We start from the raw sequence: 68,662 nt of genomic DNA, 5'->3' as shown, positions 1-68,662 counted from the left end.
CAGACAATGTTTTAAACTAGAGATCTGCGCGGGACTAAATTTTAAATCCCGCTCCCGCCCGCACCCGCCCGCCCGCACCCGCCAGGTTTTAGCCCGAACCCGACCGCTCCCGCTTATATTAAGAATTTATTGTCCCGCTGCCCGACCCGCCCCGTTTTCTGGCCGCCACACCCGATCCCGCTAAAGAGCGGGGGAGAACAAAACCGAAAATCCCCCAGCTATACAGTCCAGACAGCCAAGCTGTCTGTATAAACACACACACACACAAGCACCGAGCACACACACAGGCGTTTGCTGTTATATCAACTCAAAGGCAGGACCGTGCAGAGACCGTCTGAAGGGCATGTGCAGGATAAATTTTTTGAAGAGCGGGGGGGGGTGGGGGGTGGGGGGGGGGTGCGCGCGTACTGAAGAGCGGTGTTGTCGCGCGCGTTCTGATAAGCTGTGTAGTCGCGCGCGTTCTGATAAGCTGTGTAGTCGCGCGCGTACTCAGACCGGTGTTGTCACGCGCCTACTGAAGAGCGGGACCGAGAGTGTGCCGCGTCGCGGGGGCACTTTTGATCATTTTGGAAGGGCACTTTCTATCCAAGACTAAAAAGGGCATGTGCTCTGCACAGGTTGAGCCCTATGTGTGCACGTGCCTGCTCAAAGGCTTGTAATACCATGTATCAAGTACCAATGTAATACCAAAAGGTTTTATATAAAGGTATATAAATACTGAGTCGCGCCAGCTCCGGGCCGCAGCGCACATTACTTTCGGGCCGATTCCGGCGCGGATGCGGTAGCGTCGGCTCGCTTACGGCCGCCGCATCTGGCCTGATTGATTCGGGCCGGAATCGGGCAGTGAGTCCACAAGCATCCGGAGTCCGGCAGCCGGAGCCGGGCTGAGTGGTAAGTCTCCGGCAGGCCGGAACTGGCCCGAGTGTATTTTACTATCTGGGAAAGCTCTCTCTCTCTCATTCGCGCGCGCACTAACATACACACACACAAGCACCAAGCACACACACAGGCAAAGCTTGCTCTCTCTCTCTCTCTCTCTCTCATTCGCATAGCAATATCCGCGATATTGCTAGACAGCCCGCTCCCGTCCCAAATTAAACCCATTACCGACCGCTACGCGATTTATTCGGAAATTTATTCCCGCGCAGCAGAAATCTGGTTGGGTCCTGCGGCGCCCGCGGGAAAGCCGCGGGAATGCAGACCTCTATTTTAAACTAAACACTCGTCATGTACAGCTTATTGAATACACCACTGTTTAGAACTTTTGAAAATGACCTTATTGAAAATAATATGAAGATGAGGCTGTGAGGAATAAAGGGTTACAATCTGTCATTACAACAATACCACAATATAACCCCAACTGTGGCCTGTTCCTGTCATTTTACTGATGATTGCTATATAAACCAATTTTCGAGATGTTGTGGGATCTCATTCCAGGCTTTTGTGAAAACATAAAAGAAAGATCTCTGTCCATAACGGTTTTTAAAAGCCCGTAATGGCAAACATCCATTTGTTACAGATCTGGTGGAACGATCAGTCCTTGTGTTGAGTTTTGGTACCAAAGCACAAAGGGCTGCTGATGTAGAACTATTTAAATTTGATAGTACAGTTCAATACCTGTGTTCATAATGTAGTTTTGAAATGTTACAGCAGGGGTCACCAATCTCGGTGCTGGACGTTCAGTGTCCCTGCACGGTTTAGCTCCAACTTGCCTCAACACACCTGCCTGGATGTTTCAAGTATACCAAGTAAGACCTTAATTAGCTTGTTCAGGTGTGTTTGATTAGGGTTGGAGCTAATATCTCCAGGACACCGGCCCTCCAGGAACAAGTTTGGTGACTCCTGTGTTACAGCATTAGAAAGTGATAGAGCAAAACAGTGACGTGTCCTTACAGAAAGTCTGTTGTGGATCTTATAGGCCCTTTTGTACGATCTAGCTATTGGCTCCAAGATATCATTTGTTGTGAGAGACCAAAGAGGCAAACAGTAAGACAAAGTAGACAAGACTATGGCATGAAGATTTCTGAAACAGAAAAAGACAAATTAGGACAACATTTTGTTTCATTTATTCATTAATTTTCTTGTCAGATTAGTCCTTTTATTAATCCGGGGTCGCCACAGCGGAATGAACCGCCAACTTATCCAACTAGTTTTTACGCAGCTGATGCCCTTCCAGCTGCAACTCAATGTCTTATCAAGGAGCTGCATATATTATAAATGTCTCTGTAATTGTTTAAAGTGTTTCTTACAGATGTATCCCCCATATATGCGTGTGCATGTGTCTGCATGTGTTTTCTGAATGAAAACAGTAGATAAGCAGATCTATAGACCTTTTACGCAAAAAACGGAAGTACATCAGCAACGTGTAAACCCAGTTCCGGTAGGAGTTTTTTGGCGGAGAAAAGGTAGCTAGAGTGTTTCCGGCGAGCCTGAGTTGTCTTCCAAAGTTAATAAAATAAGTAATTAAATACATGCAATTAAAATAGGGGAGAGCGGGGCAGAACCTAACACAGGGCCAGTTGTAACACACTTGTTTTAAATACTTCCACACATGCTAGTATGATAAAACTTTGTGTATTTACTACATGTCACAGCAATAAATTGTTTCATTATCAAAAAAAATATTTTATTTTATTAGTTGAGTTTTGTGAACAGCTTATATTATTAACATTAATTTGTTCAGGTAGAAATGCATAACGGTACACACAGGTGACTAGCGTTAACTAAATACACTATGAACAATCTTAACTGCAGGTGGGATAGAGGTAAAGTTAGTTTTATATTTGCACATTCAAACTTTCCCTTTAACAATATAATTTCTTTAAAGTATTATTTGCAAACTCTAAATAGCGAAATCATATCAGCAGCCAATGACTATCAAAGTACAGCATTGTTCACAGTCAAATAACCAGCGTTAATGTTGTTTTCAAGTCATATTTGCATGCTAATTTCGATCGAATATTCAAAGTAACATGGTAAATAATATAGAGACTTGTAAATGAACGAATGTGTGAATATAAAACCAACTTTACCTCAATGCAGGTGGTGTGTCACATAGTCGTGATCCATCCTTGCTGCCTTAGCCACCGTGTCGCTATCTCCACAGCATAGCTGTTTAGACTGACGTTCTGTAATATACTGACTCCCTTCTCAAAGGAGCTGTAAGGTTGTTCCAAGGGAATAGGCTCGGGACAACACCACTCTTCAGGCGGCAAACAACGCAGCCACCACTGTAATCATCCAGAGCGAAGTGTCGGCTGCAGACATAGGTGCTATCTGTTTTACATTCAAACTATGCCCTTCCTCTCTTCGTATCGCCTGTATCCATTTGGGTTTCAGGTTTGGATCCACAGGAAAAGAATGAAATAAAAGGTAGGGCTGTTTTTGGTTAGAAGACGAACAGCCTGGAACACAACAGAAACTGTGATTCTTCGACTCTGCCATTTTTCATATCTGCCGCTATGATAACAGGAAGTTCTATTGCACTACATTGACGTATTTCCATTCGAAAAATGCGGAACTGCGTAAAAGGTCTATTCTGACACAACAAGAGGCACACAGAGCAGAGCTTAATCAGGAGCACTATGCCCGGTGTAATGAAAAGCAACCCTTTCTTTGTTCTAAGAGAGTGTGTGTTCTAGGACTGGGCAATACAGCAAAAATAAATATCATGATATAATCTTTCATATCATTCGGTTTTGTTAATTACTGAATCTTTTTTTTTTTTTTAACAACCTATTTAGGATTTTTATTTATTTAACCACTTTATTTTATTTTACCAGCTTTACCAAGGCAAATAGTTTTAATAGTCAAAAGCAAAAAAATTAACAAAAATATATTGTCTCTTAGATCAAAATAAACAATAGTGTTAAAGAGACTCCTAAACTTGATAGATAAATTGTTACAAAGTGTGGGCAATAGTAAAGAGTAAACGCTGAACAATCAAAGCAAACTTTAAGGTAGATCAACATCTGTAAAGTTGTCAATAATAATGATACAGTAAACCTCAAAGTCTGTAAACAAAACAAATTATGATAATTAAATCTGAGCTTTCAAGTAAAGGAACCAGTCATCAATATTCAAATTCATACTGCAACATTACAGATTGTGAAGTTGAATCAGGGGCGCTGTTGGGGGAAAGTTAGGATGATTCTAAGGGCCCACGCCATTTTGGAGCTCCCAGAGTTAATACCATCAGATGATTTGCCATATTATTATTATTGCCATATTGTCTCAAAACAAGTTTGCGAGTCAGATTAACATATCTAGATGAATTGATCTGAAATCCCTGTGTGTGCTCTCCCACCATAGGCATAGGAGTTGTTCTTTTGTTTCCCAGAAACAAAAGCAGTAGAAAGCTGGTTACCATCAAAGATACACTCATATACAGTGACCTGCAAAAAGAAAAAAAAAAGCTGCATCCAGCTCTTTAAAACAACAAACAAGTTCAAGAATCTTGGTGCGAGTTTTAGTAAGCATGTCAAAGCAGTAAATTAAAAGTAAAGTGAGCCTTCTAAAGTATAGTTTTACCCATCAACCTTTCAATTACAAGTTTAACTTCCTAACCATTAGGCTACAACCACCCCTATCAGCTTTGTTTTCAGTAAGGATTTAGAGAAACTTGTTGATGCTTTTATCAGCAGCAGGGTGGATTACTGTAACTGTAGTGTTCTCGTGCAGTGTGTTGTAACTGACTAAACACCAAGTTAAACCATAGCCAATGAAGACAGAGTCGTAGCAAGTTTGATCGTTTACAGTCACTCTTCTTAATAGCATTTATGGTGAAAACTGCAACAAAATAACAAAACAATTCTCAGAAATTGAGTTTTGACAGGTATTTCCACTTACATATACATAACATAAACAGACCCCAGTTCTCCCTGCAGTAGGAATTACACTAGCAAACAAAGTTATTAAACGTTGTATTTTTTACAAAATAATCACTAATATAAAGTCTTCAACATGTCTAATGTGCAAAACAAACTTACGGCATTGCCTCTATGATGAGTTTAAGCGGATGGCTTAGATTGTCCGAGAGAGCGCATGTCTGACATGGCTTCTTCTTCTTCTTCTTCTTCTTCTTCTTCGTTTTATGGCGAGTTGCGAACCAACTTTAAAGGTGCATATCGCCACCTACTGTGATGGAGTGTGAAGAGGTTGAACTGGTTTCCTAAATTCTATTGTATAATCCACTATTTTTAATGAACCTTATTACTGCCTTTATTTGTCTTCCTGAATCTAAACCATCTTTTAATAAACCCTTTATTGTGAAATCCTGGTATCCTAAACTATGCAATTCCTCTTTAAGGTTTCTTCTTTCATTTTTATATGCTTTGCACCTTTTTAAAACATGTTCTACTGTCTCATCTATTAGACATGTGTTGCATAAACCTGTCTCATGTTTCCCCATTATGTGTAATGTTTGATTTAAAAATGTATGTCCTGTTCTTAAATGTGTTAAAATAACTTGTTCTCTTCGACTAAGATTATGTGATATTTTGCTTTTCTTTACTGTTTTTTGGATCTTATGATAATGTCTCCCTGTGTTATTGGACTCCCAAACTTTCTGCCATTTCCTATTACAAGCTTCTAAGATTAAGCCTTTTCCTTCTGCTCTGCTTAGTGAAATGTGTCTAATTGGTTCATTTTGTTGTAGAGATTCTTTAGCTATTTTATCTGCCTCCTCATTGCCCTGAATACCGACATGCGCTGGAACCCACATTAAATGAACTATTACTCCCATCTGTGTTAGATTATTAAACTTGATCATAATTTCTGTTAGAATGTCATTTCTTTTCGATTCCATTGATTTTAAACTCATCAAGACAGCCATTGAATCAGAACATATTAGAGCTTTATCAGGTCTGGTTTCATATATCCACTCTAATGCCATCAAAATTGCAACCATCTCAGCTGTGTATACAGAGGTTCCATCTGATATCCTTTCAGACTTCCTCACTTCAAGCACTGGGACATAGAATGCCACTCCTGTCCTTCCTGATTCCATACTCTTTGAACCATCTGTATATATTTGTAGATATGAGTAATATTCATTAATAATGTAGTTCTTGACATATGTGTTTATGTTAACAGTCTCTTCCATCTCTCTTTTGTTTTCATGTAATTTTAAATCTACTTTTGGTTGTTCAAGTAACCAAGGTGGAATTGGTGACATTACATTTATTGATGCAAAAGTTAATATATCTAGACCATTCTCATTTACCCATTCTTTGATTTTCCAGGCAAAGCCCTTCGTCTGACATGGCTTCCACAAAGAGCCAGGATCACTAACAGGAACTGACTAAACAGGAAGTATGATATAATGCAAAATAAAAGTATTCCTTTTTACACACAAAGTAGCTTAATTAAATAAATTATGAATTTCACATTTTAACAAAGGAAATATGCATACATAATATTTAAAGAAGATATTTTAAAGCGAAACTTCTTAAAGGGCAACACAGTAACGGCCTCCTCACTGGCCTTCCCAAAAAGACACTCAGACAGTTGCAGCTCATCCAGAACGCTGCGACCAGGATTCTGATCAGAACAAGAAACCTAAGGCACATCACACCTGTCCTCAGGTCTTTACACTGGCTCCCAGTTACATTCAGAACGTTGCAGCTGGAAGCAGTGGAAAGCCAGCTTTGCGATCTTGAGATAAAGATACAAGCTCAACACTCCATCCACCTCAACCCTGTGTGTTTCTCTGTGCAGGTCCAGAACGACACCGAGCTGTGGCAGACAGAGAGCCTGAAGAGGGACTTCAGGAGTGATTGTCCACCACACAGATCATCGTTTCTGGGGCCGTATTCAGAGCTGATGTTGTGGTGGTCATGGAGGAATGGAGTGCATGAGACTGATTCCTGAAAGACTACAATGACAAACTAGTCCCCGCATTAATTCCGTGGGTCAGCCTGACTACCCGCTGGTGCTCTACTCACACCTGCAATTCTCCACAATAGATGTCCACCTTCTCCAGCATCCGGCGCCTACACTGCAGCTCCACATAGGAAGTTTTGCCAGAAGAATAATGGTTGTGCCCAACAGAGCCTGGTTTCTCTCTAGGTTTTTTTTCTCTTCACTTCGTCAATTGGTTCGTCAAGTTTTTTTTCCTCACCACTTTTGCCACTGGCTTGCTTGGTTAAGGACTTGTGGAGCTGCGCATTAAATTTAAACCACACTGAACTAAACTGAACTTCAACTCTGAAAACTGAGCTTTACAAAAACTATGTGAAGCTGCTTTGACACAATCTACATTGTAAAAGCATTAAATAAACATGAATTGGATTGAATATGTAAAAATTTTCACACAATAAAACTAGTGTTAATCCTGGCAATTTACCAGTAATGCATTGTGAAAGGCGCTACTGTTCGATCTATTTTTAGATTTAGCCTTTTTTGGTTTATTTCATATTTCTGATGTTTACTCCTGTTATTTGTTTGTTTATAAAACATGAATACATTTGTATATGTGGACATCCTCATTCATTTGCTTATGTACACAGCAGGCTTTGACTTGCTGTATGGACAATATTTACTGACATGAAACTGAAGGATGAACAGTCGGTTATTGTTTCAATAAGAGTCTAATAAGAATCTATTGTTCTAATCAACTTTAATTAAATTGTGTTTTTGTTCTTGTGACAGCCTGAAAGGTTGGCCGCACAGTTCTGTAACAGCGTGCGTATATTTACACACACACAACCACACATACACACATGCAACCATGCAAACATGTTCACAGCTATGCAGACATGACATTTTATTTTATAGTTTCTTTCTCTGTATCTATTATACAAATCACAATACACATTAGTTTCTTTCTTCTTCTTTATTTATAGAAACCATACATTTACCATTAACCATTACATTTGTTACTACTAAATTAATTTGGAGTGCACACAATTTAGTTTCGTTGAATGATTAATGTTTGTTTCTTTTTTGAGTTACCGAGTGGTGCACTGGAGACAGAAAGCGGCGGCCGGGTGGCTTTCGGTGCGGCAAAAATTGGAGTCCAGGCGGGAACGCCGGATTTATGCAAAATGGTTCCGCCTGGGCAAACCAACCGCTTGAATAAATGCAGGGGGAAAAGTTATTTTAGATATCCTCTTTGATAAAATATTTACATATTGATTTTGTTAATTTGTTTATATTGGTTAATGTTTGATTTTATTATTTTTGTGGTAATGTTGTTATTGCATTTTTTTTTGTTTTTGTGTTGTATGTAGTAATGTGAATTTTTGTCTTTACCCCTTTGTAATTAAAATTAGCTCATCCTTTCCTTTATCAGCCTGGCTGTTCTTCATTGTAGGAGGTCATGTTCCTTTATTTTCTTTCTTTTTTTGTTTAATTATATTAATTTGAGGAGTTATGTCCTATTTGTTGAGAATAAATCTCAAATTGAGGATTTTTGGCTTGTGTTCTGTTTCCTTTGACCCTCGGTCCCTTACAGTTCTAAATAAATTTCATTCATTGCATTCATTTTACATAAATGCAAAAAATTTTCAGGAGAGTATTTGAGGCAACGCGCTTGCACTTTCCAGTTGCACCTACAGTAGTTGAGATGACAGGGAGGTTCTGCGACTGCGGGAAATGCAAATGGCTGAAATTTAAGCACGACGCAATGAAAAGTACACATTTGCAAACCCACCTAAAGTTACAAACAATGGCGCCAATGAGAACAATCATGTGGTGAATGTTGATCCGCCAGCAGAAATCAATCGAGTGTTTTCAGAGAGAGTGCTGAAAGGATGAATCTTGATACGTTGCATTCATTGCGTTCAGCGCAAAGGGCTGCTAAATGTAAAATCTCTGTTGCTCATTCGCAGGAAGACGATGAAGGCTCTTGTGTTGAGCCCAATGAGCCTTACATCCAGAAATAGAGCAAGGGTGTTTCTTTGTTGACATCGCTTTGACTCACATGCTGAAAATGGTGGACGTGAAACATCAAACTGAGAATATAGTAATGCATGCCTTGGAAATCCAGGAGACAGAACAATATGGGAGATGGGTCTGAAATACAACAGACTCCAGGGGGAAAAAAAGCAGTGTTGGCAGGTATAGTGGGCAGGGGGACCGAACTTCTACCTCAAGTTGCTGTAAATCTCAAAAAACGGGTCCACCGTTTTTATGTTGTTAAATTGAAAGAAATAGGATTCGGTGTGTTTGTATCACCCCAATATGACGGTCTATACACTATACCTACACACGACTTTCCCCATAGGTGCCCTTTAAAATGTAAATTATTGTTATTTTCGTTATTGTTGAAATATTAATAATAAATGTAAAACTGTTTAAATGTGCGTCTCAGTCAACTCTATTTTTATGCATCTGCATAAAGACAAATTATCCTCAGTATTTAATATATTAAATGATAGCATTTAATTCTAAAGAGAGAAAAAAAAACACAAGAGAGATACAATTGCTGGTTTTAGTTGTTTATTTCAGATGATGTTGGTATTACATTTCATCGCACAAAAGGGTTGTATATTCTTTTTTTAAAGCATAACCATAATTTAATTTCACTGAGGTAAATAATGCTCAATGATTCACATTCAACCACTCATTCTTAATATAAAGACATGACAGAAATAATAAAGACAACTCTATAGGTAAAAATTAATTACTCATCATGCCCATAGCCATCACAAAGGGATCAATAAAGCACAAGAAATTAGGAAAACTCATCTATAAGTGATGAATGTATAAAACTGCTAATAATACAGACACGGGTTCACAGAAGCTTCGCTCATAAGTGACAAAACACTGAAATTTAAAATCATTCTGCATAACGTATGAAATATCAAAGCTTCATTCAATAAAATCACAAGACCGTCAGTTTAATGAGTCCTCAAAGTCACAATACACTAAAATGTAATTTTACCCAATTGAGTAAAATATGCACAAAACTAATTGCTGGTGTAAGGATGGCTATATCTCTCCATAATATTAAAGGTTCAGGACACCCTGGAGAACTTTTTATTTTATTTTAACAGATTTGTGTGTGTTGAGCATCAGTTAAGACAATGTTAGCACCTGTCAGCTTTAATTGTGGGGAAAACTGGATAATTTTGAGCTTTTGTCAGCTATTTTCAGCTTCCGGGTTTAAAATGATTTTGGGGGCGGATCAAAATCGGTGACGTAGCGCAGTACTGCAAGTGCAATGATGACGCGTCGGTTTCTCATTATTATTCATAGCGGAGTTTCCTTAGTATGAGAAGAGCCGGGTGCTTAAATATTCATGGGAGCACTTGCTTTCCGAAGGCAAGACAGACTTGCCAGTTTCAAGCAAGCTGTGAGACACAGACCAACGGAACGCAGTAGCCGTTCATGAAGGCTCGCATGTGTTTGTTTCCATGATCCGCGAAGTTTGTTGCATGTTTTATTCCCGCGATCTTGTCAGGGCCGATCATACAGCAAAGCCGTGTGCGTGCTGCTAGCATTTTTGTCGGGAGAGCAGCACGCGAATTAGAGAATGGCGGACGTTGACTTTTATCAGGAGTTCGTTTACATTCAGACACATGGCCGTGCTGCTGTGTTTGCCTAAATCCTCTATATTACCAGCAGGGCTAATGGTTAAAATAGACTGGTCAGGAGACCTGCTGCACTGAGTCTGCATTCAAGATCTATAATTTAGACACGGGGATCGAGGGAGAATCCTCTTTATAGTGTTTACATGAACACACTTATCTTTGTAATAATATAAATTGTGGTTATGTATATATGAAATTACGAATAACAAATGTAGCAGGGCATTAAATTGCTGTTTATTTCTTTGCATTTTAACATTGTAAACTATAAACTCATCCGTCTTCTCAGGGTTAGGGTTAGGGTCAACAACAGTTATTCGCTCCCCTTCTCCCCTGCTGGCCACGCCTACTCCTGCCCGATGCTCGCGGAGCTCCACGCCCATTAATCATGCATCTTTTGAAAAAATTCTGAAGTAGACTTCAACCAAAAGTGGGGGGTGTCATGGCTCTTTAAACCCTGAAAACTGTTATGGAACTCCACACAAGACAAGACCACGAGAATGGTCAGGCACTAAAACAATAAACGTTCTAATCTGAGAAGAAGATCAGCTAGGAAAGCAGTTGTTCAGGTTGTCTCGATCATGCATCCTGAGCCCCCCTCTTTGCCCTGGACTTCACTTTCTCCACCAGAGCAGCTCACTCACATTCCACTAAGAATATCCAAGTTTTAATATGGTGTATCTTGTGGCTCTATATTCATGTTTGGTGTCATTTTAAATGTCTCTGTGTAATTGGTAAAGTGGTCCTAATTTCACTGTAATATTTTACAATCTCCCTTATATCAGTTAATTTGGGTTTTGACTTTGATAAGATCTTTTTCAGATGCTCAACTCCAGGGAAACTGGTCTTCACATCAACTCATGACCAGGCTAGGTTCTTGGTGAAGCTTTTATTGTCATGAATCACTTGTGGTGATTTGAGTATTTAAGGGAAAGGTGCAGACGTGTCTGGGGGATTCTGTAGCCAGGATACCCCATTGCAGTTTGAGAGTCTCTGAGCTCTACATCAAGGCTTATATGCTGCAACGTATTTCTACACAGTCAAGTATCAATCTCTAACTCTTAAATGTATCTTTGAATAATTGATGTTGTACAATCTTGATTGGCTTATTTTGTTTAATTATGTGAATTGGAATGAAAAATATTTGCCTGACAAATAAATGTCAAATTCTTGTTTAACTCTAATATCTCCTGAAATCTTTTAAATCTAGTAGATTGTTTAGGCTGATGTTTCCCCAGCCTACGACCAGGATTAGTCATACATTCAGGCTCAATGGATGGAGAATGGACACAGCATTAGAGACCTGATGATTTCTGACAATCACTGACTTAGTATGATATAATTTAGTGGCTAAATCAAACTTTCTTTAAGTTTGTGCAAGCATGGGGCAGCCTATTATTACTTAAAGGAAATTAGCTTATCTGCTAAGATCCAAAACTGGCGAGGATTTGTCCATGGGCAGATGAACTGGCCAGCATACTGACTCTAAGCGACTTTAGGTAAATGATGAACCATTAACTTAAAATAAGGATTTATTAGGTTAATTAATCTAAATTAGACCAAATCTCAACCTGTAAGGTGATCAGCTTGAATTAGATGAATCTAAATTTTAAATCATGATAAATTCGAGTCAGATTAATATTCGGAGCTGGAAACAGATTGAAATAAATTTTACAAATAAAAATATTTATTTTCACATGTGCCGAAAGGCTTACACACATTTAACCTTCACCCATGCTGTTAGTTTCATCATAGGACTAATAGATGGACCCTTACATTGGATTATAGTTTTTTTAATGTAATTTATATAACAGGTTTTGCCTTTGTCTGTATTTTACCCAATTTGAGTTGAAAGAACCCAGCTTTACGTGTCATTTTAGAAAGATGCAAAATCCCCACAAAGCTGTGCTTCAAATATGCTCATCACTATCATAATGCATTAATGCCTGCTGAAGTTTAATATTTTATCTACAATTATTACTTCAATGAAAAGTGAACACATTCCTCATCTTACTTCTTCACTCTCAGTAGTTTCTGCAGATGAAGTTGAGTTTATCAGTTTCAGGACGGCTGATCCAGGTCCGATTTCCACCAGACTGAACTGCTCCAGATCTCACTGTGGGCTCACAGTCCTCCTCTGATGTGCCGTTCCCTGGAGCCCAGTTCTGATAGCACACGGTCTCTCCACTCACCCAGAACCAGATGCCCAAAGCACAGGAGTGACGCAAACCCAACCACACCGCCTCAGTAGACGCCAGTTTAACCACGTTCATCACCTTATACTGCATCTCCTCTGACTGAACCGAGACCAGATCCACATGATTCTGTCTGCAGTATCTCAGAGCTTCAGACCACGACAGATCCTGTTGGACCACAATCAGTTTATCTGGACACAAAACAAAGCAGAAACTAGAGAGAGACTGATCAACAACAACATGCAGAACAAACACTGTGGAGGAATTTGTCATGTCAGACATGTAGAGTCAACTTTAAGAGATCTGGAGCTGATGATGGATTGTGTGTGTTTGCAGGATCTGCTCACCTTCATGACACACAAAAGGAAACTGGTTGTAATCACTAGAATAGTCACCCCATTGTCCTGATTTGTTTGGTTGAATAGCGGCACTGTATGAAAAATCTTTAAAATTATCTGCCCAGTATCTGAATGAGGAGTTGCTCTGATCTGACCACTGCCATGTGTCACTGAACAGACCGATCCAGACTGCAGATCCAGATGAGTTTCTGTCATTAATGAACTTCTCCAGCTGTTGATTCTCATTTTGGTTCCTCACACTGACCAGATCAATGTGATTCTGTCTGCAGTAACTCTGAGCGTCTCTCCAGTTCATCGTCTGATTGACAAACACCAGTCCTCTGCTCACTTTAAGAAAATCAATTAAGATATTATTTTATCAGTTTATTCTAAGTCTGCTCTATATGAACATAAGCTGCAGTAAAAGAAAAGCTTGTGTAAAGAGGAGTTGTTATGAATTCATTTTAATTATGAATATTACCTTGGTTGCTGTTTAAATTGTTTTTACTATTTCTTGTAAGACTACAATTGAACATTACTGTTTTGTTTGCTTTACAGTTCAGAGTAGGTTTGTCATACAGATTGCCACATGACAAATTACTGTAGATCTGACTGAAATAGACTGACTTAAACTTAAGAACTTATCTTTAATATTGTCACATTTTAATTTCCATTTGAATCATCTTTTGTTAAATGAATGTTTGTTACAGAAGGGGTTTGTACTCACTGTTGTAGCAGATGAAGACACTAGTGTTATTACATGCCTCTTTAATCCATTGTCCATTACACATAACAGTACACTGATTACTGCCAGCTGATTCTCCAGATGTCCAGTTCAGAAAGAGCACAGGATCACCTGAAGACCAATGCCATTTATAAACATTTGCCTTCTGAAGACCAATCCAGACTAACTGATTAACTCCATCATTCACACTCTTCATCAGCTGGATCATGTCATTCATGTTGTCAACAGTGGCCAGATCTGTGTATTTCTTTCTGCAGTATCTCTGAGCTTCAGTCCAGTTCTTGTTCACATTTATAAAGTGATACTGACGCTGAACACATTCAGATATGGAGCAGAGAGCTGTGAAAGAGACACTTTGCTTTAAAGCTTTTCAGAACAGAGTCAAACCTAATGAAACTATAAACCATAAATAAAACTACAAACACACTCACCAATGAGTAGAAGAGGGAAATATAGAGATTGAGCCATTTCTGAGGAGGAAACATTGAAGAACTCAATTACTTAAAAAAAAAAAAAAAACACTAAATAAACAGGATCATAACATGATTCAGTCATCAAGACAACATTGGTAAAAGACTGTATATGGGAGTTGGTCTTACCTCAGAGCTGGTGTGTTTCTGTCCTCGATCTGATGTTTCTGTCTGCAGATTCAGGCTGTGATTATTCTATATCTGCTCTCATCCGTCATTCAAATCACATTTTTTTATTCTAAAATCCAGTTTCACATTTCACTTCCTCTATATGTGTTTTTACTCCAATATTTTCCCCTTATTTGCATCATGACATTTGTGTCAGTCAATATCAGTTAACATAAAACATGTACAACGTAATAATAATAATAATAAAAACATAATTTAGCCACATACTCTGGGACTTGTACCATGATAGTGGCTAGGGTGTTTTATGCTTTTGTTCGTGATATGAGCTGAAGGTTAGCCATAAAGCATAAGTAACTATATTGATGAACACTGCTGTCTAAACCCAGAACTGATGCAAATGAATCTCCTACACCATGAAAACTACACTAGCTTAATTGTGCTGACCCCTGATCAGACTGGTTAAATTTCATTCAGACTAAATTGTTTGACAAGTAATATGGTTCAGGTTCCTGTTACATCTATCCAACCTTAAACACTGACTACTGTACTCTATATAACTTAAGAGATCAGACTATTGAGACGTTCTTCAAAAGTTTGTACATGCTTCATCACAAAACTGATATCAATAAAACCAAAATGATAAACAACACAAGACATCTGTGGAGTGATAAATAGTTAAGATTAAATAAGTATCTGAAAGGCCTGAATGTCTTAAAAAGTTTATCAGAGCTTCCAATACATGAATACTTCAACATAAAAACAGTAGAGACATCCTTGTCTGTGGTTTAAAGCTAATTTGGTTTTACCTTTCCTCATATGTTTTTCCTGTTTCTGTCATCTCTTGGTGTCAGTAAACAACAATGTGCTTCTGTGTCAAATCCTTCAACAGATCTTTAACCTTGAATATTAAATATTATATATTATCTACTGTGTATTTAGATTTTTATTTGAACAGCAAATGGTCTCATGAGTTTGTTCAGAGTTTCTTATTTATATCTAAATGTGTCTGGACAGTCAAATGAGTTTCATGCAGTGAAATAAAGGGTGACTATACATCCTTTTTCTATAGATGTCATGTTTTTGGGACTAAAAATTCTAAATCTATAATTTTGAGGATTCTGTCACGATCACGAGAGGTCTAACCACCATTCTCATTCACACGAACTACAATCCTGCTTCAAAATGAACTACAGATCCAGTCATGCAACACACACCTACACCTGCTCCAAGTCACCATTGATTGCACTCCCACAGCTGATGCTGCTTAATGACTGATTACACACTCATACATACAACTGGATTGCCCATACACTTCTGTTTGTTTCTGTATTGACCATTGCTTGCCTGAACATTATTTAATGAAACCTGCAAAAGGATCCTCACTCCATTTTCCACCATCCACTGTCACATTACAGAAAACTCAGCCAGAAAAAAAATGGATGCAGCATTTTTATTGGTCCATCTACAGCAAAGTAACAGCACCCTCAAGAAGCACATCCAGGACTATCTGAAACTTGTTAACAAGACACATTTACCAGACTGTATGCTCATTGATTGTACGCTCATTTAAACGAGCCCCTTAAGAGCATACTCACCCATCTTGATTCTTGAGGAACAGTCACACTACAGAAATTCCTGGACTTTCACTGTTGTCTGTGGGCTCTTCCTTCACTTTTGGCAAGATGGAGGGGGACTTTGTACAGCAAGTCCCGCTGGCAATGGGGCTTGCTGGAAAGACCACCACAACAATTGAGCTGGCATCACCGATACTCCTGTCCAATACACAACAGCAAGACCTGGGAGCTGCAGGATTTGCCACTCACAAAATGGCTTCCAGCACTATCCAACAGCAATACCTGTGAGCTGCGGGAATTGTCACTCACAAAATGGCCGACTGCAGCACAAAAACTCCTAAGATGGCTACAGCTTAGAGGCCAACTCACACGGTGGTCACTGCCAAACTACCGGTGACCCAGATGGCTTCCTGATCAGAGTCTGTTCCTGTTTTCGTTCCTGTATTTGTTCCTGAAATGCCATGATCTGGGCTTACCCAGAGCTCCCAGATCTGCTACAGCTTGATCCCCTAAGCTTGCATCTACTACATAGACCGGGTACTCCATCTTTCCCCCTGTCTCCTTCCTTCTGAATTGTTTTGGGAGCATCATAATGTGGCTCTAATGGGGCAATTCACATCAGACATGGCCTGCTTGAATGAATTGTGCTATTCGCACATAATTAAACAATTGAACATTTTGAGTTGACTCATTTTATCTGTGCCTCATTCGAAGTGAAATAAACTTGTTTCAAGAGTTCACACTTAGCTGATGATTTACAAAGCTTATTTGGCATGCTGTCCCGGGAGAGAGCCCCGAGCTCAAGGGCTCCTCGAGCCCGGGGCTTCCTCCCGTTGGCAGAGCAAGAAGGGAGCCCGAGCTCGGTGGATCTCAGAACTCCCCTGCTGCTGTAGCTAAGGGAACATAAGGAATTAGACAAGCTTGATTGTTATGTATGTTGAATGTCTTTGGATGGTGGGAGGAAACCGGAGAACCCGGGGAAAACCCACGCGGACACGGGAAGGACATACAAACTCCCCACAGAAACACCCACCGGTCCTATAGAACTAGGACCGGCAGTATTCTTGCTGTGTGGCCCAATCACAGGTAAAGGAGGAGAATAGGGGAGGAGGGGGGTTTCTTCCAAACGAAGATAAAGTGAACTGAAAACTGAGGCTATTTATGGTGCCTTAGGACTCATATGATTGGAAGATTAGTGATTAGCAAATACGACTGGCCGTGATAAATCATAAGCACGTGATCCTCTCGAAATTAGTTTATGAATAAACTTCACTAAATTACCGCGTGTCATGGGAAGAGCATCTGCCTAATGCAACATTAAACTCAAAGTCAGATAAGTTTGGGATATTTCACGTCTTTAGGATGTTGCTTTTCTTTTTTTTCTTTTTTATGACCAGTCAATATTGGTTTAAAATTAAATTGTTAAACACAAAATGACAGCATTAACAGTTTACAGCATTTTTCCCAGAAAAAAAATGTATCATGCAAATTGCAGAATCAACAAATAAAAGCCAATTCAGAAATAAATGCTTCACATCAATTATTCATAGACACATCTAAGAGTATAGATGGATAGTCAAGTACAAATTATACATAGTGTTGAACCTGAGAGCTCTTCACAGAAGAGATCAAGCTTGTGCACTGACACATTTCTTCTACCCTTTAATACTATATGATGCCCCCATTTAGGGAATAAATGATGGTTTAGTGCCTGCCATTTGGGTAGTTTATTAGGGTCTGGCACCCGCCATTCAAGGGATTCAGAGGGATATGTTACCCGCCATTCAGAGATTTCAGCGATATCTGACCCACTATTAGAGGGATTCAGAGGCATCTGGCACCTGCCATTCCAGGTATTCAGAGGGTTATGGCAGCATCAATGTCAACTCTGGCAGCTCGGATGGCTCTGGCCGCAGCAGTGTCAACTCTAATGGTGGCGGTGACGTAGTAGCTCTGGTAATAATAGTTCTGGCAATGGCAGCAGCTCTGGCCACTCAGGTGGTAGTGGTCATTCTTGTGGCTAAGCCGGTGGCATCTCAGGAATAGTAACTTGGACTATGACAGAAAAAGACTTTGAACAACGAATCATCTTCTGAGCTGACAACAGATTAGCAGTGACCATCATAAGAGCTGGCATTTTAGCTGCAGCCATTCTGTGAACTAGAGTCCTGGTGTCGGCCATCTTGTACTTAGGGGGATTGACAGTGGCTATTTTGTAACAGGAGGAAATTGGCATATTCCAAAAAGGGACGTCCGAGTAGAACAGAGTTACGCCCAGTGTTGTAGTGGTGTCTTCTGCAAGCCCCACTGCTCACAAATCTTGCTGTGTGCTGCTGCTGGTGGCCATTTTGTGAGTGGCAAGCCCCATAGCTGGCGGATCTTGCTGTTGAAAGACAGGCAAACGTTCAGGGCAAAAAATCAAATTCACGATAAACAGTCCAAAGTTCAAAACACAGCAAAACAAGGACAATGCTTACAAAATGTGTGCAACAGCTAAACAATACTGTTTGTGAATGAGAAACTAAGGAGTATTTATAATCCGTGTAATTAGGGATGATGAGTTTCAGCTGTGAGTGTGTGTCCCAATAGCTGTCAGTAGAGGCAGGAGTGATTAGCACAAAGGCTGTGTCCGAAACCGCCTACTACTCAGTAGGTACTGCATTTGAATGTAAACGTACTACTCGGCTGTTAGGAAAGTATGTTCTATACAGTATGAATGTGAAAAGTATGAATGGAATTCGGACGTACTACATCCGCCACTTTGTCATGGTCACGTGACCTACCTGTCAGTTGCGTCGCCTCATTTCCATTCAAGAATTCTCTCACGGGGCATTATGGGATAGAGCAGCATGCATGGGATGCACACTTCAGAATCTCGCCAGAAGTAGTAAGTCATCCAGGTACTTCTCGCCTACTGATTTCTAATTCTATGAATTCGGACATACTACTCGGCTCGCATACTGATTTTAGCTTACTATGTAGTATGGAAGTATGCGGTTTCGGATGCAGCCAAAGAGTTCTGAGAGTTGTAGTTCAATAAGGAAGTCATCTCCAACAGAGAAAACACCGCTGGTTATTACGATGGATTACAGGAATTAATCGCCAGCAGAGACAACACCACTGGTGAGGCTGCTCCCCAAGCACACATACACACACAGACACAGGTCAAGTTGTCAAAAGGGGTAACAGATTTATTAAACAAAAAGATCAATATCAGAACCAGGAAACAAAAAGGCCAAACAAACAAACAAAACAAACCAAAACAAGGTACGCTACCTAATATTAAATTTCTTACCTAAAACGAAAATAAAGTTCTGTAAATAAAGCATACAATTCTACCCTCCATAACTAACCATTAAACATGAGAAAACGAGACAAAAGAAAATGGGCCTTCCCTTTGATCATTCAGCAGTAGGTAAATATTAGCCACAGCTAACACAGGATACCATCCTAGTACCGTATTTAACAGAGAATCTCACCAGATGACTTGAGACAGGGTTGTAGAAAGGTATTAAACAATCAGCCACCACTAATGCAAGTTACTGTCCTATTACCGTATTTAACAGAGTATCTCACCAGATTACTTTGGATCAAGGTTTCAGACAGAAAGATATCTGTCACACAGAGAACTCACACACACATGCACACACACAAGCAGCGTCCCAAATGACACACTATACACTATGCACTCATGTACTATATACTTATGCACTCACACACTCAACAGGATAGTATAAGTATGTAGTGGCGTCCCAAATGGCACACTAATGGTTTTTTTACTAGGCGGAAATTCAAACCGTTTCCCTGATGACGTTTGACGGTTGCCAAATCAGTGAAATAAACGACCGAATTATCAATTAATACCTGCCGTGAGTATAACCGCATTCACCATCAGGAGGCGCTATAATCACTCTCGTAGGAGAATTATGCTTTCACCATCCAAAGTGAATAAAGTTATTTAACATGTGCGTCCGTTAGCTCCGCCCCTTCCGCTACATAAGCAAACCTGCGGTCATTGAGTGCGTGAAGTGTCCATCATTACACACTTCATTTTAGCGGCTGAATGAGTGCATCATCCGGGTCATTAAAGCGCACTTATAATTTTTAGAGTTTTCAGTGTGAACGCACTACTTACACTATTTATACTACAAAATGGCGTAGAATAGTGCATAAGTATGCAATTTGGGACGCAGCTAATCACACACACACAAACACACACAACAGAGAGGGGAAACAGGAAGAGAACTCAACAAGCAGCGTCAACAGCATGCTTTTATAGCTGGCGCCGCCCCTCTCACAGCTACACCTGGGGCCTGTTTCAGTAAGGAGGTTCAAACAACTCGGAGTTTAAACTTGAACTCTGAGTTGATTTACCGAGAGATTAAAAACTCTGAGTTTTCGGTTTCAGAATAGCTGATCTGAGTTGGGTCAATCAACTTTGAGTAGACCAACTCAGAGTTAAGCGCACACACCATGACTATAAAAAGGCATTATCAATGGAGCGCAGATATTATGAGTGACCATGGCAAGATCTTAAAAAAAGAGATCACCATTTCTTTCCCCAGCTGAACTTGATCTGCTCATGCAAAGTTTTAGCAAATATGAGTGTATAAACTTAAAAAGAAGCAACCATCAGTGAAACAGAGACAGTTAGCCTGGGAAAACAGCTGCTCAAGTTAATGCATAATTTTTTATTTAAATTATTTAAACATTTAAGTATAATAAAATAAGTAATATAATGTGTGACGTTTATACTTTTTTCTAAACTTTTATACACGTTTATCAGTTTTAATAGATTTAACAGTGCACTTGTGTGTCTGCCTTTTTATTGATCAAGAGATAGAGGTTGATATAACACTAAGAACCTAAGCAGTGCTAAAAATAATTTTTAGACAGAATAATAATCCCATTAATCTAGTAACAGTACTTGTCGAAGGTTAAGCTGAATATTTATGGAAAAAAGGACAAGCCTTGTACGTGACTTTGTTCTGTGTGTGACAAAAAATGTAGGCAATAGTTATGTTTCCATCAAAATCAGGCTTACATAAATTTGTGCAAAACTGGAATAATGCCTAAAAGATGCGAATAAAGCAGCGTTTTTATCCAACGAGTCAAAGAGAACACAATCGTCACTTCCTGATTAACTTGCGCCAAATATCAACAGTAAAAACAGAATTTACTGCGGTAGAACAAGCTGCGTTAATGACTTTTTATTTAATACTTGCGCCTCAGAAGACACAATGAACACGTGGGGGCGTTTGAAGCCAGACGCGGCCAATCTTGGCACGCTCCAGACGCTCGGAGGTAATTGATAATATACACTAATACTGAAACAGTTAAGGCATTTTAGAATGACTAAAACAACATTTAAGATGTTCTACTGTGTGCTCAGTCAGCTGGTTTGTCCATTTACTCATATTTTCATCATCATCTCTAACAAACTTTTTTTTAATGTACATACTGTAATTTGTTAAGTGCACTTCGTAGTTTATGCGCATCTTTTCTTATCAAATAAAAGTTTAACCTACTCAGTTATGCAAATGTTTTATTATGAATATTTTCAAAAGTTATGTGAATCATGACGTTTCCATCAATCATTTTTATGGGCATCTCCAAAATGAGCTCTAAAATAGGTGTGTGGAAATGTAAGACTAATGCGAGAAATACGCTTCAACTTTAAAAAAGGGGAGGAGACCGACAGAAACTCAGAGTTTAGAGAATAAAACCTGCTCCAGACCAGGTTAGATTCACAGAGTAAGTTACCACAGTAACTGACTCTGAGTTAAAGTTACCTTTCTTTCAGAAACAGGCTTGATTTCCCTGATTTCTTGAGTTTAACAAACCTGCCATTTTGAAACCGAAAACCCAGAGTTTCTCTCATTTCAGGGTTAAAATACTCTGGGTTTTCACTAAACCACCTTTCTGAAACAGGCCCCTGATCTCCACTCATGTGGAGAGAAAGAGACAGATAATGGAGGATACAACACACACAGGAACAATACACACTAGCATTGTCAAAAATAATGTTACTCAATATGTAACAGACATGAAACTGAAGTATGTACAGTCAGTTATTGTTCTAATAAATGTCTAAAAACAGTCAGATATTGTTATTGTTTTAATTAAATTTCATTCAGTGTCATTTGACAAATGCAAAAATGTTCAAAAGAGTAAATGCAAAAGGCTTGCTTGTCTGAAATGTATTTGTCACGGTTTATGGATCTGTGTATTCCTCCTGTATGTTATGTATCATGCCTTGTGTGTTGTCATGTGTGAGGGTGTGTGTTTGTTTACCTTTTGTGTTGACAGCGTGCTAGGATCAGTTGATGTCATCAGCTGACTTATCATCCTCCAGCTGAACCTCATTTGGCTGGCTATATAATTCCTCCTGTGGTATGTGCTGGTTATCAGTCCATTGTTGTCCTTGTTTGTCCTTGTTCCTGACTGTTTTCTCCCAGTATCATCCGCTGTCTGTTTGATGTCATCGTTGTGGCCTGTGGCTCTCTTTTGTTTGAACTTTCGTGTGTCCTCTGTTCATTAAAACACTCGCATTTGGATCCTCCTTGTCTTGATTCGTGACAGTATTAATGTAAATTTACTTTTTGTTACTGTTAAAATAGTTTCAATAATGAATGTAGAAATGTTTAATTGTGCATCTCGATCAACTCCCTTTTAATGCAGTGGCATAAAGACAGATTGTCCTCAGAATCGTCAGTGATTCACATTCAAGCAGTCATTTTTGATATAAAGACAAGATAGAAATAATACAGACAACTCTATAGGTGAAAAACAATTACCCATCATGCCCATAACCATCATACAGTGATCAGTAAAAGACATATTAGGAAAACCCAGATATTAATTATACAGACACAGGTTCACAGAAGCTTCACTCACAAGTAACAAAGCACTGAAATTTAAAATCAAAGCTTCAGTCAATGAAATCACTTGACTGTCTGATGAGTCCTCAAAACCTTTTACTAAACTTTTAGTGAAATGTGAACAAAACCAATTGGTGGTTTATTATTTTATAAATGTAATTTATTCAAACCAACATTTGGGTTTGTCTATATTTTACCCAATTCTCTAGCTTTTTTACAGTGTAGTATCAGAAAGATTTTAAATCCCCACAAGCTGCACTTTAAATATGCTCATCACTATCATAATGCATTAATGCCTGCTGATGTTGAATATTAAATGTAAAATGATTACTTCAGTGATAAATGAACACATTCCTCATCTTACTTCTTCACTCTCAGTAGTTTCTGCAGATGAAGTTGAGTCGGTCAGTTTCAGGACGGCTGATCCAGGTCTGATCTCCTCCAGACTGAACTGCTCCAGATCTCACTGTGGGCTCACAGTCCTCCTCTGATGTGCCGTTCCCTGGAGCCCAGTTCTGATAGCACACGGTCTCTCCACTCACCCAGAACCAGATGCCCAAAGCACAGGAGTGACGTAAACCCAACCACACCGCCTCAGTAGACGCCAGTTTAACCACGTTCATCACCTTATACTGCATCTCCACTGACTGAACCGAGACCAGATCCACATGATTCTGTCTGCAGTATCTCAGAGCTTCAGACCACGACAGACTCTGCTGGATCACAATCAGTTTATCTGGACACAAAACAAAGCAGAAACTAGAGAGAGACTGATCAACAACAACATGCAGAACAAACACTGTGGAGGAATTTGTCATGTCAGACATGTAGAGTCAAATTTAAGAGATCTGGAGCTGATGATGGATTGAGTGTGTTTGGAGGATCTGCTCACCTTCATGACATATAAAAGGAAGCTGATTGTAACCACTAGTGAAGTCACCCCATTGTCCCTGTTTGTTTAGTTGAATCGCTGCATTTTTTCCATTATTTTTAAAATTATCTGCCCAGTATCTGAATGAGGAGGTGCTGTTGTCTGACCACTGCCATGTGTCTCTGAACAGACCGATCCAGACTGGAGATCCAGATGAGTTTCTGTCATTAATGAACTTCTCCAGCTGTTGATTCTCATTCTGGTTCCTCACACTGACCAGATCAATGTGATTCTGTCTGCAGTAACTCTGAGCGTCTGTCCAGTTCTTCAACTGATTGACAAACACCAGTTCTCTGCTCACTTTAAGAAAACAAAATAAAAACTTTATATATTTATTTAATTTTTATTCTGCTGTATGCTTTGTATATAAACAGAAGCAGCACTTAAGTTAAAGAAAAGCCTGTGTTATAAAAAGATGAATTGTTATGAGTTCAAAATGATTATGAATATTACCATGGTTACTAATTCAAGTTTTTAAACTATGGCTTGCAAAACAAAAACATATTGAACTTTAACTTCAGCATCTTTTTTATGTTTATATTTCAGTTCAAAGTAGATTTGTCAGACATATCTGCTATAAAATTACAAATTAGATATGACTGGAAATATTTGTTTACTCATATTAAATTTTTTAAGCACATTTTGTTAAATGTATGTTTTGTACAGTAGAGGTTTGTACTCACTGTTATAGCAGATGAAGACACGAGTGTTACTACATGCCTCATTCGCCCACTGTCCATTATTCATCACAGTACACTCATTACTGCCAGCTGGATCTCCAGATGTCCAGTTCAGAAATGACACAGGATCACCTGAAGACCAATGCCATTTATAAACATCTGTCTTCTGAAGACCAATCCAGATTTTCTGAACACCTCCATCATTCACACTCTTCATCAGCTGGATCATGTCGTTCATGTTGTCAACAGTGGCCAGATCTGTGTAATTCTCTCTGCAGTATCTCTGAGCTTCAGTCCAGTTCTTGTTCTCATTTATAAAGTGATACTGACGCTGAACACATTCAGATATGGAGCAGAGAGCTGTGAAAGAGACACTTTGCTTTAATGTTTTTCAGAACAGAGTCAAACCTAATGAAACTATAAACCATAAATAAAATTACAAACACACTCACCAATGAGTAGAAGAGGGAAATATAGAGTCTGAGCCATTTCTGAGAAAGAAACATTAAAAAACTCAATTACTTTAAAAAAAATTACTAAACAAACAGGATCACGACATGATTCACAATAATAGAGACAACATTGATTAAATACTGTAGATGTGTGTGTCCTTACCTCAGAGCTGGTGTGTTTCCGTCCTCGGTCTGATGTTTTTGTTTGCAGCTTCAGGCTGTGATTATTCTATATATTCACTCATCCGACATTCAAATCACATTTATGTATTATTCAAAAACCCTGTTTCAAATTCTATGTATGCACTCATCTGTCATTCAAATCACATTTGTTTATTATTCTAAAACCCTGTTTCACATTTACTTCCTCTATATGCTATTTTAACTCCATTATTTTCTCCTTATTTGCATCATGACATTTGTGTCAGTATCAGTAAACATGAAACATGTACAACGTAATAATAATAAAACATTTTTTAGCCACATTATTTGGGTCTTGTACCATGATAGTGGCTAGAGTTTTTATGCTTTTGTTAATCATGATATGGGCTGAAGGTGAGCCATGACGCACTAGCGACTATATTGATGAACACTGCTGTCTAAACCCAGAGCTGATGCAAATGAATCTCCTATTCTTTGAAAGTTACACTAGCTTCATTGTGCTGACCCCTGATCAGACTGGTAAATTCCTTACTTCATTTTTGGACTAGTAATATGGTCCAGGCTCCTGGTACATTTATCCAACCTTAAACACTGACTACTGTACTCTGTGTAACTTAAGAGATCAGACTACTGAGACGTTCTTCAAAAGTTTAAACATGCTTCATCACAAAACTTATATCAATAAAACTAAAATGATAAACAGCACAAGACATCTGTGGAGTAATAAATAAAGATAAAATAATTATCTGAAAGGCCTGAATGTCTTATCAGCTTTATAAGAGCTTTCAATACATGAATACTTGAACAAGGAAACATCCTGCTCTGTGGTTTAATGCTAATTTGGTTTTAGCGTTCCTCATTTGTTTGTCCTGTTGCCGTCATATCATGGCATCAGTGAACAACAATGTGCTTCTGTGTCAGACCCTTCAACAGATATTAAACCTTGAATATGAAATATTATCCACTGTGTATTTAGATGATCATTTGAACAGCAAATGGTCCCTGGTGAAAAAAAAGTATACTAAATTGTATTGCAAATATATTTTTTATTCCAATAGTACATTAAAAGTATACTAATTAAAAAGTATATTTAATTTAAATATATTAAAAATGTATTATTACCATACTTTTATATATAGCTTTTAACACACTTTAAAATAATTGTAATTTAGTATATTTACCAAAAATATATTTTAGAAAAATGCACTTTAATTACATGCTTAGTTTATTTTTTACAAGTGTAGTTATTTAGCATTTGATGAAAATATATTTTAGTATTATTTTAACTGTGCTTTGAAAATTAACTTGTAAGAATGTTCAAAGCACATTATAAGTTTTATACTTTGTTAAATTCTATCTATCTATCTATCTATCTATCTATCTATCTATCTATCTATCTATCTATCTATCTATCTATCTATCTATCTATCTATCTATCTATCTATCTATCTATCTATCTACCCATTTAAAACATTTGTAAATAGTGTGCAAACATACACTGTTAAAACAATTCCCAGAAACTCACAACATTATAGTATCCCTTTACTGGATTCAACTGTAAAAAATCACAGTAATATAATGTAGGCCTACTTAAAATTTTATCTTGACATTAAGGTTGGCAGCAAAGGGCTATATTTTTTGCACATTAGTTATAGGGATTCAAATTCTTTTTATTTTTGCATAAAAATTGATACAGTAGAGCAGGCACTGTATATTAAAGATATATTTTTCACATCTTTAAATTTGACTACCAACATCTTATAAGGTAACAAGTAAATATGACATTTTTTTATGAACATAATTTTGTGCTTAGCCAAAACGTAATAAAGTGTAACAAAAATAATTGATTCATGAAACCAAAAAAGTGTTAAACACACCCTGAAGTTAGGAATCTCCGCTGCCGACTCATTTAAAATGACACAATATTAATAAATAAACCAAAAACTAAAAACTATTGATTAAAACAATATCACTTTTGCACTGGTTCAATGGTACTCCCGTGACAGTGAATCGAATTGAACTGTTTGCTCAGGAGCCGAGCAGTTTAAGGGCCTACTCACACTATGCCATCCGTACCGTGCCCAGGCCCGTTTCCCGGATCGTTTGAGAAGTGTGAGTGCGCTGAATAGGGCTCAAGCACGGTTCACTTGGCCAGCCCAGGTCCGGTTGGAAGAGGTGTGTCTGAACGCGGTTCACTTGGGCTTTGGCGCGGTACATTTGTAGTGAGAGTGAAAGCGTGCCAGAGCCCGAAACTAAAGATGCTACGTCATTTGCTGCGACGCTTCAAAACAGGAAAAAGTCAAGTTACATCACTTTCTGCGACGCTTCAAACTCCCAAAGCAACCGGAAAAGGACGAGTGACGCATTTTCTGCGACTATTCCAAAAACAACCATGGCGTGGAAAGGATCCCTTTGGTCAACTGATGAGGTGCAGTGTTTGTTGGATGTTTGGGCTGACGAGAGCATTCAAGAGCAGCTGGACAAAACTCACAAGAACTCCAAAATATTTAGGAAAATTAAGGATCATCTTCTCGGCCGTGGTTACCAAAGAACCACCGAACAATGCCGGGAAAAAATAAAAAAACTACGGGCACAGTACTTAAAAGTGCCTGACGCCCTCCGTAGATCTGGGAGCTCTGCAGAAAAAAAGATAAATTTAAATGGTATGATGCTGTCGACAACATTATCGGCAGCAAACCATCCAGCCAGCTAAATGTGTTGGAATTCCATTCCCAAAGCATGGGTGATTCTACGCCATCTACACCATCTGAGACGGAGGACACGGGATCGGAGAGATCCCAGCATGGTGAGTAACGTTGCTTCAGCATATGCATGTCCCAGACAATGAAAATGACATGTTTTATTATTTATATATAACCAAGAAACAAAGGTAACTGTAGTAAACTATGGTTTCCACAAATTTACCAATATTGTAATAGCAAACATGTTTTACTAAAAATGGAAAAAAGTAAAATGATCATAAGGCATGTTTGTTTACTGTGCATTATGAAAATGTTTATATTTGTGTTTTCTTTTCTTGCAATTCGACAGTTATGCCCTGGTTCGGACTCACCTGGCACCTCAAACAGTAGTGTTGAGACACTAGAAACTACACCTTCCAGGGAACAAAGGAAGAGGAAAAGAAAGGTGGAGGCAAACGACACTATGGCTGCCTTTGTAAATCTGCAGAAACGGCAGTATGACGAATCTATGGAGGGGGAACAACTGCGTTACCAGCAAGAAAGAGAAATGCTGGATAATTGGATGAAAGCTCAAGCTAATGTGGAGGAGCGTAGACTGCAGCAGCATCAAGAAACCACAATGTTGTTTATGCAAACAATGAACAGACTCATTGATGCCATGGTGCCTACAAACTCTCATCAGCATTCTTCTTTTCGTGGCCATGTTCCTACACCTCCTACTGCAACTCCTCCACAGCGGCCATACCCTCACCCTACCCAGTCATCATCACCCTACCCAGAACTTGAAAATGTGACTCATCCCCAGTATCAACAGCACACCGAGTTATCACAGTACTCTGAATGTGATATGTCAAAAGTTTATCGGAAGCTTTAAAAAACTTGTTTTTGTAGTATTGTTTTCTTTTACTTAGAATAACAGTTTTACATTTTTTTAAGTTTATATATATATATATATATATATATATATATATATATATATATATATATATATATATATATATATATATATATATATATATATATGTGTGTGTGTGTGTGTGTGTGTGTGTGTAAGTGTTTTTTTTTTAAATAAACACTTGGTTACCGTTCTTTAAAGGCAATGTATGCTGCCAAAAAACTGCACTTTGTTGTTGTACCTTAGTATGCAACAAACTTTAGTTTTGATTTTGCTTTCTTAATTTTGTTCTTTTATATAGTTTTTTCTTTATATAATAGTTTATATATTATAGTTTGTGTTGTTTTTCTTTTCTTTATATAAGAGTTGTTGTACTTATATATTTATATATATTATATTTATATATGTATATATACATATTTTATATATTTTTGATAGTTATTCAACCACAATGTATATCTCTAAAAACTGCACTTTATTGTAATACCTCAGTATTCAACAAACTCTATATTTGATTTACTTTCTTTTTGATTTTCTTTTATGTCCCATTACTGCACACGGTCATCTACTGTAAAGTACTCTTAGTACTGCAGAATGTGCTTCTTATATTTTAAATAAAATTTTTGGATATTATCTAATGTTTTGTGTGTTAATACATAATTAGAGCAGTTCTGAAAATAAGCAATATGTCTTTATTGACAACAATCACAGAAGTAGTATACCAATACTAACAGGGTAAATAACTATGCAACATTACACAAAGTATGCCATCAAAACCATTGTCATCTCCAACAGAGAAAACATGCTGGTTACTATAATGGATTACAGGAAGTAATCGCCAGCAGAGACAACACCACTGGTGATTGCAACAATGAGAGCAAAGAATGGTTCTTTTGTTTAGGTTAACCAGGTATAGCAGGGTGGCGTGAAAATGCAGACACAAGTTGTAGCTAAGTGAACACACCCGCAAAAGGGTTTTTACTTACAGTGCTGCTGAAACGTAACATGCTGTAGGTGTAGCCCTAGCTGTAAAGGTGTCACTCAAGTGACCACGTCTTTGATTATGCAGAGTTTTTCATTCATTCCATCATTTTCTGTTCAGCTTAGTCCCTTTATTAATCCAGGGTCGCCACAGTGGAATGAACCGCCAACTTATCCAGCATGTTTTTATGCAGCGGATGCCCTTCCAGCCGCAACCCATTTCTGGGAAACATCCACACACACTCATTCACTACAGACTATTTAGCCTACCCAATTCACCTGTACCGCATGTCTTTGATCTGTGGGGGAAACCAGCGCACCCGGAGGAATCCCACGCGAACGCAGTGAGAAACGCCAACTCACCTAACCAAGGCGACAGCACTACCTACTGCACCACTGCATCGCCCTATGCAGAGTGAATGTAACTTAATAAAAATGAAAGGGTTTTCAATTTTAAGTTTTAAATAAAATTCACCTCCTTCACAGTGGTTATGAAGGGTAATCATAGCTTTATGCACCAAAGCTATCTTTTGTACCAGGCTGTAAACATGTTTTTATTAGCTGTGAAAATGGCCAATTTCCCATTGCAGTCAGAAATCACCTGGATTTCCTGTACCCAGCCCCTAAAGGCGATGAATTTCAGTTTAGTTACTTCCGTATTGGCTTCCCAAGGGAGAGCGGGAGGTTGCCATTCGCTAAAAACACAATGCTGCAAAAGACTTGAGTGTATAATAGTTGCACACATCTGCAAACAATGATAATACAAAATATTATCTACTATTTTGAGCTCGTAAGTCAGTCTGTGAATAACGTAGTGCCTTCTCTACACACACACGCAACAGCTGTTGTTTGTGTAACGAAGTTATGTTTTTCATTGTGAATCCTCCTGAATTATGCAGCAGTTATGTGTTTTATAGAGTAAGGGCGCCCTCATGTGGTTTGTTTGGGTACCGCAGACATACAAGTTAGGCAGGAAGTGACCTAGCGCAGCAGATGCTGTGAGACAGCCATGCTGTGGGTAGGTGTTTTTCATGCTCTGTCTTAGTTTATTAATATTAGCTTAAGAGAGTAGCGATTTCAAACATTTAGTTTATAATTTGGTTATATTATCATTAAGCATTAAGTTTGACTTGTGACATGTAGTTTTTGTAAGTTAAATGGCTTTTTATAAATGTCTACTGGATTGTGCTTTTTAGCAAGGCCATGCAGTTGATTTGATTTTCTAATTTATTTAGATGTTGTATGTCTGCAGCTAGCAATCCACTAAAAAGGGCTGTACTGTTTATTATTTCAGGTATGTCAATGTTTTTTTGTTAATTGTGAATGTTACGTTTTATGCTAAATGTTCATTTGATTATCAGTTCATATATGGATATTAATGATGTGATAAGCAGATGCTGTGAGACAGCCATGCTGTGGATGTTGTATGTCTGCAGCAAGCAATCCACTACAAAGGGCTATACTGTTTATTATTTCAGTATATCAGTAAAAAGGAGTAATCAAATACTGTGTCCGGGCCTTCATTAAAGAGCATTGCACACAACGCAGAGGAAGAAGAGTTGAAGGACCGGAGACGTTACATTTGCTGCACCTGTTATGGATAAACACAGTGAAGCATTTTCATTAAAACAAATTTCAGGTTTGAAGCTTACTGAACCTTGAATTTACTACACAATTATTGTTTGTTCTGTTGTTTTAGGAGAGAGCTGAGCTTAGTCTTTAAAATTTAATACACAGTTTTTTTTATTATAGCATACTTTTGCATTAAAAAAAAACTATTTCTGTAGCTGATTGTGACAAAACAATTTTGTCTGTTCAAAATTAACAGAAAAAGCAAGTACTGGAGATTTATTGCATATTACATCTGAACTGTATCGGTACCGAACCGTTATTCTTGTGTTACACATCTTACACAAAAAAAAACAGATTAAGTAAATATAATTGTCACCGACTCGGTCCCAGTCATTCCCCTGCCTGGTAAATCACTCTGTGTCTGTCAGTCGCCAACCACACGATCTATATTGAATGCTGTTGATGTGAGTTCGCACTTTTGTGCGTGTTTTATGTTTGTGATTGAACTGTGTTTATTAAATACTGCAAAATGGATCCCTCCGTGTCAGTCTCCTCGTTACAATAATAATGTAACAATATATTATCAATGTTATACTTAACCTGATCTTATGTTTAAAAAGTGTATTAGCTATTACAGACTTTGGACTCCATTCAATCATTTTCTTTTCGGCTTGGTCTCTTTAGTAATCTAGAGTTGCCACAGCAGAATGAACCACCAACTTATCCAGCATATGTTCCACGCAGCGGATGCCCTTCCAGCTGCAACCCAACACTGGAAAACACACCTACACTTTGGCATATTTAACTTAGCCAATTCTCCTATACCGAGTGATTTACATGTTAAGTCAATGCAAACGCGTGAATAGACATCCTGCGGCGGGGATGATGCGAAGCGTTTGATGCACATTTCCCGCGAATTGCGAGTTCGAAAATCTGAAGAAAATTTTTAGCCTTCATTAAGCACATAAACACTGTTATTTTCTTCATGAAATCCATGTTAGCCATTTAGCTATGAAGCTAGAGTCACCGGGCAGACAGAAGCCCTGCCCGTTACTCGAATCTGCGTTTGTTCTGAAGTGAATTTGACACGCGAATGAAGCGGATTTGATGCACGAATGAAGCAAGTAACTTCAAATGTTCACATGGCTATTTACGCACGAATAGCGCAATTTATCCGCGCGTTCCGCGTCTGGTGTGAACGCAGCATTAGGGTCTGGGTGGGGATCGAACTATGGTCTACTGTGTGATTGCAGTAGTTCTTACTACATGAGCCGAGTCAGCAACTGGTGGCCCAAGAGCAGAGGAGGAACAAAGTTCACAACGTAAGAATTCCAAAAATACAGTCTTTAATGAAGAGAAATGGACAAAAAAGGGAGACAATATCTTTCTACAGCCAGGGTTGAAAAAAAATACAACAAAAGTAGGAAAGCCAAGCTTCCCAAAATACATACAAATTAAAACAGACCCAAGGGTCTCAGAACAATCAAATAAGAAAATAGCAAGCAAAGATCTTGAGAACAACGTAACTGTAGGGATGGCTGACGTGAAAGTGACGTTTCGACACAGTGTCGTGATCCCGAAGCGCAAGTGTTTCTAAACACTGCACCGAAGCATGATCCAAAACACCCAGGTCACATGACTAAAGTGTTTCAAAACACCTGGTCACGTGACTAAAGCGATTCAAAGCATTATTAATTTCAGAAGTGTTTCGAGACCTGGAGAATCTGCATTTGACTGACAGGGTCAAAACCAACATTCTGTCTCCTATGAGCCATGCGCACGTTGTTAATGTGCTTCAAATAACTTTTGGGTTCGAATCCCGACTTGTAAAAATACTTCAAAATCATGATTTTATCTTTTTAATCATGTTACTGTTTTATGGTGTAGTCTAGATAGGATACAGCTGCTGATACGCCTGATATTGCTTATAACACTGCAAAACAATAATTAATGTTTACAGTACTGTGATGGTTGGGTTTAGGTTTTGAGAAGACGTTAATAAAATACAATGGGAAATTTAATTAATAATATAAATAATTCTTGTTAATTTTTGGCCACAACTGTGTCTGATCTAGCAACAACCCTGTTTTATGTCCAAAACAAGACATATTTATTCACAAAGTGTTTATTCGGATGTCAGACCAATGTTGAAACCATACAAGAACACAGCATTTCAATCTGATATTAAGCATTTCAAAATAGCTGTATCAGCCTGGATTCAAACCCACTATCCCCGCATGGTAGTCAGGAACCCAACCTGCTCAACTAAATCACTTCAAGGTTCAATCCTATAAAGTGCTATTTGCTAAACTGTTCTTTGTTGAGGCTGTTTCAGCGCAATACAAAAAAAATGACCACTATGTAAAGTGGAGTGGGGTTTCGAAACGTTTCGAAGCTTCAACACATCTGCTTCAACTGTTTCAGTGTTTCATGAAGCCTTGCTTTGCCCAACACTACTTAACTGGACACTGGACAAGGCAGCTAAGAATAAGGGTTCCGCACTGAGAACAGAGAAGGATACAAAACAGTCTTATTTAGAGCAAAGAACAGGTGGTGGTGATTAGGCTGATTACAGGGGAGTTTAAAGGAACAGGAGTCACTACTGCCATCTAATGTTAAGGGGTATAGGACAATATGAATGCATCCCCTGGTGGCTTGAAGGATGTGATACAGTGTTGAGATATTACAGCATGTCTTTGGATGTGTGGGGGAAAACAGCGCACCCGAAGGAAACCCATGCCAACACAGGGAGAACATGCAAACTCCACACAGAAATGCCAACTGACCCAGCCAAGGCTCGAACCAGCGACCTTCTTGCGGTGAGGCGATCGTGCTACCCACTGCGCCTCCGTGTCACCCTAGACTTTGAACTCTCAACTATATTCAAATCAATATGCCTCCTAGCAAGAACATTAACAAAGACCAACACAGAATAAATATGCAAATGAGCAATAAATGAATGAGGAAGGCCTCTGTTTGGAGGAATGAATAAATAATATCATATAAAATAATCAAATAGTCTGAAGCTGCAGACAGAAACATCAGACTGAGGACAGAAACACACCAGCTCTGAGGTAAGAACACACACATCTACAGACTTTAATCAGAATTATTCAGATTTTTACAAAGTTATGCTATCAACTGATAACATTATTTTATATACATGATCATGTTTTTAGCCATATTCGCAGTAGTCCTCTACTTTTTCTGGGGGACATTAGAGAAATTTCTGTTTTACAGACATACATTGTGAATCTGACATGTCTTTCTGCTCTCACACACAACCTCTGTAAAAATTTCCAGAGCAAATTACCTACTGTTTTCAGCAAACTCTGTAGTCCTGTGAGAAATATAATCCTGTACTAGTGTGAATGTCTGCATTTGCCTTTTTGTTGGGTCAATGTGAAATGCCTTACTAACCTCTACTTTGCCAGTATTTAGGTGTTCAGTAATGGAGGCTATGCTGCAAAGAATTAAAAAAATTAACAAGAAGAGTCAGATCAATTAAATGGTTTAGAACAGAAATTCTGAATCTCAGTCCTGGAGGTCCGGTGTCCTGCAGATTGTAGCTCCAACCCCAATCAGATACACACCTGAGCTAGCTAACCAAGCTCTTACTAGGCTTTCTATAAGAATTTTTACAGGTGTGTTGAGGCAAGTTGGAGCTAAAATCTGCAGAACACCGGCTCTCCAGAACCGAGGTTTGAGAATGCCTGGCATAGACGGTCTACTATAAAATCAGTTTCAGGTAAAAAATACTTTCATTTTTGCAGTCAATTACATAATGTGAAAATTATAATATAACATTCATTTTAGTAGGTTTACTATATAAAGTTCTATAAAACTATCATGTCAAAATTTTGTGTTTTAAAAAAAAAAAAAAAAGTAAAATGTTTTAAACACTAAACAAGCAACAGTGTTTTACTTTACATTTCAAAGTGCTTAAATGTAAATCTACTATTTTAAAATACATTTAATAAAATGTGTTCAATGGCAGTAAATAAACTACAGTTTTACATATTCTGGACATGTTGTCTTGTGCAATGCTTATGTAACGAAGGGGCACAGAGGGATCCATTTGCAGTATATTTATTAAACACAGTTTAATAAAGACAAGCACACAGATTTAATGCGTGTGCGAACTCACATCAAACACAATAGTGTTACGTTGAAGGATAGACGACAGGTAATCACAGTCTAAATGTTCAGCCATGGGTCTGAGGCAGGCGGCGAATATCAAGGTTGGTGAGCAGGCTTGAGTTCAAAGGCAGGCGGCAGGGATCAAAGTCGATAATCAGGCAGAGGTACAAGGCAGGCGGCTGGCAGGATGAGGTCGAGGAACAAGGCAAGGCAAGGTAAGGTAAGGAACAGGAAAGCATGCAGTATAGAGCAGCGGTTCCCAAACTTTTCAGGCCGTGACCCCAAAAATGTCAATGCCAGTGAGTCGCGACCCCCAATATACTCTGAGGTGGTTATAAATACAGAAACCTTGCATGCAATTGAGCACATACGCTAATGCACCCAAGTCTATTCTTCTTTTAATTTTTTTAAATGTATGAGAGCTGTAAATGGGCCACAAAGTTTAACCAGGTGTTATGAAATCTGCTGCTTCTGACACTATTGCTTTGTCTTTAATACGTTGCTATCCAATAGAAGTAGTAACTATAAGCTACTATAGTAACTTTATATGGTATAAACAACTATTTTTCTCTTCAGTAGGTTATGGATGAAATATGGTAATTCTTATGGTTTAATAAAAATGGTATTGAGAACACTTGGTATTGAGAAACACTCAGTAGTGTTAGCCTGGGCAGAACAAGACTACCCTATGAATGAGTGTGTGCTGCTTATAAGCGTGAGCGTGGGTGATCAAGTGAATGCGCTTCAGGTGTGCAGGCTATCAATTTAAGTGGATGACGTAATGCTTAATAGTCCGGTGATGGTGACCTCTGCTGGCCAGCGAGGGGAATGACTGGGACCTAGGAGTCAGTGACAGCCTACATGTAAAACACAGGCACTCCTACCTTTGTACAAAACAGAAATGTTAGTACCATTTGAGTTCGTACATGAGTGAGAAACATTGAGTGAAAAGAATTGTAACTTGTCTTTTGGAAAACTAGCCTCGTTCAAATAGGGGTAAAGATGAATGTAAGAGTTTTTCAATGTGTTTTTTCCTCAGAAATGGCCCAGAAACTACAGTTCTTTCTTCTCCTCATTGGTCAGTGTGTTTGTAGTTTTACTTATAAATAATAGTTTCATTAGGTTTGACTCTGTTTTAAACCAAAACCTCTGTTTTAAACCCGTGTCTTTTTTCTTTTACATTTTTTTTCACAGCTCTCTGCTCCATATCTGAATGTGTTCAGCGTCAGTATCACTTTATTAATGAGATGAAGACCTGGACTGAAGCTCAGAGATACTGCAGAGAGAAATACACAGATCTGGCCACTGTTGACAGCATGAATGACACAACTGAGCTAATGAAAATTGTAAATAATGTACGTCTCTGGATTGGTCTTGAGAGGAAATGGCAGTGGTCTTCAGGTGATCCTGTGCTCTTTTTGAATTGGGGAGATAAACAACCTGACGGCAAAGATGAGTGTGCTTTTATGAGAAATGGAGAGTGGCATGATTGGCCATGCAACAAAGACTGTTTTTTTGTCTGCTACAACAGTGAGTACAAACTCTTACAACAAACATTGCTTGACAAAAGCTTCAAAAGGAAATTTAAATGTCACGATGGAAAACATTCTAAACTAAGTATAGATGCAAAACAAAATCTGTTGAGGTCAAATCCACTATGGTTGCGCAGTGGGTAGCATGATCGCCTCACAGGAAGAAGGATTCTGGGTCAGTTGGCATTTATGTGTGGAGTTTGCATGTTCTCCCAGTGTTGGCATGGGATTCCTCTGGGTGCTCCGGTTTTTCCCACAATCCAAAGACATGCAGTATAGGTAAATTAAATTGGTCGTAATGTATGTGAATGCAAGAGTATGGCTGTTTCCCAGAGTTGGGTTGCAGCTGGAAGGGCATCCGCTGTGTAAAAACATATGCTGGATAAGTTAGCATTCATTCCGTTGTGGCCACCCCAGATTAATACTGAAAATAATATGAATGAATATACTTAAAAAAGAAAACTGGAAAAGCAGTGTTGTATTATTAATTATAGTTTTAGAGGTTATTCTTTAAAGATTTAAAATTGTAAGTGAGGTTTATTTATAAACTAATTTCGAGAGGATCACGTGATTATGATTAAACACGACTGGTTATGCATTAACCATGTATCATCCACCAATCAGACGATTCCAAACCCACTATAAAGAGCCGGGGTTTCTCACAACAGTCATCTTTGATTTGAAGAATCCCCCCTTCCACCCCTACTCCTCCACCTTTCCCTTCAAAGGGCGGCACGGTGGCCCAGTGGTTAGCACTGTTGTCTTACAGCAGGAACGTCACCGGTTCTAGTCCTTTAACAGGCTGGCTGTCATTTCTGTGTGAGGTTAGCATGTTCTTCTTGTGTTCGCGCGGGTTTACCGCAGGTTCTCCGGTTTTCTCCCACATTCCAAAAACGTGCATTAAAAGTGAATTGATCAATCTAAATTTAGCACTATAGTCAGTCTCTCATCCTGCAGCATATCTCCTCATAGCAATCATTAAGTCATCAGCTCTTAACAAAAAGGGGAAGTTGTCGAGATCTACCTGAGCTCAAGGCTGCCCTCTCGCCCTGCAAACGGGAGGTAGCCCTGGGCCCAAGGACCTTTTGAGCTCAGGGCTCTCTATCGGGACAGCATGCCAAACTTGCTTATAATCAATCATCAGCTAATTGTGAACTCTTGAACCATACTTATAATAATAAACAACATGTACTCATAGCCACTCAACTTTTTTGGTAAGACAGGCTTTTCCTAAGCTTTTCCCACGACTTCTGTTTACATTCCAAGTAGAATAAGAATTAAATGATAAAATAATATTACCATTTGATTTTCTTAAAGGGAGCAGAGGACTGGTGTTTGTTAATGAGAGGAAGAACTGGACAGATGCTCAGAGTCACTGCAGACTGCATTACACCGATCTGGTCAGTGTGAGGAACCAGAATGAGAATCAACAGCTGGAGAAGTTCATTAATGACAGTCCGAAACCTGAACCAGGATCTGATGTCTGGATCGGTCTGTTCAGAGACTCGTGGCAGTGGTCAGATCAGAGCAACTACTCATTCAGTAATTGGAAACTTGGTGAACCAAATAATGTTGGAGATCATGAAAACTGTACAGCAGTTGAAAAGGATGCCCAGGGACAATGGATAGACATTTCTTGTGACCACCAGCTTCCTTTTGTGTGTCATGAAGGTGAGCAGATCCTCCAAACACACTCAATCCATCATCAGCTCCAGGTGCCTCATTTATCAACGCTGTGTAGGCACAAAATATTTGCGGTTTGACGCTCACGTTTGGATTTACTAACGATGAAATGAACATGAGAATGTGCTTTGTTCCACGCCAACTTCATGTCTGGCGTATGAGCATTTCTTGTGTGTATTTGTTTTATTTCCATTGGCGACTCCTAGAGGCGATTGTGTTAAATTGCACACTACAAAGTCTCTTTGAGCTGTGCAATAGCAGCTGTATGGGACGGGATCATCCACATGTCTAGCAGGTTTGTAAGGTTTCCTTACCATGCAGTTGACCAGCCAAACATTAAATCGATGGCCGGTTTTCCCAATGTAATCGGAGCGATCGACTCCACGTAAATTGCTATAAAGGTGCCATCTGAAGGTGAATTTGCATTCGTGATTCTGAAACATTTCCATTCAATAAATGTGCAAATAATATGTGATGCTCAAATGCTCTTAACAAATATTGTAGCAAGGTGTTCTTGGTCAACCCATGATTAATTCATTCTCGCAAACAGCATGGTTGGGATGAGGCTCCAAGGTGGCAGGCACTCGGGTCAGTTGTAGAGCGGGCGATTTGGCAGCTGAAATGCCGGTGGCGCTGCCTTGATAAGAGCCGAGGGGTGCTGCTATACCACCCATATAAAGTGTTCCTCTGAAACATCGGTGTCTCCAGCAGACAAGGATACTACTCCAGACATTAAAGTGTCGCCCACAATTGAGGCAACTCTCTCCTCAGAGGGTGTTAGTTCAGCATGACCTGTTGCCCGGCCTGTTCGGGCCACACTCTGACGGTGTGCTGCTGTTCTCCTCTTAACCTGAACCTTTACATCGGATCATTTCTTTTTAAATTCACTCAGTGTGATGTTTAGACCCCACTGCGTTAACCCTGTCAGCTAAACTCTCCCACTCTATATTTTTCTTTTGTTATTAATTCCAGAGGACAAACTTGCAAATAACACATTTTTTCTTCAGTCTACCTTCGATAGGAGCACCTCCTATTCACATTCGGTGAAGTTTTCTTCTTGCTTGCTTTTGCCATTGCTTTTTCCTCTGATTTGGCCTAAGTGGAGTCATTACCATATTCATATTGGTAAAAATGCAGGGAAGGGTTTTGCACTCATGCATATGCCCTCAGTTTCACGTTAATTCGGATGTACAAAGAGAATATGTGTGGGATTCCACGTAAGCAGCGTTTCACACGTTTCATACATTGGCCGTACGCAATGTTTCAGTATTAATTCAACGCAACTCGTCATACATGAGGCTCCAGTTCTCTTAAAGTTGACTCTACATGTCTGACATGACAAATTCCTCCACAGTGTTTGTTCTGCATGTTGTTGTTGATCAGTCTCTCTCTAGTTTCTGCTTTGTTTTGTGTCCAGATAAACTGATTGTGATCCAGCAGAATCTGTCGTGGTCTGAAGCTCTGAGATACTGCAGACAGAATCATGTGGATCTGGTCTCGGTTCAGTCAGTGGAGATGCAGTATGAGGTGATGAGCGATGTTAAAAAGGCGTCTACTGAGGCGGTGTGGTTGGGTTTGCGTTTCTCCCACATTTTGGGCATCTGGTTCTGGGTGAGTGGAGAAACCGTGTGCTATCAGAACTGGGCTCCAGGGAACGGCACATCAGAGGAGAACTGTGAGGCCACAGTGAGATCTGGAGCAGTTCAGTCTGGAGGAGATCAGACCTGGATCAGCCGTCCTGAAACTCACAAACTCAACTTCATCTGCAGCAAATATTAGTGAATGGAAACGCATATCTGTCATGCAAGATTATTGTGTGATCCCTTCCTATGATTAACTTTTATTTTTTTATTATTCTTCTTAAAGCATAGCTGTCATATAAAATAACAAATCTGTGATAACTTCTTTCACATTTATCTTGATTATTTACAATCTTCAATATCTGTAAGATGAATCAGTGAGGGTTTGCTTTATTTTACAAGTGCTGCAGGTTAGTTAATAATTTCATGTTTGTTTTGTACATCTACCTTTTTAGTACCACATATTTTGCATATAGCTTTGCATAGATTTTTATTAGTTTTCCATTAAGGTCATTTGCTCCTATCAATATTTAAATTAATTAATTTAATAATAAAAAATAAACACATGAGGTTTCTGCTTCACTTGCAAGCATTTTAGGGATCTTCTTCTACTTCTCCATATTGTATCATTAATATTGTGAATAAAGTTTAAAAAGAATAAAGTCGGCTTAGTCCCTTAATTAATCAATTAATTAATCAAGGGTCGCCACAGCAGAATGAACCACCAACTTATCCAGCACGTTTTTACGCAGCGGATGCCCTTCCAGCCGCAACCCATCTCTGGGAAATATCCACACACACACACACACACACACTCATACACTATGGACAATTTAGCCTACCCAATTCACCTGTACCGCATGTCTTTGGACTGTGGGGGAAACCGGAGCACCCAGAGGAAACCCACGCGAATGCAGGGAGAACATGCAAACTCCACACAGAAACACCAACTGAGCAGAGGATCGAAACAGCGACCCAGTGACCTTCTTGCTGTGAGGCAACAGCGCTAACTACTGCGCCACTGCTTCGCCTATATATGTTTTAATATATGTTTTAATACAGGTTTTAATATAGGTTTTTTACAGGGCCGTGCACAGAGGGGTGGAATGTCATGAGCCATGTCTGATCTCATTAATTCTATCACTCTCTGTGTTGCTTTTTGCCTCGCAGCTGTAGGTCCTCCCCATTAACTATCATTGCATTAGCACCTGCCTCCACTTGTTGCTCATTAGCGTCCATATTTAATCCTCTGTGTTCTTTTTCTGTGTCAGATTATTAAACCGTATTTGTGTTACATCTCGCTGTTTGTGGATCACCACTCATTAGTCCTGTCCATTAAGTCCTGCCCAGCGTGCTTTCATTGTGTGTGCTCTTACCTCCACTCTGCTCTATCAGTCCTCAAGTACCTGTCTGCATCCTGTTTCCTGTCGGGGTTTGTCAGCTATCGCCAGCTCTCCTGCTCTACTCCTCCACTGACCTCTCTGGCAGGATCCATCTGTTTACATCTGAAGTTTCGTTGATTTCTCCAGTGCTGCGCACTGCCGAGGCTCTACATGCGGCAGCCTGCCTGAGTTGAACTTTTTCTTAATAAACTGTCCTTGTTTTCCCCACACCTCTGGTATTCTGTTTGGTCTGTTACAGAATAATCTGACCAACATGATTCCTTCTGGAGAGTCCACGATTCGAGCGACAGGGAACACTGCTTGGTCGTCATGAAGAGGACCTATCGGCCACCAGATATACCGTGGAGAGTCTGGTAGTGAAGGTTACTGAACTGACCAGCTGCAACTGTTAAGGCCTGGAGGGCTGGCTGGTTTGGAGAATCTCCCTTTAGGGGAACCACGCATCAATAACCCCCTTTGTTACTCCGGTCACCCGACCCAGTGCAGAGCCTTCCTGACCCAATGCGAAGTGATCTTCTCTCTCCAGCCAGCCACTTGCGCAGAAGATCGCATTCGGATCACTTTCGTACTCTCCCTCCTCACTAGCCAGGCGAGAGAATGGGGCACCGCGGTCTGGCAGTCCAACTCAAGAGTTTGGTTCTTGCTTTTCGCTGTTTAAGCAGAAGATTGTCAAAGTTTTCGACCGATCAGTGTTTGGACGTGAAGCCTCCCGTCAGCTTGCTGCCTTCCGCCAATCTAGAAGATCAGTGGTCGACTACGCCATCGAGTTCCACACATTAGCGGCGACTAGTCAATGGAATGAGCCCACCCTCATTGCTCGATTAATTGACGGTCTCAACGCTAAGGTCAAGGAGGAGCTCTTTTCTCGGGAACTACCTCAACACTTCTATCAACTTGCTGAGTTGGCCAGCCGGGTGGATAAACGCATGGAGATGCGCCACCGTTCCCGCAGTGATGCTTCCAAACACCAGCCACAATCTCCTTTAGCTGGTTCCCTGGTCGTCACTTTGCCGGACGCTGAGCCGATGCAACTAGGGAGGCTGCGCCTCTCCTCAGCGGAACAGCAGCGCCGCCTGACGGAGCGGAGGTGTATGTATTGTTGCGATCTGGGTCATTTTGCGTTCTGATGAAACAACCTCTTTAAACTTTGACTTTTTGAGTGTTTGCAGAGTTAATAGGAGAGGTGGAGGCATCGCTACCCTGTTTAAAGATGTGTATGAATGTAAACAAGTGTCACTTGGTGACTATTTGTCCTTTGAATATCTGAGTATAGCACTGAAAGGTGCTCCATGCATCTTACTGATCATTATCTACAGACCTCCAAAATATTCTCCAGTTTTTATTGATGATTTTACAGAGCTGTTATCAATAGTAACATCTGAATTTGACTGTTTTACTATTGCTGGGGATTTTAATATTCACATTGATAATCCAGAAATGAATGCTGTAAAAGAACTGATGACACTTTTGATCTGACTCAGCATGTTCAAGGTCCCACACACAATCGTGGATACACTCTTGATCTGCTCATAACTAAGGGTTTACACATTTCAACAACTGTTGTTAATGATTTTGCACTGATGATCTGATCATTTCTTTATTTTCCTTGATATATTGATCACTCCTGCTATTAAAGACAGATCTGTCTCTGTCAGAAAGAGATGCATAAATGAGAACTGCTCACTGCAGTTTATGAAAGCCATATCACTAGCACCAAGTATATCTGGGGTTTACTTTCTATCCAAGACTAAAAAGGGCATGTGCACTGCACAGATTGAGCCCTATGTGTGCATGTGCCTGATTCTCGCACACTCTTTGCAACGATAGAGACTCACAAACGCCCCCAGTTGGATTCCAAGTGAGCTCCTCTCTGAAAGCAAATGTAATGAGTTTGCTCACTGAAAAGATCAGTAATATCAGAAAGGCAATCAGCTCATCCAATCAGCCAAGTTGTGTCGAAGTCAAACCAGCTCAACCACAACTTAAGAAATCAAACATTACTTCTGATTTCATGGCAATTAACGGCAAAAGCTTAGAAGAGACTGTGCAAATTGTGAAAACATCAACCTGCAGTCTTGACACGCTCCCCACATCATTCTTCAAAACGGTGTTTACCTGTTTAGAAATGGATCTTCTAAAAGTGGTAAATGCTTCTCTTCTCTCAGGGATTTTTCCAAACTCAATTAAAACTGCAGTTGTTAAACCCCTCTTGAAGAAGAGCAACCTGGATAACACCCTATTGAGCATTTACAGACCGTTTCATCTCCCTTTCATTGGCAAAAGCATTGAAAAAGTTGTATTTAACCAGGTTAACAACTTCTCAAACTTCAGGGGGTGTTTAGACAATTTTCAATCTGGTTTCAGAGCACATCACAGTACAGAGAGCGCTCTTATAAAGATAATCAATGATATACGCCTAAATACAGATTCAGGCAAGCTAACAGTGCTGGTATTGCTCGATCTCAGTGCTGCATTTGACACTGTCGATCACAGCATACTTCTGGATAGGCTGGAAAACAGGGTTGGGCTGTCTGGGACGGTCGTCAAATGGTTCAGATCTTACCTTGAAGGGAGAGGTTACCATGTCAGTATAGGTGACCATAGGTCGAGGTGGACACCCATGACATGTGGAGTCCCACAAGGCTCGATTCTGGCACCTCTCCTGTTAAACCTTTACATGCTCCCTCTAAGCCAAATAATGAGAAAGAACCAAACCTCCTACCACAGCTATGCTGATGACACTCAGATCTACCTAGCCTTACTGCCTAATGACTACAGCCCCATTGACACCCTCTGCCAGTGCATTGATGAATAAACAGTTGCATGTGCAAAAACTTTCCTCAGTTAAACAAAGAGAAAACTGAAGTCATTGCGGAACTCAGAGCACATCACACCTGTCCTCAGGTCTTTACACTGGCTCCCAGTTACATTCAGAATAGTTTAAAGTGTTATTACTTGACTATAAATCACTAAATGGCCTAGGACCTCAATACATTACAGATATGCTCACCGAATACAAACCTAACAGAATCAGCTTCCAGAAATGATCAGATGTGCTCCAACATTAGGCACATTCAAATCAAGACTGAAAACACATCTGTTTAGCTGTGCCTTTACTGAATGAGCACTGTGCTACATTCGACAGATCGCACTATTATGTCTTTCTTTTTTCATTATCTTATAACCTATTTTAACACATATTTATGTTCTTATTTTTATAATTCTTGTTATTTGTTTTCATTTTCTTACACTTGTTTCTTTTATTCTTGTTTATGTAAAGCACTTTGAATTGCCACTTTGTATGAAATGTGCTATATAAATAAACTTGCCTTGCCTTGTCTATTTTATCGCATCTGCATAAATACAGATTATCCTCAGTATTTAATATATTACATTATATCATTTAATTCAGGTTAGAAAAGACTAAAGAGATAAAATAGCTGGTTTTACATGTTTATTTCAGCTGGTGTTGGTGATACAAAAGGATTGTAAATATTTTAATAACCAACTTTATTTTTAAAGAGTAACCATTATTTAATTTCACTGAGGTAAATAATGCTCAGTGATTCACATTCAAACCAGTCATTTTAATATAAATCTATATAAATCATATAAAGACATGATAAAAATAATAAAGACAACTCTATAGGTGAAAAGGAATTACCATCATGCCTATAGCCATTATACAGGGACATATAAAACACAAGAAATTCAGAAAACACATGTATAAAACTGAGCAGATGCCAGATATTCATTATACAGACACGGGTTCACAGAAGCTTCACTCACAAATAACAAAGCACTGAAATTTATAATCATTTTTCATAACATATGAAGTATTAAAGCTTCATATGAAATCACACGACTATCCGTTTAATGAAACCACAATACACTAAAAATGTTTTTAAGTCCACATATGAGTAAAATGTGGACAAAACTAATTGCTGTTTTTTTTTTAAATGTAATTTATAGAACCAACATTTGGGTTTCTCTATATTTTACCCAATTTGAGTTGAGATAACTCTGCTTTTTTAGAGTGCAGATTTAGAAAGATTATAAAAGCCCAAAAAATGTGCTTCAAATATGCTCATCACTATCATAATGCGTTAATGCCTACTGAAGTTGAATATTTTTTGTAAAACTATTACTTCAGTAAACAATTTTCACATACGTCATCTTACTTCTTCACTCTCAGTAGTTTCTGCAGATGAAGTTGCGTCGGTCAGTTTCAGGACGGCTGATCCAGGTCTGATCTCCTCCAGACTGAACTGCTCCAGATCTCACTGTGGGCTCACAGTCCTCCTCTGATGTGCCGTTCCCTGGAGCCCAGTTCTGATAGCACACGGTCTCTCCACTCACCCAGAACCAGATGCCCAAAGCGCAGGAGTGACGTAAACCCAACCACACCGCCTCAGTAGACGCCAGTTTAACCACGTTCATCACACGACACTGCATCTCCACTGACTGAACCGAGACCAGATCCACATGATGCTGTCTGCAGTATCTCAGAGCTTCAGACCACGACAGATTCTGCTGGATCACAATCAGTTTATCTGGACACAAAACAAAGCAGAAACTAGAGAGAGACTGATCAACAACAACATGCAGAACAAACACTGTGGAGGAATTTGTCATGTCAGACATGTAGAGTCAACTTTAAGAGATCTGGAGCTGATGATGAGTGTGTTTGGAGGATCTGCTCACCTTCATGACATACGAAAGGATACAGGTGGGAAACACAATTGTAGTCACCCTATTGTCCGTGTGTGTTTGGCTGAATCGCTGCACAGTATGCAAAATCTTTAAAATTATCTGCCCAGTATCTGAATGAGGAGTTGCTCTGATCTGACCACTGCCATGGGTCTCTGAACAGACCGATCCAGACTTCAGATCCAAATGAGATTGTGTCATTAATGAACTTCTCCAGCTCTTGACTCTCATTCTGGTTCCTCACACTGACCAGATCAATGTGATTCTGTCTGCAGTAACTCTGAGCGTCTCTCCAGTTCATCGTCTGATTAACAAATACCAGTCCTCTGCTCACTTTAAGAAAATCAATTAAAAACATTATTTTATCAGTTTATTCTTATTCTGCTGTATGTTTTGTATATGAACAGAAGCAGCGTTAAAAGAAAAGCCTGTGCTATGAAGAGTTGAGTTGTTATGAGTTTATCTTGATTAGGACTATAATTCAACATGTTTTTCTGTTGGCTTTTAAGTCAGCATTGCAAAGCATATTTGACTTGAAATTTTTAGATTTGTTTTCACTGTAGATTTGATTATTTAGAAAAATGTGATCTACATTTCCATTCAAAGTTTCTTTTGTCAAATGAATGTGTGACGGGTGTTAATAAGAGTATTAATTTAATGCATTTCACTAATAGTCCCTCCTTTTTAATTTTCGTGCATTTGTTTTGCATCAATTTGTTTAGACATATGTTAGAATTTAGTTTTTACTCTATTTGTGTTGTTTAATGAAAATAGTTTTATATTTGTTTTGCGCGCAACGTTACTTCCGGTTGCCGCGCTACGTCACTTCCGGTTGCCGCGCTGGGTTCTCAGACCGCATTGAGCGCGCTGAGGAGAGGTGGGGAAATTTACAAACGAAATCATATCAACTTACTGTGCTGTTTTCTGATTCATCCAGTTTGCTCTGATCTGACGCTTGAGTGACAATAAACCCACCATCAGCAGCACCAGTGGCCTGTCTCATTATTGTACACAACGCAGAGAGTGCGAACACCGGTTACAGTGGTGCCGTGACCCGGATGAAGATCAGCTCTTCTGGAATCTTCATCCAAAGATCAATGTCGTTTGGTCGCCGGTGGATGCTGCACTTCGATCAAGGTTTTGATGAACTGTGATAGAGAGCATTGCACTTTCATCAAACTGGACACTTCACTATATCCTTTCTTTATTTCTATTTGAATTTAATATACCTGTTTTCCTGTTTAACATATATATTTTTTGGTAGTTGTTCTCCGATGCTGGTTTATCTATTCTAAAATTTTATTCAATGTTTGATCATTTACATGCCAATAAGTAGTAATGGCATATGGTTTCAAAGCAGACAGTTTTAAGGGTGAGGAGAACATGTCAGATTTAACTTTCGGAAGGGGAAGACTTTTTGCTAATTCATCTACGCCTGTTGCAGGGAGGGGTAGTGTGGGACGAACTTCTGAATTTTGTTCTACCCGGGTAACTGAACAAACACCTAGTCAGTTAAGGAGTAACCCATTTTTGGCTAGCCCAGATTTAAATGATACTGCATGGCAAAATCTCATAACACACATTGCTCAAGAAGTAGGACAGACTTTGATTTCTGTTCAAGGTGGGGGAAGGTATGGGGAAGGAGAAACTAATAATGCACAGACACAGAGTCCAGTTGCTGGTCAGTCATTCACAGAAACACCCTCACTTAATTTGACAGGAGTCAAATTAGTCATGCAATCTGAAGTAAGAGAGCCTCCTGTGTTCCGAGGTGATGGAACAGATAAGTTCACTGTGCATGAGTGGGAGGATTTACTGGACACATACCTTCGTAAAAGAGGCATACCAGCTTCCGAGCATTATCATGAAATCCTTTCCAGGCTGCTGGGTAAGGCCAAAGACATTGTAAAAATAACCCTACGCAGCAACACATCTCTAAAACCTTCTGAGAACCCCAGAGTGATATTCGATATCCTAAAGCAACATTTCAGTGAAGTCAGATTCTCCTCTATGCCTTTAGCAGATTTCTACAGCACAGTTTCCGTTATTGGAGAGAACCCAGTTGAGTATTGGGTCCGGTTGAATAAGGCTGTGGATGCTGCTGAAGAGGCTTTAAAAAGACTTGGGCGACAGATGGATAATCCTTGTCAGGAGGCAGCCATGATGTTTGTCAAATACTGTCCGGACCCCAGCTTGTCAGCCGTTTTCCGTTTGAAAGCAGCAGACAAGTGGACAGCGAGTGAGGTACAAGAGCATCTAGACAGATATCAGGTTGAGCAAAAAGAACAGTTGGCAATTAAATCTAAGCGCAATGTTACAATGAGGAATGTTGCAGTTCACCGACAGTCACTCGTGGAGAATGAGATGATGGCTAGTGGCTCCCCAGTCGTGGCATCTGAACATTCTAACTTGAGTATTTCATCTTCTACACAGAATGATGATAACTGTATGAAAACACTCATCACCTTACTTGACCGTGCGCTCTCCCAGAATTCTCAAGCTGAAATGAGTAGTCCTCGACAGAGCCAACCGCCTACGAGAGCTTGTAAGGTGTGTCGTTCATATGAACATTCAACTCTCTCACACTGCCGACGTCAACGACTCTGTCTTGCTTGCTTCCAACCTGGGCACATAAAAAGAAATTGCGTAAATAGTCAGCATGGCTCTGGCAGCCAGATAACACAGCAATCGCAAGGTTCACCGACTTTAAAATAGTCGACCCACACCTGGAGAGGGGACGTGTGGGTAGGGTAGGACAAACCCTCGAAGATGTAGATCTTAAACAAGTTTATGAGAAGGCATGTGCGCAGGCTCCGACTGAAGTCAAAGTGATCGCACAGAATATGCAAACTTTAGAAGTGTTTGATGAATTGTTTTATGCACCTGTCTATGTGAATGATAGATTCCAGATAAAAGGAATGTTGGATTCAGGATCTATGGCATGCACTTTTAGTGAAGCGGTAGAAAGTCGGATGCTCTGTGAAGATGTGTTGCCAAAACCCTCACCTTTGTCCCAGGAAATAATGCTAATTGGATGCGGAGGTAAAATAACCAAACCAAAATGCATGTATGAAGTCGAGCTAAAGGTGTATGGTGAAAGATGCTTGGTGCCTGTTCTAGTTGTACCAGGGCAACGAGACGATTTGATAATTGGTACCAACGTTATTAAGTTTCTCATGCACCAAATGAAGATAAGTGATGATTACTGGAGGATTTTGTCTGACAGTGTCTCAGGGCCACCTACGTCATGCGAACAATTCCTTGATGTTATGGCAAATACTTGCCGCTGGAGAGGCGGTATTCCGCCACACAAGGTTGGGACTGTCAAGCTTCGCCAGTCAGTTACTCTAATGGCCAAACAAGAACACCTTGTCTGGGGAAAGTTACCAAGAGACACTGCTATATCGCCTGGAAGCACTGTAATAGTGGAAGCCACTTCTTCTAGAACCATGCCACGGGACATTATCATAGGTCGTGTTGTCACACCCTTGTGGGGAGATCATTGGGTTCCCCTGAAGGTCACTAACCTGTCAGATAAGCCAATCACCCTCAAAAGGAATTGCAAGTTGGCTGATGTGTATCCGTGCCTTGCCGTGGAGGATTTTGAGCTGTTTCAAGGTTTCAGTGGAGTCCAGTTGCCCACACCTGATAAAGATCCACAACCTGTTACTGCAGGGGACCTGAAAAAGAGACTGGAGACTGTTAGTCTCAGTGATGTTGACATAGACTCTTGTTCTGCCAGTGATACGGCAAAGGAAAAGCTAGTCCAATTGCTAGAGACTTACCATGATGTATTCTCCAAACATGCCTTAGATTGTGGGGAGGTCAGAGGCTTTGTTCTCCGCATCCACTTAACTGACGATCGCCCATTTCGACTTCCATACAGACGAGTACCACCCGCTCACTACCAAAAATTACGTCAAGTTCTCTCAGAGATGGAAGAGCAAGGAATCATACGTAAATCAGTAAGTGAATATGCCTCACCTTTGGTCTTAGTATGGAAGAGAGATGGCAGCTTAAGGATCTGTACGGATTTCAGATGGCTAAATGCTAGGACTATTAAGGATGCGCACCCACTCCCGCACCAATCAGACTGTCTTGTTGCCCTCGGTGGTAATACCCTCTTTAGCACGATGGATTTAACATCGGGCTTTTATAACATCCCAATGGCTGAAGAGGATAAAAAGTACACCGCATTTGCAACACCTGTAGGTCTTCATGAGTACAACAGGATGCCTCAAGGGTTGTGTAACAGCCCAGCATCTTTCATGCGTATGATGTTAAGTATCTTTGGGGACCTGAATTTTAGTAGTTTGCTGTGCTACTTAGATGACTTGCTGGTGTTTGCACCCGACGAGACCACAGCCTTGGAGCGGTTAGAGATGGTATTCCAACGATTGAGAAGCTACAACCTTAAATTAAGTCCGAAAAAGTGCCATCTGATGCAAGCGTCTGTTAAATTCTTAGGCCACATCGTTGATGGTAATGGTGTTTCCGTTGATCCTTCGAAGGTTGAAGTCATAGCCAAGCTCTCAAAAACTGACCTCATGGAAGAGGACGGGTGTACTCCGTCTGTACGTCGAATAAAGTCTGTCTTGGGAATGATCCTCTATTACCAACATTTTATTCCAAATTGCTCTTCAGTTGCCAGACCATTGTTCTCCCTAACAGCTGGGCAGAAAAGAAGAACAAAATTAAAAACTGAGGCTAAGGCAGGCACATATCGAAAACTGAAGCCAGTTGATTGGACCCCAGAATGTGATGATGCTCTCTCTAAGTTGAAAGAGAGTTTGTTGCAGAGCGTGGTTTTAGCGCATCCCAATTTCTCACTTCCCCTAATCCTGTCAATTGATGCTTCTTTGGAAGGACTTGGAGCTGTGCTGTCACAGATACCAGCTGGTGAAGAAAAAGCACGTCCCATTGCATTCGCAAGCAAGTCCTTAACCAACTCTCAAAGGAGATATCCAGTGCACAAGCTCGAGTTTTTAGCCCTAAAGTGGAGTGTGTGTGAAAAATTCAGTCACTGGTTAAAGGGCCACACATTCACAGTGTGGACCGACAATAACCCCCTCACTTATATATTAACAAAGGCTAAACTCGATGCTTGCGAACAGCGCTGGGTATCTAAGCTTGCTGCTTATACTTTTGATCTCAAGCATATTGCTGGAAGTAAAAATACTGTAGCTGACGCTTTAAGCCGGGATCCGTTTGCGCGAACCATTGCTCGTAGGCTCATAACCGAGCAATATGGGAGTCTGCTTTCTGAGGCTGAAACTGTCGACAAAGATGGAGTTCAGGACACCTTCCGTTTGCAAGCAAACAATCTATATGTGTCAACTCTGACAAGCCCAGTTTCCTGTGATCAAGTGACAGTTAAAACTCTTTTGAACCTATCGGAGCAGTGGAAAGCTGTAACTGAGCTAAGGGCTATGCAAGCAATCCAATATATCCAAGATGCAACGACTACTGGATTTGATCCAGTTTCAGCGATCCCTATCGAAGAGATTCGTCGGGGTCAAGAAGCAGATCCCTCGATTTCTAAGATAATGCCCTATCTGGAGAAGCAAAGAAGGCCATCAAGACGAGAGGTGGTTGCAATGGATGCTGTGACTCAAATTCTTCTTAGGCAACTAGATCGTTTGAAGGTTCAAGATGGAGTAGTTTACCGTGTTTGCAAGGACCCATCAAGCACACACAAGAGGTTCCAACTTGTAATGCCTAGTAGCCTTAAGGCTAGAGCCTTAACTGGTGTGCATGATCTTGCTGGACACCAGGGAAGGTCAAGAACTCTTCAACTAGCTCGACAACGCTTTTTCTGGCCTCGGATGGAGCGTGACATAAGAGAGTATGTTAAATGTTGTCAGAGGTGCATATTGGCCAAAACACCAGAGCCATCTGCTCGAGCCCCACTTGAGAACATCAGGACTTCAGCCCCTATGGAGTTAGTGTGTTTGGATTTTTGGAGTGCGGAGGACAGCAAGCAACGCTCTGTGGATGTATTAGTCGTGACGGATCACTTTACAAAGTTGGCCCATGCTTTCCCATGTGTAAACCAGAAAGCAAAACAAATTGCAAAAAAACTGTGGGATCATGTCTTCTGTATTTATGGTTTTCCATCTCGCATTCATACAGATCAAGGGACCAACTTTGAAAGTACCCTCATCGCAGAGTTGCTTAAGCTGGCAGGTGTTGAGAAGTCGCACACTACGGCATACCACCCCATGGGGAACGGAGGAACAGAGCGATTCAATCGGACCTTGGGCAATATGCTTCGCTCCTTGCCTCTTAAGGAAAAACAGAAGTGGCCCGAACAAATACAGACTTTGACATTTGCGTATAACTCCACCGTGCATGAGACCACGGGTTATGCGCCATTCCAGTTAATGTTTGGTCGCATTCCCAAGCTGCCAGTTGATGTTGATTTTGCGCAAGCATTACATGATCCCGTGATTGTTGATTATGGCAGTTACGCAAAAACACTTATGTCTTACCTTCATGAAGCTGCATGCATTGCGCAGAAACACACAGAGAAGGAGCAGAAAAAGCAGGCTAAGAATTACAATCGGAAGGTCAAGGGCATGTGTCTGAACGTTGGAGATAGGGTGCTTCTTGCAAACAAGAGTGAACGAGGAAAGAAAAAACTTGCAGATAAGTGGGATCCAACTGTTTATACTGTAAGAGACAGAAATCTTCAAACAAACATATACAAGCTGGTTGACAACAATGGAAAATGCAAAGTGGTGCATCGCAACCTGATACTGGATATTAGCTTCTTACCAATTGAACAATCTCAAGATGAAGAAGATACTCAGCCTACTGCTGAGAATGAGGAAACAGAGTCTCATGCACCAGAGTTATCCAGTTTGGAAGAGGAAGAGAACTTTGATGGAACGGAAGGATGGATACTTGATGGACAGGATGAGAGTGAAAGACAAAAGCCTGAAGAAGATGATGACATAGGATCCAGTTGTTCTAATCTAAGTGAAGGCAGTTTCTGTGAACAAGACCTTAATGCAACTGAAGTCAATGAGGGTAGTCCTGATCCGGTGTCCGATTTAGAAACTGCGTCCTTCACCAAAAACTCTGAACCACGACCACATACATTAAATGATCCAGATGATAACACCATATCTAACGCACCAACACATTGTCCCACTGACACACAGGGTGTTAAAACCCGTGCAGGTAGAATGGTAAAAAAAAGTTAGCCGCTTGATAGAATCTATGGCGCAAAGGCCATTTTATGTTCAGAGGGTTGGCTCACTTTTAACAAGGAGATCAGGATCAGTTCTTTCCTTATTTTAGATCAGTTTTGTGATGATGCAAAAATAACAATTAAGTATGTGCGCCGTAAGAATTTCAGTTAAAATCTTACCAGATTATTGTATGTTGTACAAGGCAGCATATTGTTCTAAGAATGTCTAGGACTTGATCAACCTTGGGCTTTTCTTAACCCGTTAAGTGGGTAACTTGCAATGTTGAACTGCGAATAAGATTTGCTAAAAATCTGGTTATGATAGATCGATGTCATCTCGGTCAGGATATTAGTGAAATTCAGGAGGGGTGAATGTGACGGGTGTTAATAAGAGTATTAATTTAATGCATTTCACTAATAGTCCCTCCTTTTTAATTTTCGTGCATTTGTTTTGCATCAATTTGTTTAGACATATGTTAGAATTTAGTTTTTACTCTATTTGTGTTGTTTAATGAAAATAGTTTTATATTTGTTTTGCGCGCAACGTTACTTCCGGTTGCCGCGCTACGTCACTTCCGGTTGCCGCGCTGGGTTCTCAGACCGCATTGAGCGCGCTGAGGAGAGGTGGGGAAATTTACAAACGAAATCATATCAACTTACTGTGCTGTTTTCTGATTCATCCAGTTTGCTCTGATCTGACGCTTGAGTGACAATAAACCCACCATCAGCAGCACCAGTGGCCTGTCTCATTATTGTACACAACGCAGAGAGTGCGAACACCGGTTACAAATGCTTGTTAAAGTGGTTTGTACTCACTATTGTAGCAGATGAATAAATGGGTGTCACTACATGCTTCAGCAAACCATTGTCCATGTTTTATTTTACCACAATTATTATTGCTGTATTGTCCAGGATTTCTGTTAAAAAAGGGATCACCTGAAGACCAATGCCAATTATAAACACTCGTCCTCTGAAGACCAATCCAGACAAACTGGTCAACTCCATTCACACTCTTGTTTAGCTGGATCATGTCGTTCATGTTGTCAACGGTGGCCAGATCTGTGTATTTCTCTCTGCAGTATTTCTGAGCTTCAGTCCAGGTTTTGTTCTCATTTATAAAGTGATACTGACGCTGAACACATTCAGATATGGAGCAGAGAGCTGTGAAAGAGACACTTTGCTTTAATGCTTTTCAGAACAGTCAAACCTAATGAAACTATAAACCATAAATAAAACTACAAACACACTCACCAATGAGGAGAAGAGGGAAATACAGATCTTGAGCCATTTCTGAGGAAGAAACACATTGAAAAACTCAAATGCTTAAAAATAATCAATAATTAAACAGGATAACACGATTCACAATCATCAAGCCAACATTAGTTAAAGACTGTAGATGTGAATAGTTCTTACCTCAGAGCTGGTGTGTTTCTGTCCTCAGTCTGATCTTTCTGTCCTCAGATTAAGTTGTAAATAATCTATATATGCACTCATGCGTTATTCAAATCATATTTATGTATTATTCAAAAACCCCGTTTCAAATTTCACTTCCTTTATACAGTATGTTTTTACTCCACCATTTTCCCCCTATTTGTGTTATGAACACTGCTGCCTAAACCTCGAGGACAGAACTGATGCAAATTATTTTCCTACACTTTGACAGCTACACTAGCTTCATTGTGCTGAGCCCTGATCAAACTGGTTTCCTTTGATTAACTAGTAATATTATTCAGGGTCCTGCTAAGGCAAGTTTACAGCACATTTCTTACACAGTGGCAATTCAAAGTGCTTTATATAAACAAGAATAAAAAAGACAAGTATAAGAAAACAAATGAACAAATAATAGAAATGATTAAAATCATTAAAATGTGTTAACAGTTTCAAAAGAATTTAAAAAAATATGAAAGACATAATAGTGCGATCTGTCTGACGTAGCACAGTGCTCGCAGTGTGTTTTTCTGTGTGTGTGTGTGTGTGTGTGGGGGAGTTGCTCTAAATTTCCCGGTTCCGGTCAGAATCCTGGCAGCAGCGTTCTGGATGAGCTGCAACTGTCTGACTGTCATTTTGGGAAGGCCAGTAAGGAGTCCATTACAGTAATCCACCTTGCTGCTGATAAAAGCATGAACAAGTTTCTCACTGGAAACAAAGCATCTGTCTCTTGTAATGTTTTTGAGATGATAGTACGCTGGTTTACTGACTGCTTTGATATTACTGTTGAAACTCAGATCTGACTCCAGAGTCACACTAAGATTTGTAACCATAGTTTTTGTTGTTTGACTCTTAGAGCCAAGGTACGCATTCACCTTAAGAACCTCATCTTTGTTCCCAAACGCAATAACTTCAGTTTTTTTTTTTTTGTTTAACTGGCACATCCAACTGTTCATTCATCAATGAATGGCAGAGGATGTCAATGGGGCTGTAGTCATTAGGCAGTAAGGCTAAATAGATCTGAGTGTCATCAGCATAGCTGTGGTAGGAGGTTTGGTTCTTTCTCATTATTTGGCTCAGAGGGAGCATATAAAGGTTGAACAGGAGAGGTGCCAGAATCGAGCCTTGTGGGACTCCACATGTCATGGGTGTCCACCTCGACCTATGATCACCTATACTGACATGGTAACCTCTCCCTTCAAGGTAAGATCTGAACCATTTGACGACCGTCCCAGACAGCCCAACCCTGTTTTCCAGCCTATCCAGAAGTATGCTGTGATCGACAGTGGTAAATGCAGCACTGAGATCGAGCAATACCAGCACTGTTAGCTTGCCTGAATCTGTATTTAGGGTATATCATTGATTATCTTTATAAGAGCGCTCTCTGTACTGTGATGTGCTCTGAAACCAGAATGAAAATTGTTACTTTATATATTGTAAACCCATCCAAGATGGCGGCGCGCATTGACGCAGCAGCTCAGAGCTCTCCTTCTTAGTGCTTTGTTTGTTTGTTATTATATGTCTGTTTAATTTTTTTAACCTCAGCCGGTCAGGCGAAAATATTTTATAGTCGACAAGATCTCCTCTCAGTGAGATTACAGAGCAAAGAGACAGTTACAACAATGTTTATTCACAACCACAGCATACCTGAGGACATAGCGGGAACACAAGGATCTCCGTGATTTGTCATACCCGGAAATAATGGGAGGTGGCGGGGTCGGAACAGAAGGCAGAAACGAGAAAAAAGAGCGGGTGTGTGGTAACGACTCAGGAAAACTCCACACATGCCACCTTCACACAGGATTTTGCTGAAGGAAAGGAACATCGCCTTCAAGTCTGGTGACAAGGAGCGTTACAGTGCAGCTAGAGCATTCAGGCATCAGAGGTGCCAAGTTGAAATATAAACACAAAATTGAGGGATACCTCCACAGCAATAATTTGAGACAAGTGTGGCAGGGGATACAAAATATTACAAACTACAGACCCAATCCCAGGTCTGTAGGGGTTGACAACACACTAGCAGAAGAGTTTAACTGCTTCTTTGCCCGCTTTGAACAACAGTCAGCAGAGGAAGCCACATTGTATTCACTATCAAATTCTAGCCATGTCTTCACAGTGGAGGAGGAGGATGTGAGGAAAGTGCTGAGAACAGTAAACCCCAGAAAAGCAGCAGGAATTACAGGGAGGTTGTTGAAAGTCTGTGCAGATGAACTTACAGGGTTTTTTACAAAAATATTTAATCTGTCCCTTAGCCAGGCCATTGTTCCACTCTGTCTTAAGGCCTCAACAATCATCCCTGTCCCAAAAAAGACGACCATCAATAGTCTAAATGACTACCGACCAGTAGCCTTAACCCCTGTTGTTATGAAGTGTTTTGAGAAGCTGGTAAGAAGTCACATCCTCCAAAGACTTCCTCCCGCATTTGTCCTCCCACATTTGATGCCCACCAGTTTGCATAAAGGGAAAATAGATCAACAGAGGATGCCATAGCTATAGCCCTTCACATTACCCTGACCCATCTAGAACATAAAGACAGTTACGCCCGGATTCTCTTCATTGACTTCAGCTCTGCATTTAATACAATAATTCCAAAAAGACTGGTCTCTAAACTAAATCATCTCGGCTTTCCTTTCTCCATTTGCCTCTGGATTCAAGATTTCCTCAGTAACCATTCACAGAGTCAAGGTAGAGCACCACGTCTCTTCAGCACTCTTCAGCAGAATGTGTGCTGAATCCCTTACTGTACACTCTTTATACACATGACTGCACTCCTTTCCGTTTAAGTAATTCTATGCTGAAGTTTGCAGATGATATTGCAGTGGTCGGACTCATCACGGATGGAGATGAGACCGCATACAGAGATGAAGTAAACCAACTGGCTTTATAGTGCACTGATAATAACTTGGCCCTCAATACCTTAAAAACAAAGGAAATCATAGTAATAATAATAATAATAATTCCGTACATTTATATAGCGCTTTTCTGGGCACTCAAAGCACTTTACACAGTGGGGGGAATCTCCTCATCTACCACCAGTGTGCATCCACTTGGATGAAGCGACGGCAGCCATTTTGCGCCAGACCGCACACCACACACCAGCTGATTGGTGGAGAGGAGACAGTGATGCAGCCAATTGAATATAGGGATGGTTAGGAGGCCATGATGGACAAAGGCCAGTGGGCAGATTTGGCCAGGATGCCGGGGTTAAACCCCTACTCTTTTCAAAGGACATCCTGGGATTTTTAACGACCACAGAGAGTCGGGACCTCAGTTTAAAGTCTCATCCGAAAGACGGCGCTCACTGAGCAGTATAGAGTCCCCGTCACTATACTGGGGCATTAGGACCCACACAGACCGCAGGTTGGGCACCCCCTGCTGGCCTCACTAACACCACTTCCGGCAGCAACCTAGCTTTCCCATGTGGTCTCCCATCCAGGTACTGACCGGGCGCAGCCCTGCTTAGCTTCAGTGGGCGACCATGTGAGAGTTGCAGAGAGCTAGCTGCCGGCCAACATAGTAGATTTTAGGAGGAACAGACCAGATACTCTGCCCATACATATACATGGGGACTGTGTGAAGATTGTCAGTAATTTCAAGTATCTTGGCCTGCATCTGGATCAAAACATATCATGGAAAACCAACACTATTGCACTGGTCAAAAGGGCACAGCAGCGACTCCATTTTCTAAGGGTGTTAAAAAATAACAACTTGGCCCAAGAACTGCTAGTGTCCTTTTACAGATGCACTATTGAAAGTGGGCTGTCGTATTGCATCCCAGTGTGGTATGCCAGTTGCACTGCCCAGGAAAAAAGCTGCTCTCCAAAGGGTTGTCAATACAGCGCACAACATCATCAGCTGCACTCTTCCCTCCTTAGAGGAGTTGTTAAAGGCCCGCTGCTACAGCAAAGCATGCAGCATCCTGAAGGACTCGTCCCATCCAGCATACCACCTATTTCAAATGTTACCTTCGGGGAGACGATGTAGAACCATAAAAGTCAAAACAAACAGGCTAAAAAATAGTACAATAATGAATGGACATTAAATTGAGGGTGTTTCTGGTCAAAATTATTTTAATCTTACTTTTTTTAACTTGCTGCTAGGATATGCACTTGCCACTTTATACACTTGGGCATTAAATTGTATGCCTTCTTGGCTCACATTTAATTAACTTTTAAATTTGAAAAGCTGCTTAGAAATGCACTTGCCCTTTTATATGCACATCATACGCACTTTTAATATTGTATTGTAACTCTTCATTTGATTTGATCTTTTTATCTCTTTTTAATTATTGTTGTTGTTTTAGATAAATAGGACTGCACTGAAGGGAAGGGCAAACGTAAATTTCTTTGTATTTTGTACAATGACAATAAAGATTCTGATTCTGATATTGTTAACCTGGTTGAAAACAACTTTCAATGATTTTGCCAATGAAAAAACTGTACAAAAGCACGCACATCTCTCTTAATTGGGTGCTCAGCCAAAACCGCAAAAAGTGCAAATTAAATGTAAATCAAAGGCGGCAACACCAAGGCTCTAAAAATACCTGAATTTATCAGATATCAGAGAGTTTATCAGATGAATTTAGAGAACGATCTTATAAGGAGGAGTGGATACAGTGTGCACATGATCGCTTTACGGATATGTCACAAGAAGAAAGTTTAGTTAAAAAAGTAACAAAAAAGCATGATCGTCGCATTACTTGTTATATGAAATATTCACCAGTGACTAAAGACATCAATAAAGTGCTGTTAAAACACTGGCATATTATTTCAAGTGATCCCACCCTCAAAGAGTGCTTTGATAAGTCACCCCATTTAGTACACAAAAAAACATCTAATATCTGAAATATGTTAGTAAGAGCTGATCTAAAACCCGCTCCACATTTTTTCAAAACACAATACCACAGGGTAATTTTAAATGTGGCAATTGTTTACAGTGTAACTTCACATATAAAACATCTACTTTCACACATCCTCATACAGCGAAAAAATTTAATATTCGAGGCACTATTTCGTGTAAGACAGCGAACGTAATCTATATGCTGCGGTGCCCGTATGGTTTATGTTATGTAGGTAAGACGAGTAGACATTTTAAAAATTCGTATTTCTGAACATCGATGCGCTATTCGACACCATGATCCTAGAAGTCCGGTTGCGCAACACTTTTCAGTTATGAGACATTCCGTCTCCACTCTACAATTTATAGGGATTGAAGTTGTGAAGTGTCCACGTCGGGGCGGTGATCTTCAAAAATTTGCTGTTGCAACGTGAAGCTTTCTGGATTTTCACTTTAGACACATGGTCTCCAAAATGTTTAAATGAGGAGTTTGACATTCGTCTTTTTCTGTAATAATTTTTGAATAAGTCTTTATTATTTAATTAGTGTCCCAGAGATGGGTTGCGGCTGGAGGGGCGTCCGCTGCATGGAAGTGTGCGGGATGAGTTGGCGGTTTATTCCGCTGTGGTAGCCCTGGACTAATAAAGAGACTAAGCAGAAAAGATAATGAATGAATGATGAATGAATGAATAAATGAAGGTTTAAGTAGGGGTTTGGTTTAAAGGTTTTTTGGCTATATATATATATATATTTTTTTTTTTTTCTTTATTTATTTTTCTTTATTATAATTTGTGATGTAATATTATAGTTTAGTTATGTATTTATATATATTTTTTGTAATGTGATTTAAAATATTAAAGCTATAGACTATATATGAATGTGTATACATGTATTCATGTGTATATATGTATATGTGTCACAATCTCGGTCTGATCACCGGTTCAATCTTTGTGTTACTCTTTCCCTTTCACTCGTATTGTTTTGATCACTCATACCCTGCTTTGTTTACCTCTCGCTTCCCCACCCATCTGCTCTATTACTTTCCATTAGTCTATCAAACTAATTTCACTCACCTGGTTTCCTTGATTTCTCCCCCTATTTTTCCCTCCGTTGATCGTAGTTCTGTGTCAGATCGTAGTTTTTCCCCTTCCGGCATGTCTGGCGATCTCCCGGTCTAGTCCTGTTCCTTGTATATCCTGTGAGTTTTGTCGTGTCTGATGTCATCCTGTTGATTTTTCCTAAAGTGTTTTTTTTCCTCCGTCTGCCTTCAAGCCTGTTCCCGTCTGTTTTTGTTTTGCCGCCCATCTGACTCCCCGTCTCTATCCTGCCGGCCCTCAACACTCTCTCGCCGGCTTCCAAGCCTCAGTCTTCCTCGTGGCCATTCTGTCCCAGTCAGCGGCGGCCGGATTCATCGCCCCCTGTCGGGTATCAGGGTATTGCACCCTCTTGAAGACTGTTCTTCTAACCTCTCCGGAGTAGTTTTATTTAATCGTTTTTGGAGACTTTTATTCTCAGTTTTGAGTTTTTTGTGAACTTTGGGCTTTTTTAGTTTCCTTTTTGAAGATTGTTTTGTTGGCTAGTTTTTTGCCCCTTGAGTGTGTGGGCTGCAATAAACTTTGCTGAGACCTGCATCTGTGTCTGAACCATCTTCTCTCTCACTCAGACCTCTAACAATATCCCTAGTAGCAAAGAATTCTGGCCCAGATTTGGCATAAAGCTGGGACATCAGGCATTCATCCGGCACTGGCATACAGCATGTGGGCCAACCATGGCCTGGGTTTGGCAGAGGTGGCACCGTCTATAATGCGGCACACAAGATTTGGGCCAGATGTAAAACGTAGTATTTGGCCCAGATTTTAAAAATTGATTGTGGGCCACGTGAGTTTGGCCAGTCTTGACCCACATTTAAAATACATAAAAATAATTTTTGATTAAATAAATCAATTCTACCAATCAGGTCACTGAGAAAAAAACAAGGCCAATAGTGTGCCTAAAGCACAACGCTTCATAGGTTTATTAAATTCATTGCAATCGTGACACACCAACCTTACTGGCCCAGTTCAGGCCCAGTTATGAGTTATTAACTTGGCTGAGACTTGGCCCAGATATGGTCTGTGTTTGGCCCTTGTCTGGAAGCCAGATTTGGTCCAGTCATGTACCGTAATTCACTGCGGCATGTGGGCCAAGCAAAACCTGATTGTGTGGGCCAGAGCTGGGCCAGAGAAATTTTGCTACGTGGGATGTGTACGATTGTGTATGTATACATATGCATGTATGTATATGTTGGCATATATGCGAGAGGAGATCATGTGATCCGGAAGTGTATAAAAAGGAGCACCTGATTGTGATGAAAATTGTCTGATGAAGAGCTGGGTGGTTCGAAACGGTACACGCTCTGTGTCAGCCTTTTTTAATTTAATAAATTTGTATTTTTTGGAGCCTTGGTGTTGCCACCTTTGATTTACATTTAATGATTTTGCCAATAAAAGGGAGATTTAAGATTGGTCTGTAATTGCTCAGTAGGGTGTTATCCATGTTGCTCTTCTTTAAGAGGGGTTTAACAACTGCAGTTTTAAGTGAGGTTGGAAAAATCCCTGATAGAAGTGAAGCATTTACCACTTTTAGAAGATCCATTTCTAAACAAGTAAACACTGTTTTGAAGAATGATGTGGGGAGCGTGTCAAGACTGCAGGTTGATGTTTTCACAATTTGCACAATATCTTCTGATATTTTACCATTACCTCTCACTTGCTCGCCTCAGTCTGTGATTAAGAGAGTGCTTTCTCTACACACACATACACACATAACAGTTGTTTGCTGCCCCTGCTATGGATGGACAAAGTTTAGCATTTTCATTTAAATTTTAGGTTTGAAGCTTACTGAATCTTGAATTTAATATACAATTGTTTGTCCTGTTTTGGGAGAAAGCTGAGCTTATCTTTAAAAGTTTAATACACAGTTTCCTAATTATAACATACTTTTGCATAAAAAAACTACTCAGTCCTGTAGCTGATTGTGACAAAACACTTTCGCCTGTTCAAAATAAACAGAAAAAGCAAGTACTTTTTACATCTGTACTATATCGGTACCAAAGCGTTATTCCAGTGTTACATATCTGTTACGCGGGCCTGTGTTTATTTAATTCATTTATTTATTTGTTGCGGTTGTGTAATTATTGCGCATATTGAGTTGTAGGTAAAGTTTTGATGGTCTAGGACTGGATGACGCCGGTGACATCACTGGGATTTCTGGTATTTAGGGTTGTCGGCAATGGCGGGTCAGTCTCTCTCTCACTCTTAGCTTGCGGTGGCTTACGCTTAGCCTGGCTGGTTGGGGGTGCTCCGCGTATGCCAGGATCTGTCTTCATGCCACTCTCTTCAGTGTTTTGTTCTTGATAAACTTTTGATTCTTTAGTTTTATCAAGTTTTAGTGTTATCTAGTTTGTTTATTTTGACACTTTGTTTTTCGTAGCAGGTAGTGGATTATTTTTCATAGTCGTTTCGGTATTTATTTAGTTTAGCGAAGAAAAGCAGTGGCCCAGAAGACTCACCTGTTTTTTATTCTATTCACGGGAGTTGTAGGTAAGATCTGTCCCTTTTAAAAATAGTGATAGTGAGAGACCTGCGTTTTTAGCTGCCTTACCTGTCTGCATGATTTTTGTTAATGTTTTGTTGTCACCTTTGAGAATAATTCATGGAAATTAGTGATTATTGATAGGTCGTCAATTTATTAATTCAAGCGTCTATGTCTATTCATATGTTTGGCTCAAATGTTGTCTTTCAAGCCAATTTTGGGTTTTGGGCTATAACATATTTGAGAGCTTGTCCTTTTGATGCATATTTTTGACTTCATAGCTACATTTGATTTGCTTGGCTTTTGTTTGATCCTTTTGATCCGTCTGCAAAAATGTGTTACTTGTAACTTCGGTAAGTCATAGACGTTTTAATTTAGTTGGCTATTAATGTGCTTGCTTTTACCCGTAGGTCTACGCCTGCCTAAAAATGTTTGATCTAACCGAGTTTATAGTAAATCCTAAACAAGCTGAATTATTTAAGGTAAGCAGAGCCAATCTTATAAAAGTTGCAGCTTATTATAACATCAGCTTTAAAATTACTATGTCTAAACAAAAACTTCAGATATTGCTAGTGGATTCATTGTTTAAACAGGGTATTTTTGGGGAGGAAGAAAAATTAGAAGAGTATCCTGAATCTACTGAAAGTGTTTCTGATGAGCTTGCATTACAGGTTCAGAGATTGGCATTAAAAGCAGAAGAGCATGAAAGAGTCTTGCTAAGAGAAAGAGACTAATGGGAGCATGAAAAAGAGACAAGAAGAGAATGTGAGAAACATGAATTGGAGTTACAGAAACTTAAGATGGAACAAGTTTTTAGTTTGAAAGAACTCGAGTTGAGAGCATGTGAGAAAGGTATAGAAGGAATAAAGTCACAGTATTAAAATTGTTCCACTTTTTCGAGAGCAGGAGGTAGATACATTTTTCGCTCTGGTAGAACGCGTTGCTGCTAATTTGAAATGGCCGAAGCTATTCTGGCCCATTCTGCTGAAGTGTGTGTTTGCTGGAAAAGCATAGGAAGCTTACTTTAATTGATCTGTTAAAGTGAGCTTACATGAAATTCGTTCATGGAAAAAGAGTCAATGTTTGATCACTGGTGCACTTCTACTTTTAAAGAACTTTGTGAACTTATTCTTTTAGAAGAATTTAAGTACTGTCTTCCAGAATGTGTTGTTCTCAATAAACAAACGGTTTCTAAATGTTCCGCTGCTGCTGCTTTAGCACACAAATACATTCTTACTCACAGAATGTTTTTAGTTCTGCACAAAAATCCCCTAATCGCACTAATCACTGGTCTCCATTCACAAGAGATAAGGTGTTGGGGTGGTGGAGGGATGCTAAAGTTGTGAGATACTGCAGGTAAGACAGCTTTGGTATATTTAGGGTTTTAGTCGAGAACTGATTGGATAATAGAAAAATTATCAATGATGTATTTGATGCTGAAACTTCTGCGTGTGCTCCTCCTGAAATTTAACATCACTTTAGATGAAGAACAGATTGATGCAGCTTTTCCTATCGCAGCAAATTCCATTTTTACTGTTGATATTTGGTGACGATTTTGTTCGATTTGACTCGGATGGAAACACTGCTTTATTCGCACATTTTTAATGCGAATAATCCAGTTTTGCGCATAAAGTTTATTGGCATTTTTGGATGGAAACATAGCTATTGACTAGAGGTGTGAACCTATACTGGTCTCACGGTTCGGTTCGGTTACGATTATCATGCCTTCGATTCGGTTCAATTCGATATCTCGGTGCATCCAGTGCATTGACGTTGCTTTCTATATACAGTGTTATATTTTAGGGGGGAGGCTATAACAAGCTGTCTGTATAAACACACAGAGACACAGCACCACACTCTCTCATTAAAACACATACACAAACATAGACAGCACCAAACAAACACACACACACACACTTAAGCCCTCGCAAGCGAAGCAGAAAAAAAAAAAAAAAAAGAAACACTTTTCCGACGGTCCCTTACTGAGAGCTCCTCTCAGCGCGAGCTGTCCTGGCTAAACACATATTGCAAAGGCATAAACGGAGCAGTGATCGTAATGTCGAGCGAAAAAAAAAAAAAAAGAAGACAGCTGTAAAACATAACCAGCTTTGTCTTTTTGTAGGAAACACACTTTAGATCTTTTTAGGGTGAGAAGTTTTTGAGTTAATGCCATCTATAATTGAATGTGTGTCAGGAAAATCGAAAACAAAACCAACTGAACCGCTCTCATTTCTGGCGTTCCCCTGGATGTAAAGCGCCCTTAGCATTTGCCTATGGTGCCTATGCAGCGGGCCGGCTCTGAGTTGCCTGAGTGTTGTAAATACTCGCGCTTACCTCCCTCGCTACAGAGTGCATAGGAGATAAATGATGTCAGTACTTAATAACCGGTTATGATTATTACTAAACCGATACAGAATTGTCCGCGTCTGCATCGCGGTGCACCGAAGAAACAATTAATTTTGACACCCCTACTATTGATACCCTCTGCCAATGCATTGATAAATTAACAGTTGGAACTTGGATGTGCCAAAACTTTCTTCAGTTAAGCAAAGAGAAAACTGAAGTGATTGCGATTGGGAACAGAGATGAGGTTCTCAAGGTGAATGCGTACCTTGGCACTAAGAATCAAACAACAAAAAATAAGGTCAAGAATCTTATTGTGACTCTGGAGTCAGATCTGAGTTTCAATAGTCATGTCAAAGCAGTCAGTAAATCAGCATACTATCATCTCAGAAATATAGCAAGGATCAGATGCTTTGTTTCCAGTGAAGACTTGGAGAAACTTAACGTTACATACAAACAGATCACTCAGATCTCTAGGATCATATAAACTAGAAATTCCAAGAGTTCAGTCAAAGCAGGGTGAATTGGCCTTCAGCAACTTACAGCACCCCCTGCTGCTGGAATCAGCTTCCAGAAATGATCGGATGTGCTCCAACATTAGGCACATTCAAATCAAGACTCAAAACACATCTGTTCAACTGTGCCTTTTTAAAATGACCACTGTGCTACGTCCGACAGATATTTTTTTATAGATTTTTTTTTACATATTTGCATAACTTTATATGTTTATGTTTATAGTTTATGTAAAAAAAAATAATTTAAATGCTTGTACACATTGGGTCACTTTCCAGTCGCTTTCATTGTCAGTGTTTTCAAGATGTTTTTCTACATTCTAACCCAGGCAATTTTCATTGGCGTTTAGCAGAGTGAATGCACAAAATTAACCTGACATTAGATGGTACTTAATGAACTTGCAAGTCAAAAAAGTTAAATAAAACTCACCATCAAATCCTATTTGCTGCTCTCCGCCCTGACTGACATCATTGTAGTTGCTGTTGTGTGTTTTTTTTTTTTTACAGCTCTTTGTGTTCAGACATCAGTGAAACAGCAGCTCCACATTCCTCTGGCCTCTGTGCAGCCTCTTCTTCACTGAATAACAGTGAGACTGGGATAACCTTTACTGTTTTGTGCTTAAGTGCCTCCTAGTGGTGTTTCAAGAGTTCACACTTAGATATTGCTTGACAACTGTAAGCAGGTTTGGCATGCTGTCCCGGGACAGAACCCTGAGCTCGTAGTTGAGCCCAGGGCTCCCACCAGGTCCACAGAGCATGTGAGGGGAGTACGAGATCAGGTGGTTCTCGAGAGCTCCCCTTTTTGTAAAGGAGAAAAGGAGGAGAAAGGGGTGGATGGGGGGTTTCTTCGGAAAACGAAGATAAGGGAGTAATATCTAGCTAGGCTACTTATAGTGAGTTAGGATAGATCTGATTGGCTAACTAATGAGTGTAGATAGGTGGCCAGCTGCAGTCAATTATATCACGTGCTCCTCTCAAAATTAATTTAAAAACTTCACTTCAAGAGTTCACACTTAGATATTGCTTGACAACTGTAAGCAGGTTTGGCATGCTGTCCCGGGAGAGAACCCTGAACTCGGAGGTAGTTGAGCCCAGGGCTCCTGCCAGGTCCATAGAGCATGTGAGGGGAGTACGAGATCAGGTGGTTCTCGAGAGCTCCCCAAATGCATGAAGCTCTGGACAGCAGCCGTGTATTCGAAGAAACTCCCCAAAAGGCTTAAAATGCTATATCCGGCTGCTGGATATAGTTATTTGAAAAAGAAAAGGTAAAGGGGCTCCCTTGGTGCAAAGGGTGAAACAGGTTCCTGCGGGAACCCGAGCAGAGTTTGCGTGGGCTGTGAATACTCCTGCGGGAGTAGAGACTCGGGGAGACCCCTGCGGGGGTCAGAGCCATGGGGTGGGCGGGAATCGTGCTGGAGTCATTATAAGGGAAGGGGAAGGAAAGACTCTGGCTGGAGAGGGGGGGTGAAGGGGGGCAGGGGGGTGGGCGGGGACTCCGAAGGAGTAATTTGCTCGAGGAACACTCCTTGCGGAGATAGAGCTGAGAGGTTGCAACACTATATATAATTATATATTTATATGAAACATATAGATATAAAAATATATAATGGGGTAATCTAGGGCCTTGGAGGGGCGTTTTTTACTGACTCTTGCGAGTGTCGAAGCTTTTGGCACTCCTGCGGGAGAGAGAGCTGTATGTGCCATCTCCAGCTGGAGTCAGGAAAAGGAATGGCAGGTGAAGCCCCAGCTGGAGGGTGAATGGCAGTTGGGCTATGACCCCTGCGGGGGTCCGGTGCTCGGGATCAACTCCGCGGGAGTTAGAGCTTGAGGGTGACAGCACTATATATAAATATATATTTATATGCATGGGTGCATATATATATATATATATATATGCTGACGTGACTCGTGTCACAGCTCGGGGTTGGGTGAGCTATTTTGCTGGCTTCAGTAGGAGTCGGGAGAGATGAGGGGGTGAAGAATCCTACTGGAGGGTGACGGGCGGCAATGGTGCTCTGAGTGTGTTCCTGCGGGAACAGAGCGTGAGGGGGACAGCACTATATATAAATTAATATTTATATGCGTGGGTGCATATAGATATAACTTTATATAAATAAAATCAAACAGAGAGAAAAATAAATAGTGCTATACTATGACAGGGGGGCCTGGGCAGGAAAAAAACTCCTGCTGGAGGTGAGTGAAAAGAGGGAGAAGGCTGAGTGCAAATCAGCTGGAAGGAAGAAAGGAAGTTAGGGTTGTGCCCGCGCCCTTGAGAGATTGGGTTGTTTCTCTGCCCTCGGGAAGCTGGTATGGTTGGGTTGTATTCTCTCCCTGGACTAGGCCCATGCCCTTGGCCGCTGGGATTACTGCGTCTGCTGGTGAAGGTCCTCTGAGCTTCCCTGAGATGGCTGTGGCCGAGTCGGATATAAGATTTGCAGACGTCGGAAGACCACCTTCCTAGTGTTTGTATGTGTTGTTGCGATAGCCC

General features: G+C 40.1%; 4 protein-coding genes across 7 annotated transcripts; 1 reads left to right on the top strand and 3 right to left on the bottom strand.

Annotated features, from left to right (window-relative positions):
- Positions 1 to 9,428: 9,428 nt before the first annotated feature.
- On the bottom strand, positions 9,429 to 18,488 carry si:dkey-28d5.8. Of its 3 annotated transcripts, none has more exons than XR_012383017.1 (6): positions 14,410 to 18,488; positions 14,242 to 14,280; positions 13,793 to 14,149; positions 13,075 to 13,413; positions 11,776 to 12,918; positions 9,429 to 11,710 (listed from the first exon to the last, which is right to left on the bottom strand). XR_012383017.1 is itself a non-coding variant. In XM_073907995.1 (5 exons), the coding sequence occupies exons 2-5, from the start codon at positions 14,276 to 14,278 to the stop codon at positions 12,557 to 12,559; spliced, it is 1,095 nt and encodes a 364-aa protein (XP_073764096.1). In that variant the 5' UTR covers positions 14,279 to 14,280; positions 14,410 to 18,488; the 3' UTR covers positions 9,429 to 12,556. The 3 variants fall into 3 exon arrangements, 1 of the variants encoding a protein (XP_073764096.1); XR_012383018.1 differs by having other exon boundaries at positions 9,429 to 9,911; positions 12,309 to 12,918; positions 14,410 to 16,228; XM_073907995.1 differs by having other exon boundaries at positions 9,429 to 12,918.
- On the bottom strand, positions 17,373 to 25,564 carry LOC108179137 (C-type mannose receptor 2-like). The gene is made up of 6 exons (XM_073907996.1): positions 25,091 to 25,564; positions 24,928 to 24,966; positions 24,479 to 24,835; positions 23,757 to 24,095; positions 22,278 to 23,600; positions 17,373 to 18,366 (listed from the first exon to the last, which is right to left on the bottom strand). Exons 2-5 carry the CDS (start codon positions 24,962 to 24,964, stop codon positions 23,239 to 23,241), a joined length of 1,095 nt encoding a protein of 364 aa, XP_073764097.1. The 5' UTR covers positions 24,965 to 24,966; positions 25,091 to 25,564; the 3' UTR covers positions 17,373 to 18,366; positions 22,278 to 23,238.
- Positions 25,565 to 31,056: 5,492 nt separating this feature from the next.
- si:dkey-28d5.15 lies at positions 31,057 to 40,824 on the top strand. Of its 2 annotated transcripts, none has more exons than XM_073907992.1 (5): positions 31,057 to 31,306; positions 36,419 to 36,457; positions 36,574 to 36,909; positions 38,229 to 38,582; positions 40,012 to 40,824. In XM_073907992.1, the coding sequence occupies exons 1-5, from the start codon at positions 31,264 to 31,266 to the stop codon at positions 40,371 to 40,373; spliced, it is 1,134 nt and encodes a 377-aa protein (XP_073764093.1). In that variant the 5' UTR covers positions 31,057 to 31,263; the 3' UTR covers positions 40,374 to 40,824. The 2 variants fall into 2 exon arrangements, with proteins under 2 accessions (XP_073764093.1, XP_017212436.1); XM_017356947.4 differs by lacking the exon at positions 31,057 to 31,306 and adding an exon at positions 34,270 to 34,313.
- Positions 40,825 to 44,754: 3,930 nt separating this feature from the next.
- On the bottom strand, positions 44,755 to 61,110 carry si:dkey-28d5.7. The gene is given in 5 exon segments (XM_073907997.1): positions 44,755 to 46,130; positions 46,282 to 46,620; positions 54,299 to 54,643; positions 54,734 to 54,772; positions 60,820 to 61,110. Coding segments are annotated over 4 exon segments (1,083 nt in total). The 5' UTR covers positions 54,771 to 54,772; positions 60,820 to 61,110; the 3' UTR covers positions 44,755 to 45,768.
- Between the last annotated feature and the right edge of the window lie 7,552 nt (positions 61,111 to 68,662).

Source organism: Danio rerio, chromosome 7 (assembly GCF_049306965.1).
Source record: "Danio rerio strain Tuebingen ecotype United States chromosome 7, GRCz12tu, whole genome shotgun sequence".
NCBI lineage: Eukaryota > Metazoa > Chordata > Actinopteri > Cypriniformes > Danionidae > Danio > Danio rerio.
This window is presented reverse-complemented; position numbering and strand designations above follow the sequence as displayed.

Bases quoted from the DNA above. Each gene is read 5' to 3' on its own strand.
- si:dkey-28d5.8 (XM_073907995.1), bottom strand. From the start codon at position 14,278: ATGGCTCAATCTCTATATTTCCCTCTTCTACTCATTG. The intron at 14,150-14,241 runs GTGAGTGTGTTT...TCTCTTTCACAG, and splicing joins TTTCCCTCTTCTACTCATTG to CTCTCTGCTCCATATCTGAA. The intron at 13,414-13,792 runs GTGAGTACAAAC...ATTTTCTTAAAG, and splicing joins TGTCTTCATCTGCTACAACA to TGAGCAGAGGACTGGTGTTT.
- LOC108179137 (XM_073907996.1), bottom strand. From the start codon at position 24,964: ATGGCTCAGACTCTATATTTCCCTCTTCTACTCATTG. The intron at 24,836-24,927 runs GTGAGTGTGTTT...TCTCTTTCACAG, and splicing joins TTTCCCTCTTCTACTCATTG to CTCTCTGCTCCATATCTGAA. The intron at 23,601-23,756 runs GTGAGCAGATCC...TTTTGTGTCCAG, and splicing joins TCCTTTTATATGTCATGAAG to ATAAACTGATTGTGATCCAG.
- si:dkey-28d5.15 (XM_073907992.1), top strand. From the start codon at position 31,264: ATGGATAAACACAGTGAAGCATTTTCATTAAAACAAATTTCAG. The intron at 31,307-36,418 runs GTTTGAAGCTTA...TTTTTTCCTCAG, and splicing joins TTCATTAAAACAAATTTCAG to AAATGGCCCAGAAACTACAG. The intron at 38,583-40,011 runs GTGAGCAGATCC...TTTTGTGTCCAG, and splicing joins TCCTTTTGTGTGTCATGAAG to ATAAACTGATTGTGATCCAG.